This window comes from Bos taurus, chromosome 13 (assembly GCF_002263795.3).
Source record: "Bos taurus isolate L1 Dominette 01449 registration number 42190680 breed Hereford chromosome 13, ARS-UCD2.0, whole genome shotgun sequence".
Taxonomy (NCBI): Eukaryota; Metazoa; Chordata; class Mammalia; order Artiodactyla; family Bovidae; genus Bos; species Bos taurus.
Genome location: NC_037340.1, coordinates 52,973,303 through 53,034,250, shown reverse-complemented (window position 1 = coordinate 53,034,250; position 60,948 = coordinate 52,973,303). Strand labels below are relative to the sequence as shown.

General features: G+C 48.9%; 1 protein-coding gene and 2 non-coding genes across 4 annotated transcripts; all 3 read left to right on the top strand.

Moving 5' to 3' along the window:
- Positions 1-8,153: 8,153 nt before the first annotated feature.
- On the top strand, positions 8,154-8,225 carry TRNAY-GUA (transfer RNA tyrosine (anticodon GUA)). The gene has a single exon. It is a non-coding gene; the product is annotated as a tRNA-Tyr (tRNA).
- A 348-nt stretch (positions 8,226-8,573) lies between these two features.
- STK35 (serine/threonine kinase 35) lies at positions 8,574-22,801 on the top strand. 2 transcript variants are annotated; one of them, XM_010811521.4, is made up of 3 exons: positions 8,574-9,292; positions 9,884-10,484; positions 21,758-22,801. In XM_010811521.4, exons 1-3 carry the CDS (start codon positions 8,987-8,989, stop codon positions 22,468-22,470), a joined length of 1,620 nt encoding a protein of 539 aa, XP_010809823.1. In that variant the 5' UTR covers positions 8,574-8,986; the 3' UTR covers positions 22,471-22,801. The 2 variants fall into 2 exon arrangements, with proteins under 2 accessions (XP_010809823.1, NP_001107240.1); NM_001113768.1 differs by lacking the exon at positions 8,574-9,292 and having other exon boundaries at positions 9,989-10,484.
- Positions 22,802-41,432: 18,631 nt separating this feature from the next.
- On the top strand, positions 41,433-41,567 carry LOC112449450 (small nucleolar RNA SNORA70). The gene has a single exon (XR_003038015.1). It is a non-coding gene; the product is annotated as a small nucleolar RNA SNORA70 (small nucleolar RNA).
- The last annotated feature ends 19,381 nt before the right edge of the window (positions 41,568-60,948 follow it).

The window sequence follows — 60,948 nt, the reverse complement described above, 5'->3', positions numbered from 1 at the left end:
AGAGGTGGGTATTGTGGCCAGAAGCTGAACAGCGCCACCAAGCTGACAGGCTGTTTCAGCGGTGGCTAAATCCACTTTTATTTTTAATTTCAATTTTAATCTTGGTAATAAATATATACAATGTTTAAGAGTCAGTTACTGCTACAAGTTAGGTACTACAAGGCTTAAAACAAAAATCCCTTTCTCGCCACTGAGACCCATCCTATAAAGCAACATCTCATTCTGTGGTTACTTTCTGGAGGCGAGGAGCTGTGCTAGGTCTTCGTTGTGGTGCTTGGGGTAGTATCTTTTGTTGAGGTGCACAGACTCTCGAGTCAAGGTGCGTGGGCTCAGTAGTTTCGGTGCTCAGCTTAGTTGCCCCGTGGCATGTGGGATCTTAGTTCCCTGACCAGGGATCGAACCCAAGTCTCCTGCATTGCAGGGTATCCACCTGCCACCTGGGAAGTCCCTGCTTACTTCTTTATACCTGATTGTGGTGTCACGTTAAGATTTTAAAATTTTAGACTTTTTCTATTTCTTTCAGCTGTAAAGAATAAAGATACGGTTTTTCTCTTTCTCTATACACACACACACACGTGTGCACGCGTGTGCGTGCACGCACTCACATGTACACATGCTCCCACTCCAATTTTCTCCAAATAATTATATCATAATTTCTGGTTAAATCAATGTACTGTTTTTACATTATAATGACAATGTAATATTATTTCCAGCTGAGTGTTATAGTTTATGATGATTACAATGTTTTTGGTAAAAATTGTTTATATTTTCTTGGCTTCAATAATCACCTTGTGACTTATTTGCTTACATTTTCAATGTAATATCTTCAATCCATCCCCAAATTCTTTGCCAGAACTCCAGTCCTCTACAACTGCATCATTGTTGTGCTCAGTCCAGGGGCAGTATAGTGTGTGCATTAGTTTTCAAAGTGTGGTTCCTGGACCAGCAACATCAACATCGGCATCACCTGGGACCAGTGAGATGTAAATAATCAAGCCCAATCTAGGACTCACTGGTTAGTGGCTCTGGGGGTGGGACCCAGCAATCTAGGGGATACTGAGGTGCACTCAAGCTGGAGAACCTTGGTTTGTATAACAGTTAAGAGTTTAGATGGAAACAGTGACAGACTTTATTTTCTTGGGCTCCAAAATCACTGCAGATGGTGACTGCAGCCATGAAATTAAGACTCTTGCTCTTTAGAAGAAAAGCTTTGACCAATCTAAACAGCATATTCAAAAGCAGAGACATTACTCTGCCTACAAAGGTCTGTTTAGTCAAAGCCATGGTTTTTCCAGTAGTCATATATGGATGTGAGAGTTGGACTATGAGGAAAGCTGAGCACCAAAGAATTAATGCTTTTGAAGTGTGGTGTTAGAGAAGGGACTCTTGAGAGTCCCTTGGACTGCAAGCAGATCAAACCAGTCAATCCTAAAGGAAATCAACCCTGAATATTCATTGGAAGGACTGATGCTAAAGCTGAAGCTCCAATACTTGGGCTACCACGCGAAGAGCCGACTCATTAGAAAAGACCCTGGTGCTGGGAAAGATTGAAGGCAGGAGGAGAAGGGGACGACAGAGGATCAGATGGCTGGATGGCATCACCAACTTGATGGACGTGAGTTTGAGTAAGTTTTGGGAGTTGGTGACGGACAGGGAAGCCTGATATGCTGCAGTCCATGGGGTGGCAAAGAGTTGGACAGGACTGAGCAACTGAACTAACTAACTAAGAGTTTGGATACCAAAACACAAGGCTGTTGGGGATCAGATTTCAGCCATTCAGCTTGTTTGTGATGTGACAGCTTCTGAGGTTCTGTCTTCCCATTCATAAAATGGAGTCAACCGTCTCTCCCTGTAGTTGCGAGAGACTAGTTAGAAAGCATGACAGGCTCCAGTTTTTCTTGGGGACAGGGCTCCTGGAGCCTCAGAAATACAGTTCTGTCAAGGGAGGGGAATTCAAGCCAACTGCATAGTCTTCCCCCCAGCTCTTCCCAGGGTCCCCGGCTCAGAGTACACCCTCTACCTGAGGCATCCACCTCAAGCTTCTGTCCTTCAGCACCTCCACAGTCCTCTCCACATACCCTGTATCAGCTTCTCCCTCCTTGGGAACCCCCCTGAGCTGCCCTGTTACAATTTATTTCAGATAATTCTCCACCATGGCCCCCTGCCATCTCCTGCCCCCAACCCTCAACCCCCAAGCTTTCTTCTCATTCTCACTACCCTCTCACACAGCCCACTGGAGCAGCCTCAGCCTTCTGTCAGCTTCCATCCCTTCTACACTTCTCCACTCACCCAACCTTTCCCTCTCAGGCCAGAGCCTAATGCTTTCCTCACAGAATCACTCCCCACCAACCCAGGGTCAGCTGCCCCTTGGGTATTCTCACCCTTGCTTTTGAACTGTGGTGTTGGAGAAGACTCTTGAGAGTCCCTTGGACTGCAAGGAGATCCAACCAGTCCATTCTAAAGATCAGTCCTGGGTGTTCTTTGGAAGGACTGATGCTAAAGCTGAAACTCCAGTACTTTGGCCACCTCATGTGAAGAGTTGACTCATTGGAAAAGACTCTGATGCTGGGAGGGATTAGGGGCAGGAGGAAAAGGGGACAACAGAGGATGATATGGCTGGATGGCATCACCGATTCGATGGACCTGAGTTTGAGTGAACTCCGGGAGTTGGTGATGGACAGGGAGGCCTGGCGTGCTGCAATTCATGGGGTTGCAAAGAGTCGGACATGACTGAGCGACAGAACTGAACTGAACTGAAGTACCAGGGATGAGAAGGAAGCATCATCATTCTGCTTCCCACTACTCTTCTCTTTCCCCTGTGCTCCAATCACACCAGCCTCTTCACCTGCTACAATCCCAGGGCCTTTGCACCTGCTCTTCCCCCTGACACGGAATGTTCTTCTAGTCAGTATCCATTTGGCTGATTCTTTCACTTCTACTAGGACTCTGCTCAATAGTCAACTCCTTTCCTGAACCCTCCATTCTAACATAGAACACCCTTTGCTCTTCCTTCACCTGCTTTATTGTCCTTTGTAGGGCTAATGTTATTAGGAACCACATAATCCCACTATTACTTTTTATGTCAGCCCCTCAGAGGCAGGGTTCTACTGGAAGGACGTAAAGCCTCCCTGCTTCGCCTCCCTTTTCCTTCATCTCTTCTGTCACTAAATATTGAGCTCCAGTCATGTCTGGCACTGTGCGAGGCTCCAGGGAACTGGAGGTAGGGCTGTTTGTCGATGGAGAAAGGCGTGAAAGAAGGTTTGCCATAATTGTTCAAGTAAATGCTTACCGTGGGGAAGCTGAGCTGGGTAAGGTGGTGTGAAGAGCCTGAAGTATCAGTTCAAATCCCAGTTAATCAAACTCCTCTCTCAGTCTCTTCATCTGTAAAATGCAGCTAATGATAGTAACTACCTCACAGAATGAGCATGAGAATTCTCTGTTAATTTCTGTGCTGGACAGAAAACTTTAATAAATATTGGCTATTGGTTATAATAATAAGAATAGGTTATTTCTGTAACTTAAACAAACCAAAGTGTAGGGAAAAAACATCAAGCTATCAACAATTTTTCAAGTAGCCTGGCCCTTCTCACAGCATGAAAAAGAGTTTACACTCATTATGGTTCTCCCAGAGCTTCAGATCTGATCTCTCCTAAATCACTGCAGATGGTGACTGGAGCCATGAAATTAAAAGACGCTTACTCCTTGGAAGGAAAGTTATGTCCAACTTAGATAGCATATTCAAAAGCAGAGACATTACTTTCTCAACAAAGGTTCGTCTAGTCAAGGCTATGGTTTTTCCTGTGGTCACGTATGGATGTGAGAGTTGGACTGTGAAGAAGGCTGAGCGCTGAAAAATTGATGCTTTTGAACTGTGGTGTTGGAGAAGACTCTTGAGAGTCCCTTGGACTGCAAGGAGATCCAACCAGTCCATTCTGAAGGAGATCAGTCCTGGGATTTCTTTGGAAGGAATGATGCTAAAGCTGAAACTCCAGTACTTTGGCCACCTCATGCAAAGAGTTGACTCATTGGAAAAGACTCTGATGCTGGGAGGGATTGGGGGCAGGAGGAGAAGGGGACGACAGAAGATGAGATGGCTGGATGGAATCACCGACTCAATGGACGTGAGTTTGAGTGAACTCTGGGAGTTGGTGATGGACAGGGAGGCCTGGCGTGCTGCAATTCATGGGGTCGCAAAGAGTCGGACAGGACTGAGCGACTGAACTGAACTGAACTGAAAGTTCAAGTAGGAAAACTACAGGAAGGGAGACTCCACTGGGCTTGTTCAACACATGAGGCCAGTGAGGACAGGAGTGGAGCCAGAGCTGTGCCTGAGCGCGATGCAGCCGTCTGCCCTTAGAAACTCTAAGTAGGACTTTCCTGGTGGTCCAGTGGTTAAGAATTTGCCAGCCAAGGCAGGGGACTCAGGTTCGGTCCCTGGTCCAGGAAGATTCCACATGCTGCGAGGCAACCTAGCCTGGGCAACGCAAGTACTAAGCCCACATGCTGCAACTGCTGAAGCCAGCGCGCCCTAGAGCCCACGCTCTGCAACAAGAGAAGCCACCGCAGCGAGACACCTGTGTGCCGCAGCTAGAGAAAGCCCGCTGGTAGCAACAAGGAACCAGTGCAGCCGAAAATAAAATAATCTTAAAAATAAAAATAAATTATTTAATAAAAAAGAAGCTCTAAGTAAAGATGGGTGTTCATGGTGGCACAGTATGGTTTGTTTTCTCATCTTTTAAATCAACTTTACTGCAAGATAATTTACATACAGTAAAACTTCATCACCCAGAAAATTCCCTTGTGCCCCTAAGCAGTCAGTTCCCACCCAAAGATGACCACTGATATGATTTCTGCTACCATAGATCAGTGCAGCTTGCGTTTACGTTAATGGAATTACACAGTATGTACTCTTCCCCTCCACCCCCATTTATAAAGTAGCTTTATTTAGGTAAAGCTGTAAACTTGATGTACAAAAACTGCACTTATTTAAAGCAGACAGTTGTGTTTTTTTTAACATATTCCCCTCTTGAAAGTATAGTAAGATAATTTCATGGTCACGAACATATCCACCCCCTCAAAAAGTTTATCAAGTCCCTTTATATTCCATCTCCTCCTCCCTACCCCAACTACTAATCTGCTTTCTTAGTCACCATAAATTAGTTTGCATTTTCAAGAATTATATATAGAATTATCCAGTATATACACTTTTGTACCTGACTTCTTTCACTTGGCATAATTATTTTGGTTCAGCCATGTTGTTGTATCAATATTTCATTCCTTTTTTTCACCCAGTGAACAGCGTTTCTTGGTACAAGAATACAACAATCTGGTTATTCATTCAAATATTGTTGAACATTGGAGTGCTTTCCAATTTGGGACTCTTAAAGAAAAAGCCACTATAAACACTCTTATGTAAGGGTATTAATGAATTCTTACTGGGCTATAGGGTAAACATAAGAAACTGCTAAACTTTTTTCTCCAAAGTGGTTGTACCATTTCACATTCTCACCCACTGGCTTACATTTGACATCAATCATGTTCCTGTCTCACAGCTTCTGTACTTATTCCCTCTTTCTGAAATGCCTTTCCACGAGCACAGCTACCTCGAGGTTCCAGTTCCTGTCACTGTCAAAGACGTAATTGTGTCACTCTCCCCCTCCACACCCTTGCCAAACTCACGTGTGGAATTTACAGTCTCCCAGTACCTTTCTTGTTCAGTCTTTCAGTCGTGTCCGACTCTCTGCGACCCCATGGACTGCAGCATGCCAGGTTTCCCTGTACTTCACCATGGAATTCACAATCCCCCAGTACCTTAGAATATTTGGAGATAAAGTCTTTAATGGGGTGATTAAGCTAAATGAGCCAGTTAGGGTAGGCCCGAACGCAGTATGACTGTGTCCTTTCTAGAGGAGGAAAAGATAACCAACACAGAGGGATGGTCTTATGCCTTATAGCCAGAAGGCAGCATCTACAAACTAAGGACAGAGGTTTCAGGAGAAGCCAAAATGCCCACACTTTGATCTTGAACTTCCAGTCTCCACAACTGTGAGAAAATAAATTTATTAAGCCACCCAGTCAGTGATATTTTGTTATGGCAGCCCTAGCAAACTAAACTAGAGGCTCTCCAACCACCATTTTGTAACCATTGGAAAAACTGATTCGGGCAAGAATCATCAATGAATGGTTAAAAAAACTGGGTGAGGATCTGAGGCAGAACAGGACAGTCTCAGAATATCTTCCCGTGAGATACTTAATAACTAAAAAGGGGGAAACAGTAACTTTTCAGTGGAGTACCTTGGCAGAGACCAAGTGATCAAAGTGGACATCATCAGTACTGGGATAAAACGACATCACATGCCTCCTGATGTGGTCCACGGAGGACTTGACTTCTTTTGGTACCATTCCTACCAAAAATGCATAACCTGATTCTAATCATGAGAAAATATCAGACATATCTAAATGGCACCCCACTCCAGTACTCTTGCCTGGAAAATCCCATGGACGGAGGGCCTAGTGGGCTGTAGTCCATGGGATGGCTAAGAGTCGGACACGACTGAGCGACTTCACTTTCATCTTTCACTTTCATGCATTGGAGAAGGAAATGGCAACCCACTCCAGTGTTCTTGCCTGGAGAATCCCAGGGATGGGGGAGCCTCGTGAGCTGCCATCTATGGGGTTGCACAGAGTCAGACATGACTGAAGTGACTTAGCAGCAGCAGCAGCAGAAGATAACTCACCAGTACTCTTTGAAAACGTTAAGGTCACAAAGACAAAGAAAAGCTGCTTTTCTGAAGAAACTGAAGAGGCATGGGGAATCCCTGGTGGCTCAATGGTAACCTGCCAGCAATGTAGGAGACTTGGGTTCAATCCCTGGGTCGGGAAGACCCACAGGAGGAGGAAATGGACACCTACTCCAGTATTCTTGCCTGGGAAATTCCATGGACAGAAGAGCCTGGTAGGCTACAGTCCATGCAGGTTACAACGAGTCTAATACGACTTAGCAACTAAACCACCACCACCAAAGAGGCATGACAACTAAATGTAAATATGTGATCCTGATTGGATCGTGGGAATAGCTATACTTTTGGGACAAGTGGCAACATTTAAGTATGGAAGATGTATTAAAAATCGTTTTATTGTCAAAATTCTTGATTTTGATAGTTGTACCAAGGTTTTGCAAGACAATATTCATGTTCTTAGGAAATACACACAGAAGTATTTGGGATTAAAGGGGCATGATGTCTGAAACATAAAGTGGTGTGGGGGGAAAAAGTACACCCACGTCTATATATAATACATACACAAATACACAAGAGAATACGACAATGCAAATGTAGTAAAATATAGCAAACTATTATCCTGATTAAAAAATGTATGAGAATCTTTACCATGCTTGCAATTTATATGTAAATTTGAAATTTTACCCCCAAAATTTATTTTAGTGATCACACCAACAAAAGTGGCCTGTCCCCAGCCCCCCGGCACTCTTTAGCTCATTCTTTTCATCTATCACACTTACATTGTAAAATGATTCTGTGTATTAATTTATTTAATAATATCTAACATTTAATGTGTGCGAAGGCCCTGTCCTAAGTGCTTTAACCTTCTAAACTCAGTGAATTCTCACATACTGCTCTTCGCATTTTACAGATAAGGAGGAGAGACACAAAGTGTGTTAACTAATTTGCAGTCACCCATATGATTTGATACCCACTCCAGTGTTCTTGCCTGGAGAATCCCAGGGACGGGGAAGCCTGGTGGGCTGCCATCTATGGGGTCGCACAGAGTCGGACACGACTGAAGCGACTTAGCAGCAGCAGTAGCAGCGTATGATTTGATGAGGCACAGAACCTCAACTAAGGTAGAGATTGTCTTGTTCAGTGCTCTTTCCCCAGCGAGAATGCGGTGCTAAGTCGCTTCAGTCTTGTCGGACTCTTTGCGGCCCTATGGACCCTAGACCACCACGCTCCTCTGTCCATGGGCTTTTCGAGGCAAGAATACTGGAGTGGGTTGCGTGCCCTCCTCAATGAAGTCTTCGCCACCCAGGGATCAAACCAGCATCTCTTATGTCTCTTGCATTGGCAGGCGGGTTCTTTATCATAGCAACCTGGGAAGCAACTTAAAAAACGGGCGCCTCACGCATTATGGGAGATTCCCTGGTGGCTCAGATGGTAAAGCGTCTGCCTGTAATGCGGGAGACCCGGGTTCAATCCCTGGGTTGGGAAGATCCTCCTCTGGAGAAGGAAACGGCAATCCACTCCAGTACTCATGCCTGGAAAATTCAATGGAAAAGCCTGGTGGGCTACAGTCACTAAGAGTCGGACACATCTGAGCGACTTCACTTTCACACATTATAGGCACTCCATAAATATCTGTAGATTCAGTTTACAAATACGGAGCACTAGTGAACAAGATATTTTTAAATTCCTGCCTAAACGGAGCTTACATTCAGCGCTCTCAGCCCTGCCAATTAGCCACTTTCTATTTACATCTAAATATTTACATATTAACATTTTATATAAAATATATTTATTTAACTTGGGACTATCAATCCTGGGAGGTAAGGGCCAGTCTACCCATTTTGCAGAAGAGGAAACTGAGGCTCCAAGTGGAGGCAATGGTTTGCCCAAGATCAACAGGTTTAATAGGAGATTGGATATGGAGTCCAACCCAGTCCGGGCGGTTCCCAGGCAAGACCCATGAATCAATTAAACGGACCAATCCAATCGACCAATCAGTATTTATTAGGGCCTACTGCGGGCAGCTCTTCTCGCAGAGCGGACGAAGAGAGGAGGTTGCGGTGCACAGGCGGCTGCGGAGACCAGAGGCCACAGCCGAATCGCGGGAATTTGGCGCCTATTTTTTGTTGGTTGGGTGTTCTCGTCTGTGATTGGGCCCCCGCCCCGCGTGGGTGCGCCGGGCTGCGGCTGGTCGGCCGACCCTGGCAAGACGCCGGCGGCGCAGCACTCAGCCGGCCTTCCGGGGGATGGGCCACCAGGAGCCTCCGCTGGCCCGACTGAGGGCCGGACGTGCGGCTTATATAAAAAGGTTACGTAAAGGGCTCAGCTGGCGCGAACACGTGGAGAGCCGCGGGAGCCCGGACGCCCAGCTGTCCCCCGAGAGCACTGCTGCCGTGACTCGTGCAGTAGCAGGCGCCGTCGCACGCCCGACTCGGGCCGCGGCCTCCCGCGCGGCTCCGTACCCGAGGCAGCCCTGTCCAGGGGCGGATCATCCCCAGCCGGGGGCCTTAGGAGGGAAACGCGCTGCCCGGAAGTGGAAGGGCGCCGGCCAGGTAAGCGCGCTGTCCACGGCGTAAAAGCTAGCACCGAAGCTGGAACTACGCCTGCCGCCTCGGGCGTCTGTGAGGGCAGTTGGGCCCCAGGTTGGGCGCGTTCAGGGACGCCGAACTTTTAAGCCAACCTCTTACACCCGCAGTCCGGCGGGACTTGGGTCGGTCCGCGGGGCTCTGCTCAGGCTTAATTCAATGGACTGTTTACACCCGGGAGAACTCTGGGCGGGACGCGGGGAGGGGCATCCCAGAGGGAGCCAAGCAGCGGAAAAAGATTTCCACAGTCTGAATTGCTTCTGAAGGCGATTTTCATCAGTCTTGGAAACTACTGGTTCTTGTTTTTCGTACTGCTACACGATAAATTAACTGAAAAGGCGGGGACTTTTTGCTCTTTTCTCCGGCTCCCCCCTCTGAGCCAGTGCCCCGTGGTTTCGTCTTTCCCGCTTTCCCCTCCCCTCCCCCGTTCGCTCTGCAGCCGTGGCTTCCGTCTTAAAGGGGCCGCAACGGCCGGAGGAGGAGGTGGGACGCCCTGAGGCTTACGCTCCAGGCCTCCCCGCCTAGGCCTGGTCGTTTAACCGACTTTTTCCCCCGCAGGTCACAATCCAAGGTCCCGCTCTTCCGCGTCCCGGGGCCGGACGGAGGGATGAGGCAGGGGGGTCCCGGGCAGCGCCGTTGCTGCTCCCCCCGCCGCCCGCAGCCATGGAAACGGGGGAGGAGGACGGCGCTCGCAGAGGTACACAAAGCCCCGAGCGGAAAAGGCGAAGCCCAGTGCCGCGGGCGCTCAGCGCGAAGCTGAGGCCGGCGGCGGCGGCCCAGGCCATGGATCCGGTGGCGGCCGAGGCCCCGGGCGAGGCCTACCTGGCGCGGCGGCGGCCGGAGGGCGGCGGCGGGTCGGCGCGGCCGCGCTACAGCCTGTTGGCGGAGATCGGGCGCGGCAGCTACGGCGTGGTGTACGAGGCAGTGGCCGGGCGCAGCGGGGCCCGGGTGGCGGTCAAGAAGATCCGCTGCGACGCCCCCGAGAACGTGGAGCTGGCGCTGGCCGAATTCTGGGCCCTGACCAGCCTCAAGCGGCGCCACCAGAATGTCGTGCAGTTTGAAGAGTGCGTCCTGCAGCGCAACGGGCTCGCCCAGCGCATGAGCCACGGCAACAAGAGCTCGCAGCTTTACCTGCGCCTGGTGGAGACCTCGCTCAAAGGTAGGAGCGCCGAGGGCCGCCCGGGCCACGCCGGGCCTGGGCCCGAGTCTGGTGGCCAGACCCAAACTGACCCCTGGACCCCTAGAACCCGGTCCCAGTCCTGTCACCCTGGACCCGACACACCCTCCTTTCCGCGCCAGGCAAAAAGTCCTCCCTCCCCTCTCCTAATCTGGAATCAGTTCCCAGCCCTAAGGTTAGCTGGTATTTTCATAACAAGGGCTCATTAAGTGCTAACCATTGTAGTAGTAGTGCTCCTTAAGTGTGAGCCATTATTATGAAACGTCTAGCACTTTGAAGGTCGGATTTGGAAGTGCAGGGGGTTGGGTTCAGAGTTAGTGGAAGAACTACCGACCGAGCCCCTTCACAGGCTTGGGCCCCTTCTCTTTCCCTCCCAAAGCAAACAAAAAGAAAAAAACTCAGCTGGACCTACCCACACCCACTCCTTGTCTGGTTCCAAAAATCCCCGAACCCTCGGGCTCCACCCTGCAGACTCTGGTTCGTCTTTTTCTTCTGAGACCCCCAGCTCTTCTTCCCAGGGCACTCAAGCTAACTGGTGGTTTTTAGGCTAGGTCCTCTTGGGACCTGCAGCATAATAACCCCACAGGTGGGCCAGAACTGTCACACAACAACATCGAAAAACATCCTCTTGTTTTACACGTTCTTAACTTTCTGAGGCTGACTTGTAAGTGGTTTTATTTCTAGAAAAGGTAGGGCTCAGTGAGGCAAAGGGGTTTTGCAGTCCTGGGGAGGGCAAGTCTGGTTTGATGGTTTTAACTGCAGTTAGGGGGTGTGTGCATCCTGAGTGCTCACGTGTCTTGTTCACACTTCAAGTAGCCGGGGGGTCTCTTCCTAGCCAGTGGGCTAGGAAGGCCTGAGCAGTGTTCTCAGGGGAGAGGTTGCTAATCTGAGCCCCAGCTCTGCCCTAGATCTCTTACAGTGACTGGAGGTAATAACTTTAAAAGTAAATCCTCTCCTCTTTCTATAAACAGAGAAACTAAGGATTAGAGATGAACTTGAAGGTAAGTTGATGAAGGTTAATCAGCTTGTAAGGGAGGTAGGGTTGTCCTCCTGCTTTCTTTACAGTTTTTCATAGCTTAAGGGATGTGATCCCAGATTTGTCTTGATTCAAGGTCTCAGTCCTTTTAAGAGGGGTAACAATTGCTCTTCTCCCCTGAAGATGAACTAGATCTGACCTTAGGATGGGTAGGATCTGGGGTGGGGTGGGATCAGCCAGTGCGTTTTGTTTGGAGCTTTTGCCTGATCTCAAGATTCTGCAAGGCCCATCTCAAGAGAACTCCTTGACCCACTTCAAATCAGTTTTATAGAGGATTGAGAACATGCTCAATATTACCTGGGGTCCTTTTTCAAAATAGGCTTCCACTTTTTATGCCCATCTCTGCCCCATCTGTCCTGAAAAGCCCACCCTCTCTCCACAGTGAATATATTTGTTTTGAAAAGACTTTCTAGGAGATTCTTCCAGCTCTTCAGTTCACTCTTAGACTGTCTTCTCTGTGGTTAATGAATGGTCTGGACTTTGTCTTACACCACTTCTTGGGATGTAGCAATTTGCTTTGCCAAAGGGTCCCCCATGTCAGTCTTGAAACTCCAGCCTGGGTTGGAAGTCTTGGCTTTGGCAACTCCACAGTAAACAGTGGCAGCCTAGCATGGGCTTTGGGGTTTAGATTTGCTTTTAGACATGGTTTGTCTGAGCTGACTGCATGAAACATGGGACAGGTTGTTTCAAATCTGTGGGGAGCAGTCTTTTATTCATAGGGAGAGGGTTCCTCTGTCATAGGGTTGCTGTGCAGCCTGGGAATGTCCACAAGTGCTCCAGATGAGAGAGCCGCTGCTTCAATAAATTCAGGCTACATTGTGAACCTTCCAGCGTCATCCCCTTCAAGATTCACAAAGTTCCTGTACAAGTTTCCCCAAGTGGACCGTGGAACACTTTGTCTTTCCTGGGTTGTCTGCAGCGCCAAGTTGACAGAAACAGTGATATTTTCTTCCTCCCTTTGTGACTAAAACTGAGACCTAAAAGAAATGAAATATTTTGCTTTAGGCCACACACTTAATACATCCCTTTCAGTTATTTGAAGTCTTAAATATATGAGCCTCTGCTATGGGTCAGTTAATGTTCTGGGCCCAGGGAAAGAACAGTAAAGGCAGTGTATATTGCCTCTGCTTATAGGCTGATGCTCAGAGTGTTAATAAGCAGTTAATAAGCCTGTTTTTTACTGTCAGTATTAAAGTGGAGAACAATAAGTATCCAGATTACCCCAAATTAAGTTTCCCTGACTTCAACTTCCAAAATTTAGCAGTCCTGATATACCCCGGGGCAGATTCCTTCAGTTTGCAGATAACCTGGTTCAGCTCTGTCTGTAAACAGAATGTCCTTTGTGGTCGCCTCTTGACCAGTCTCCTGTAATTTAGAATAAATAACAGACTAAAAAGTGTTAATCTCCCTTAAAGTCTCAATGAACCAAACCCACAAACTTACTGAGGTCCGTATAGTGGTATTTGCAGAGGGAAAAAAAAAAAGCACAACTCTTAACCCCAAGGGAACTTAATTTGAAAAGTTTGAGGAGCTGTAGAAAACTCAAATGCTAATCGGGGTCACCGGAGGAGGAAAAGGCTGGTTGGCTCATTAACAACAGCTTTGTACTGTGTTGTGCAGATTAGCAAGAATGAGAACCGGGAGGTAGCAGGGAAGGTGGGCTTTGAAAGAAGGGAGCCTGAGAACACACGGGTAGGTAGAAAGAAAGTGCATTTTATTTCATAATTCAGCTGAAAAGAGACTGGTTCGTCCCTGTCCCCAAGCCCCACTCCAGTGTCAACTCTACCCGAAGACATTTCTATAGTTTTAAAAAGTTATGTATGAATAAACCAGTGTCAGAAAAGGGGTAGAGGACTTCTTAATGCAGTTCTTCATCTTGTCCAACTTTGGTAGACTTCTGTGTTTTATGTCCTTCCTTTCTCTCTGAATATAGACCAAAAGGTCCTACCCAGAGCATTGTATAGAGAACAGAAGTTTGACAGTCAGCAGTGAGCCATCTTAGATGTCTCATCTGGCCTTCTGTTTCACAGGGGAGGAAATTGAAGCCCAGAAAAGGGACAGGACTTACCCCAAGTGAGTTAGTGGTAGTATTCAAACCAGTCTGTCAGGCTTTTTCTTTTAAAAAAACAAATTAACAGTCTCGTAAATTATTTGGTTGATGGGTTGGTGGCTTTGTTTAGCTTTTAAGAACTTTTCGTTAAAAAGGAGTTTACGGTTTGCTTTTTATTCCCTTGTTTTCATTGCCAAAGCACCCTGTCTTTTGCACCTAAAACTTAATTCAAGGTTACTGCCACTTAAAAGATGGCAGCCAAGCCTGAGCTCACTGTCAAACTCAGAAATTCGGATGCTGTCTCTAAGGTACACACTGATCCTTCTAAGAAATAGCAACAAAAAGGACCAAAAAGAAAATCCAGGACAAACCCTCGAGATTCATAAAACTGAAGAATTAGAAGTTTGGAAAAGCTAGGAACCTGGCTTATCCCAGCTTGGTAAAACTTGTTCCATTTGACCGATTATCTGCCTGGAGAATCCCAGGGACAGCGGAGCCTGGTGGGCTGCTGTCTATGGGGTCGCACAGAGTCGGACACGACTGAAGCGACTTAGCAGCAGTAGCGATATTCAAGATACCTTGAGGGTCTTCAGGTGGGTGGGAATCTTGGCCCCTGGGAGGTAATCTTGTCTGCACCCTGATGCCTAGTGATGACTATGAGCCACATACTGTTCTAGAAGAAGCTATACAAAGTTTCCTCCACAAGGCATGCGGAAGACTTCCCTATAAGGTCTTACTCTTAAGGGTGAAAGGTGAAAGGTCACAAGTGGTGGGTTTCCTGGAAAATAGTAGAGGTTCCCTCTGGGAGCAGAGAGGCCTGAGGAAGCGAGGGAGGTGGACCTCAGTAAGCTGAGGGGGAGCCAGGATCCCAGAGGGAGGGCCCAGGATCTTAGTGGATATGTTGTTGGCCTTCAGACTCCTCTCAGGCGTTGAGAACCCAGGGAAACCTTGGGTTCAGAGCTGGGTTGCCCCCTTCCAGGCCCCTAGAAAGCAGCTCTGAATTCTCTACTGCAGCTTTGGGGCCTCAGAGTATAGAGGATCCCCTAGGTAGAGGCAGAGAGCTGACTGGTAATCTTTGGCTACCCTGACATAGATAAAAAGGCGGCATTAGGGGCCCTGGAAATAAGTGGGATACAGTAGAACATTGGTATTGTCAGAAGTTGTTAGCCTCAGTTTCACCCTGTTCAACAAAACGCTAAACCTCACCGATTGCTGTGTGCGCAGAGCTGTTCTGAAGGCTTACCAATTAACTGATTTAGTCCTCACAAGTACCTTTTGAAGTGTATACTGTGATTATCCCTATTTTACAGGTAGGACAGTTGAGGCACTGAGGTTAGTGAAATTGCCCGATATAAAGCAGCTAAGCCATAGCCAAGTCAGGCTCAAAGCCCTGGCGTTCTGGATCAAGCCTGATTTCCTTCACAAAGCTGTGCTGCACTTTGAGACAGGTGGCTTATGTCTGAGCTCTCTTATTTCTCTTGGTTGTTAAATGGGTGTAATGATATTTTACTGAAAAACCAATGACTACTGTGTATTTCAGATTCTGTATTAGCCAGTACTTGTAGCACTACTTATCTCTACCAGTGCCTCCCCTATGTCTCAGCTGCCAGGGACCCTCTACTTCCTTTCTGTTCTCTTGATTGTCTTGGGACAGCCATGCAGACTTTTATTTTCTCTTGCTACTGGCAGACTGCCTTCCTTCTATGTGCAGTGGGGGTTTTAGATACCAGCCCCAGGAGATAGAAGCAGCCCTTACTTGAGAGGTTTGATTAATTGGGATCATGTTGGATAGGACCTTTTATGGCATAAACAAACTGTCAAGGAGAGCTTAGGGTCTCAATAGAACATCAATTTATTTTCAACTTGAACTTGGCTTTCAGTGGTATTTAACCAGTGGCCCTCCTCACGGACTCACAAATTCTGGATGCTTGCTTAGTTGTCTTAATCTACATATTCTGCAGGTCCTATACTAGAACGTTCTGTTATTTCTCTGTTTTACGCCTTTTCAGCTAAGAGCTCTCATCTTGATTCATTTCACCTAGTTATTGATCACCTACTCAGTGTGTTGAGGTACATCGTGGGAGCCCAGAGACTTGGCCTTGTTCCACTGTGGTGCCCAGTCTAAGGGAGGAGACAGACGGGCACAGCACAGCTGGTGATACTTGACTGCAGCCCGTGAGAGGCGCTCTGGGGGGACAGCTGGCAGGAATGTGGACTAAGTTGAGCAAAGGGAAGGCTGAGTTATAAAGGGGCAAATCAGAAGGCGGCCTGGCAGGGCCCATTGCACATGGGGAGAGAAACCACCAGGGCTGCCCTGGGTTACTGGCCCGTCTGCCTGGCCAGTGGGATCTGCATTTTTAACAAGATCCTTGGAATGTTCCGAGTCCTAATAACTAACCTTAGATTTTCATGGTTCATCCTCTCATTTAATCCTCTCCACTTTAGGTTAGAGTTTCTGTTACCTAGTTTTACACACAAGAAAATCAAGATCCGTCAAGCTGAGTAACATACAGTGTTGTAGCGTTACTTGAGTAACTTGTCATACTACTAGTAACTTGTAGCGGTGTAGGGTCAGGGTCTAGGTTTATATCCAGATGTTCTTTCCAGTTCTTGACATGCTGCTGTATGACTATCCTGCTTTATGACGCATTAACATGATTAATATTGGATAGTTATCTGCCCTGGTGTCCAGGCACCTTGCAAGATGCTTTGTGTGTCACAATTAAGCCTTATTCCCGCCTATTGGGGTACATGTCTCTTCCAAGTTTATGAGAAATGAACCATTCGTGGGGTCTTTTTTAGAAGTTGGCCTGGGATGACGTAGCCATGACAGTGTCAGAGTGGGTGATTTTGACCCCAGGAGGACCACTGGGCCAGAGACTTCAGCATTTGGCCTCGCAGCCTCTGTTGGACACTGTATCTTGCCCTGGCAGCCACTCGGAGGGGGTCTGTTCCCTAGTGCACAGTGACATTTGATTAATGAAGTACTTTGAATTGAACATAGCCTGTGGTGTTGACATTGGACCCAACCTCTTTATAGTGACACAGCTCAAGGTCATTGAGGCCGGGACCAGGGCTTGGTCTATGAGCTCATCTTGGGAGTACGTGCTGGGTGGTCCTTGTCTCTGGCATCTTCTTGGGACTGATCTTCTGAGCCACTTCTTCAGTTAAAAGTTATATATTAAATTTTTTATTTAATACAAAATAGGGATGGCTATGGTCATAACAAATTTTCAAACCTCAATTCTGGCTTCCTTTATAATGTTTTTTGAACATAACTTAAAAATTTTGTACCTATTTCCTATTTCACATTAACTGTGCTTATGATGTGTTACATGACCTTTCTCTTTTGGCTAAGTAAATTTTGTTGAAGTAAAGCATGACCCTGTAAGCATTCAACTAAGTTGGCAACGCCATTACTAATCATTACCTACTCGTGGACGGTCGTTCTGCCTCCTCACTTTTACTGTGCTGTGTGGAGATCAGCTCTGCATGTTTTAGTGCTTGGTGTGCAGCTTTTTTGATGCTGGTAGATTTTTGTTTTGTCATTTTGGTTCTCTTCTCTTAGAATAAATTCCTGGAATGGGATTTTTATGTCACATTGAGCATTTTGAAGACTTGTGATAAATATTGCTGAATTATCTCAGCATACTTACCAAAATCATAATTAATCCTTTATGAAAAATGCATCAGCATGTTGTGTGATTGGCCTTGATGAATATTAAACTCCTTGGGGGCATACATAAGAGTACTTAAGGAATTGCATCCAAGTGGGAAATGGGACATCCAGGTGTTAACTTCTGCTGCTGGCAGCAAGAGGCGGCAGGAAAGCATCATGGTTAGAAACCCAGGCTGTGGAGACGCTGAGGTCTGCCTCTGTGAGACTGTAGTGAGACCGTAGCCTCCGTTTCCTCACTTGTGAAAGGATTGTGTGAGTAGATGCGAGTTTGGAGTGAGGAGAGGCTTGGCTTCTTCCTTCCTGTCACATGTGACAGACACATGATACATTGCTAAGTTCTGTTGATTCTAAATATCCAAGACCTTTTCCCATCCCCTTCTTGCCTCCTCCCTTGCTCTTGCTTCTTCTGATGGGTCTCTTGGCCGCTAGTCTGTCTTCCATTTCTAACTCCTGCCTCCAGAGGGAACCTGGTTCTCAGATGTGTTCTTCTACACGTTGACATCTCTGAAATCAGCACTTAGTGGCAAGCCAGAGTGTTGTCAGCTTGGATGTCTTACTTAAATGGTATGCCTTACTTAACATTAGTGACTTCTTAATTTCAATAAGTAGCTTATTTTTCTAAAATAGTTCAAGAACTTTTAGTCACTTGCCATTTCTTAGAGTTCACATTCTTTGTCTGCCAGATGCCCTTTCTTTTGACCTGACTCCAGGCCATCTCCAGCCTCATTTCTTCCCGTCTCCTACCACATCTCTTCTGTGATTACCCCAGATTACATGGGTCCCTCGCTGCAAGTATGCAGCCCCCTGAGCTGGGTGCTCTCACTCTCTCCATCCTGGGAGACACAATACATAAGCCACTTACTCTCAGCCTTCCTTTCTCTTATCCTAACCACCTTTCCCTACTCCTCAGGCAGAACTGCCTCCTATTTATTCACATAGCTGCAGTCATTCTGCTTCTAGGGACTGGAAGCCTTCATAAGGGCAGAGACTGCCGCTTATCACATCTCTAGTGTCTGAGAAGCAGTATGTACTCTAGTATGACCATGTACTTATACTAGAGCATAGCAGATGTAAATAAATTATTATATATAGGATGGATAAACAAGTCCCTACTGTATAGAACAGGGAATTATATTCAGTCTCCTGTGATAAACTATAATAGAAAAGAATATTAAAAGAATGTATGTGTATAACTGAGTCACTTTGCTATATAGCAGAGATTGGCACACATTGTAAATCAACTATATTTCAATTTTTTTAAAAAAGTCTAATTTCTGGAGGATGCTTGGAAACAGGCTCATAAAATTCCGGGTATTTTGTATCCCTTTCCAGGAAGTGCCTGCCTTTCCATAGCTCATATTGGTTTATCCTTATGCCTAGTCTGCTGGCCTCAAGTTTCTCGATAGAGCCCATTTTGTTGGACGATTTGAACACTACTTATGCCCATGAGTAATGAGATGTGAGACACCTGCTTGATTTTTTTTTTTTTTAATTATATCCCTGTGAACTGTGGCACAGGTTATGTTTTGAAGTACAAAGTTTATCTTGTGGTCTTCTGGCTACTGGACTTGGAGGAGGTAATACAATGCCCGTGAAAGTGGCCTGCTCTAGGTAGCATATGAGTTTTAGCTGTTAGAGCCTGAGAAATGTGATGTAATCACCAGTGTCATTTTCTGGTCTCCGTTTCCTCTTCGCCTGATATGTGAGAGGTGAATTCTCTGGCCTCCAGCACTCGGGAGGGCTGAAATCAGTGACTTGCGGGGCCCTGGCTGAGGTCTGCGGGAATGATGGTGCAGAAGATGGCACGGGTGTGATTCCCCCACAGCACCTTAAACTCTGCTGACTGTGGCTTCCCTCAGGAAAACGTGGCATGGCGTTCTCATCTCAGGGATGAGAAAATGGAGGCTGAGCGGTTCAGGGACTCACCCCCTGTTCGAGCCAACTGCCCATCATACTCGGTCTCAAAGTCACCCAGTAAACCACGGAGCAGAATTGGGGTCTAAGCTGGACCTGACTTCCGGCCCTCTCTTACTCTGCTGCTGCTGGCTTCTCGACAGAAATGTGCCCAGCGCATCCAGTGCCCTCCCTCCAGCTTGCTGTGATGTGAGGTCACTGAAAAGAGGCCCAGGGAGGCAGTCTGCCTGAAGGAAGGGACCAGAATTCTGACATGCCTCTCCTAGTTTTTGTGGGCAGCTGGGATTCCTGCATGAAAACATGCTGCACCCTCTCATAAAATGAGCCCAAGGCCCTTGCCTGCTCAGAGAAGTGCTGTTTGTCCCTGGGACATGTCGCCGTGTCCCCCACCTTCCATTCCGTCACGCTCACTGATGTGTCTGCTTCCTGTCCAGCACTGGCATCTTAACAGACAGGCCCCTCCTCAGGTGTCTCCTGACCTTAGCTTATTCTCCAGATCAAGTCCCGCAGTCTTGGGTGTCCCCACCCACCCACCCACCCACCCACCGACTAAGGGCGCTTTTTCACCTTTTGTTTTCTTTCCCTGGATTCTCATAACCTGAGCTTAACAGTTATGTAGTCATTTTTGCAGAGTTGTTTTCTTTTTACTTCAGTTGCCATAGTTACCAACTTTGTATATAAAATAATCATCCCCACCCTCTGTTACCCCACCAGAAGTCTCACTGTTTTCTGATGTGGCCTTTGCAGAAGGAGTCTGATGGCTTTTTAATAGTTTCCTTTCTGGCTCTACCATCAGCAAACATTTCGTGGTCTCCTTTTTATGGATCTTTACTCTAGAGTCTAGATTGATCAGGGCTCAAATCATTGCTTTATTTTGCAGTCTTTTTAGATAGAGCCTCAAGCCGCTAGAGCTGATGACCTAGAAAGAGGATTAGGAGACGGGAAACAACTGGTTTAAAAAAAAAAAAAAAATCCATCTGCCCTAAACTGGTTCTACCTGTATTGCTTTTGATTGTGAGCAATATAAACAAATTATATAATTACAGGGGCAGTGTGGTCTGTCAGATGATGGTCAAAAACCTAAAGCTTTTGCCTTGTCCATCTAGTCACCTTCTTGCATCAACCTAAAACTCCCAAACCGCTGGCTTTTTGTTGACTGTGTGCCTTGGTGATTTGGGGGCTTAGTGGGGTCTCATCTGAATCACCTGTTCTCCTTGTAATAAAGTAAATGGTAAAAGGAACCTTCTGGCAGAGACTTGTGTGACGGGGTGCAGCCTTCATTTTTGGTAGAATGAAGATACCGTGTTAGGGGTCAGAGGACTTGTCATGAAAGATCCGTGTGACCACCCAGGGCAGGCCCAGCCTCCTCATCAGCAGGATGAGACACCTGCCTACTTAGGCTCAAGCTATTTGGGCTCTTGCAGTCATCAGATAGCTTCCTGCTAAGGTTTCAGTGAACTGTCACTGCTTTATAAAGGATATTGGGATTTGTCTGGGTGCCAGTCACCAGCTTTCCTGGAGTTTCTGTGCTTCAAAAGGAAAGACTTTCTGGAGAAGGCAGAGCTAGAGTTTCAAGCCCACACAACTTGATTATATCTTATACCCACTTCAGACTTCCTCATTACACCTCTCTGGTCCTTTTGTTCCTGGGCTTCATTATCCATCCCATCTCAGCGTAGAGTTCCCATCTGGCTGTTCCCCTGCTGATTTACTGCCTGTCTCTTAGGGTCACTCAAGTCCTGCCCCTTTGGACTTTTTAAGATCTGGTGACTCCTGCCCCCTCTTCATTGTTCATAAAACTTGACCTCGATGCCGATGCACAACTTAGGATGCTTGCTGTTTTAAAGATCTATTCTCTTTTTCAAACTAAACTTCATAGAGATGGGCCTATCACGTATCTAACTGGTGCTTGGTGTGTGGGGGGCTACCAGAACACACTGAGTGAAAGATATCTGAAATAACATTGTAGTGCCATTCTAGATACGTTGATGACGAGAATCCTGTGCAAAGCAGGGAGGGATGGAGGGACGGCCTTTGGCCTCGCATGGGGTAACAGACATTTAACGGTCTTCTCACGTGTTTTCACTCATCGCAGCAGCATCCCTGGAGTATGCTACCTATTTGGACACAGGATAATGAAATGCAGTGGCTCTGCAGTCATAGATTTGAGTCTGCACTCTTAAGTCTCTGTGAGCCTTGGGTTCATTCCATTAGATGGGCCTACTTTTTTCCTTCTACGGTGCTGGTAAATTTTGAATGGAATGTCAGGTGCCTGTATTGGTACTGTGCCTCACACATGGCCATTGACAGGTAAAGAAGCAGAAGCGGAAACTGGGCAGGGTGCACTCCTGGCTGATCAGCGGTAAGCCCGGGTTCCCTTCTCGTGTTATCCCTGACTCCCCTGAGTGAGTAGAGGCGGGCCTTCTTGTGTAGTTAGCCCCTTGCCAGTCCCGCTGGTCCTTGGATCAAAGCAGTCAGCACTGTCGCTCCTCCTCCCGTGTGCTGCATCTCTGTAGTCTGTACGTGGTGTGACTGTCCATCTCACTCAGGCTCTTTCTGGTCTTCCCTTGATTTAGGAGAAAGGATCCTGGGTTATGCTGAGGAACCCTGCTATCTCTGGTTTGTCATGGAGTTCTGTGAAGGTGGAGACCTGAATCAGTATGTCCTGTCCCGGAGGCCGGACCCAGCCACCAACAAGAGCTTCATGCTGCAGCTCACAAGCGCCATTGCCTTCCTGCACAAAAACCACATCGTGCACAGGGACCTAAAGCCAGACAACATCCTCATCACAGAGCGGTCTGGCACCCCCATCCTCAAGGTGGCAGACTTTGGACTAAGCAAGGTCTGTGCTGGTCTGGCCCCCCGAGGTAAAGAGGGCAATCCAGACAACAAAAATGTGAATGTGAATAAGTACTGGCTGTCCTCAGCCTGTGGCTCAGACTTCTACATGGCCCCTGAAGTCTGGGAGGGACACTACACAGCCAAGGCTGACATCTTTGCCCTGGGCATTATCATCTGGGCAATGATAGAAAGAATCACTTTCATTGACTCTGAGACCAAGAAGGAGCTCCTGGGGACCTATATCAAACAGGGGACTGAGATCGTCCCTGTTGGTGAGGCGCTGCTAGAAAACCCAAAGATGGAGTTGCACATCCCCCAGAAACGCAGGACTTCCATGTCTGAGGGGATCAAGCAGCTCTTGAAAGATATGTTAGCTGCTAACCCACAGGACCGGCCTGATGCCTTTGAACTTGAAACCAGAATGGACCAGGTCACATGTGCTGCTTAAAATTCAGGGCAAAGCATCTTGGGTGTTTTTCAACTAGGTGAGTGTACCTCTGTTTGCTCTGCATGTGCACTTCCTGGACTGCTGGATTCCTCAGACTTGGCCCTGAGGGATGGGAGGAGAGATGGGGAATGGAGTTGGGGGGAAATGCAGGGTGGAAGAGAAATAAAGTGCTCGATACCACAGATTCCTCCCAAGTCTCCATGAGGAGTCATGGGATTATTTGAGTACAAATTAGAAAGTCTAGAGAAGTTTTGAGTGGACACTGCATTTGAACTGAGTCTCTTAAGATTTTTAGAAACACTTTTTCTCAATAAATGCTTACTGTAGAAAATGTGCAAAAGTACAGACAATTTTTTTCAGAATAAACGCTGTCCCCAGTTTGTATCCTTCTACGTGTACATCCAATTCTGCATAGTTTAGATCATGCTGTTTTAGGTTTAGTTTTCTGTTCTTCCATTCAGTTCTAACCTGAACATTTCCCCATGTCATTCCTTGAAAGCATCCGTTCAGTTCAGTCAGTTGTGTCCGGCTCTCTGCAACCCCATGGGCTGCAGCACATCAAGCTTCCCTACCATCACCAAATCCCAGAGCTTGCTCAAACTCATGTCCATCTAGTCGGTTATGCCATCCAGCCATCTCATCCTCTTCTCCTCCTGCCATCAATCTTTCCAGCGTCGGGGTCTTTTCCAATGAGTCAGTTCTTCATATCAGGTGGCCAAAGTATTGGAGCTTTAGCTTTAGTCCTTCCAATGAATATTCAGGACTGATTTCCTTTAGGATTGACTAGTTTGATATCCTTGCAGTCCAAGGGACTCTCAAGAGTCTTCTCCAATACCACAATTTGAAAGCATCAGTCCTTCAGCACTCAGCTTTCTTTATAGTCCAACTCTCACATCCATACATGACTACTGGAAAGTAATTGATGTTCCATTATAGGTGCCATAATGTAATTATTCTCCCACTTCAGATAGCAAATGGTTTCTTCATTTTAGATACTATAAACTGTGGGTGAGTGAATTCTTATAGAGAAATCTTTGCTTATTTAACAGATTGGTGGTGGACTTTAATTTGTCAAGTACTGTGCTAGGCTTTGGAAAAATGATGATAAGCAAAATCGGAAACATGCCCCATCCTTGGGACTTCTGCAGCTTAGTCAAGGAGAGAATCATTAAATCATTATTTATCATAGTTGCTTTACGATGTAAGGAAATTGACCTTCCAGAGAATGGTGCCCAGAGACAAGAGTAGGGAACTGGAAGCAGAGGGGAGCATTCGGGTAAAAGGCCTAGTCTCTGCAAGGGAGCTGAAGCCAGCGGCAGCCTAGCAGTTTGGGGTAGTGAAAGATGAAGACAGGGAGTAGTTGAGGGCCTGCAAGAGCAGGAATAGAGCTGAGGTAAAAGCATATGGAAGTGTATACCAGGAACAGCAGTGGGAGTGCAGTTGGACCAGAGTCTGAGATGTGAGCAAAGGCACAAAGGTTAGAAATAAGGTGAAATATGGGACCCTGGAATCTGACCTTGACTTAGTAGGCATTTGGGAGCCATCTATAAGCTGGAGCAGAACAGTGCATTAAGAACTTCAGCATGTGCGTGCTGATTTGAACTGGAGTTTAGAGGACCAGTTGGACCAATTGTTTGATTCATACTAGTAAGAAGATGTTGTTGAACCTAAATGGAGAGCACTGAGGGTAGATGGATGGATGCCCTGGATCTTTGGGGCAGAATTAGCAAGGCAGCTGGCCAGTGTGGAAATAAGAGATACTGGGAGATTGATGTACTTGCTGGCTCATGTATTGGTCAGACTTGATTTATTTTCCTTAAAGGGAAAAGAAAAGGACATTGATCACCTTGAATGCCAGGTATTTTCACATGTACCATTTTGTTTCATCTTTGCAGCCCTGCAGAAGGTTAAGTCATTTACCTAAGATCCTAGTAATTTAAAAATAGGGGCTTCCTTGGTGACTCAGTGGTACAGAGCCCACCTGCCAATGCAGGAGATGTAGGTTCGAACCCTGGGTCGGGAAGATTCCCTTGGAGAAGGAAGTGGCGACCCACTCCAGTATTCCTGCCTGGGAAAGGCGATGGACAGAAGAGCCTGGTGGGTTACAGTCCATGAGGGGTTGCAAAAAGTGTCAGACACTAACTACGTAGCGACTAAACAGCAACATCTTACTCATGCCCCCTCCTCCCCAGCCCCTTTTTTTCTTAATAGCAAGATGGCAAGCTGAAAATAAGCTAGTCTTAGATTTTGCTGAAGCCTTGAGAGGAGGTGATAGGTAGAAGCCGATCCCTGTGGTCATGAGCAAGGAGCCTCAGCACCTGGGGCACAGAGCCCTCCCTTACCCGGGTGGGTTCTTAGTCCCCTCTTTCCCTTTGTCACCCTTAGATTTCTGGTTGGAGTTGGTTAATGCTGAGTCAGTGAACTTCTCAAGTGAGTCACTCCAGGTTTAATTCTTCCATTCCACAAACATTTATTATCTTCCAGGTGTCAGGCCACTTTGTCCTACTGCCCAGCATTCTTAAAGCTAGGTTTGGGGTAGTACCATGTTCAAGCCTAAAAAGAGTTGGCTGGACAGTACTTTAATTGTATTTCATGCTGGCAATTCCCACCTCATCTTTTCCACTTTTAAAAAACTGCTTAGAATTCAAGTGTGCCCTGGGGTACGAAGAAGGTCATCATTGGAAGAGGGACCTGAATTTGGGTTAGGGTTATGGGGTTGTCCTAACTAGTTGAAACTGTGGTTCCCATTTGGACACCCACTCTTGGATCTGTGCTGCGTTGCAGGGCAAAGTTAAAGCTAAATAGGAGTATTGTTTCAGGTAGGAGAAATAAGTGACCTTGAGAAAAGATCGGGAACATAGTTATGGCCAAGTGTCCCACACTCTGACAGCTAATGAGGACAGGGGTTGGTCAGTGGTGCCTGTCCTGCTCTGTTTAGCTGAACACTTAGAATTTGGGCCGGATTCAGGGCACAAGTCTTTGTGACCGGGAGCTGAACCTTGTGCCACAGGTTCAGATCACTTGTGGTATAAATGAGTATCTGGCTGGTTAGAGAATCAGAGGCTTGGGCTGGGAAGATCTGTAGAGTCTAAACTCCCCTTTCTGCCAATCAAACTTTATATATAGATGGAGAAACTAGTTCTGTATATTCATTCAACATATTTATTGAGAAACTGTTTGCCAGGGACTATTTCAGACCCAAAAGATAACATTTGTGAACAAAGCCAACAAATTCTTGCAACTGTAGAACTTATATTTCCTGGAGAGATGAACAGACATAACTGTTAGCTATGGGTTAGCAGGGCAGGGTCGGGGTGGAGGTGGTGTAGACCAGGATAAGTGAAATTAGAATGCAGAGAGGTGAGGGATGGGGGTGTACTTCCAAGTGGAAGAGATCGGGGTAGGTCTCCTTAAGGACGGTGACTTTTGATCAAAGGTTAGAAGGAGTTGAGGGAGTAAGGCACTAGGATTTCTGGAGGAAGAAAATCTCAAAAGCAATAACCATTATAACAGCATGAAGGCTAGACAGAGTGATCAGGGAGGTGAGTATAGGAAAAGAAGCTGGAGAGAGAATTCGGAGTCAACTGAGAGTCCTTGGACTGCAAGGAGATCAAAGCAGTCAATCCTAAAGGAATCAACCCTGAATATTCACTGGAAGTATTGAAGCTGAAGCGCCAATTCTTTGGCCACCTGAAGCGAAGAGCCAACTCATTAGAAAAGACCCTGATGCTGGAAAAGATTGAAGGCAAGAAGAGAAGGGGACAACAGAGGATGAGATGGTTAGATGGCATCACTGACTCAATGGACATGAGTTTGAGCAAGTTCCAGGACAGGGAAGCCTGGTTTGTTGCAGTCTGTGGGGTCACAGCGTTCTTGCCTGGAGAATCCCAGGGACGGGGGAGCCTGGTGGGAGGCCGTCTGTGGGGTCGCACAGAGTCGGACACGACTGAAGCGACTTAGCAGCAGCAGTGGGGTCACAAAGACTCAGACTGAGCAACTGAACAACAGAAGAGACATTGTAGGCCACTGTAAGGATTTTGGCTTTTAATCTTCAGTAAGATGAAAGGTCATTGATGTGTTTTCGGCTGTGTGATATCTGATCTTTTGAAAGGATCACTGTAACTACTGTGCTAAAAGTAAACTGGAGGGGGCAAGCGAGGGGATAGGATGGGAGGTTACTCTGATAACCCAGGTGAGAGATAAAGATGGCTTTGAACAGTGGAGCAGGGAAGATAATGATCGGATTTGGGGTGAATTTTGAAGTCAACCGATGGATTTCGTGCTAGATTGAACATAAGATGTGAGAGAAAGGAATTAAGGATGACTCCAAGTTCTTGGCTTCGTAAACCATTGGAAGGATAGAGAGGATCAAATGAGATGGGGAAGAACAGGTTTGGGTGGAGGAGTTTAGGTCTTGATCATCTGAAAGTTTGGAATGCCTGTTCAGAATCCAAGTACAGAAGTTAAGTAGGCAGGTGGAGGAGTCTGAAGTTCAGGGGAGAGAGTGGTCTAGAAGTACAAGTGTGGAGATGGCCAAGGATGTTTTAAATGTTTCTTTCAAATGAATAATTTAGTTACATGCTATCACACATAATTTATGAAAAACAACTTTCCAAAAACATTTAGTGAGTTGTTCAGTTGCTAAATTCCATCCAACTTTGGTGACCCCATGGACTGTAGCCCACCAGGCTCCTCTGTTCATGGGATTTCCCAGGTGAGAATACTGGAGTGGGTTGCCTTTTCTTTCTTCAGAGGATCTTCCCAACCCAGGGATCGAACCTGCATCTCCTGTATTGCAGGCAGATTCTTTATTGCTGAGCCACTGGGGAAAGCCCATGTTTAGTCAGTAGGGTGGCATTGTTTTCTATTTTTGCAAATCAGCATCTGCTTTGATAGTCAGCTGAATTCTCATTTGCTTCCGCTGTGTACCCTGGTGCTACATCACTCATCATGTAACTTCTGGAAGACTTCACCATATACTTATAAGAGAATGAAAGTGAAAAAGACAGATAACTGAAAAGTTTTGTCTTCATGTATTGCCAAGCAGCAGAAGAGATTTTGATGCCTCTTCCTGTTACCATGATGGGGAGCTGAGAAGTAGGAGAGACTTAGAAGAAGTTATTCAAAGTTCCAAATGAATGGTCAGAACTTGTGTGACTTGATTCCTGGCCAGCTTTCGTACCAAACCTGTGGTCATGGATCACATTCTAGCTGCATAACGGAAACCCGGTTGTCCCAAGTATCAGCATGATGAAAGAATGCCTCAGCAATCTAGGACTGTAGATTTCAGAGTAATGTTTAAATTGGGGCTAAATGGTTTCAGTGTTTTGCAAACCTTGAATGGAAATACACTTTGGATTGGAAACATGGGATTCCTCTTAAAGGAGTGTTGCCTCGTAGACTGTCTAGAATTGAGTCCCATCTGTGCTTTTTAGGCTGTGTGACCTCAGGCAAGTTATTTACCTCTCTGGGTTTTATCGTCTGTGAAATGGAGTAGATCATATTTATCTGAGTGAGGCTGTTGGGGGGATTGCAAGAGGCTGTGAAAGTGCCTTGTATAAACTGTCTAAATGAAACACTAAACGGTAGAGTTTTAGATACCCACTTGGGCTTGAGGTGGAAGCATTGTCTTATCTCTGAAGACAGTGGTCTTTAGTTGCCTTGCTTCTGAGGATTACCAAATAAATAGTTTCTTTTTTGAAGCAAAGCTATAGTCAAGGCAACTGTCCAATAGCTTGTTCCAGAAAAATGTATCTATTTTGTAAAAGGTTATTCAGTGATGGGTCCTACTACTCCCTTATTTGTCACCTTTGTTTAATAATTCGTAATGGTCCCTACCAGCCAGCCAAAAGCCTTACCCAAAGCAGGAAGCCAGCCAAACTAATGTTCCAGGTGCCACCGCCCGCATGTTACCAGGGAGGGTGTTGAGGGATAAGGGACTCTGCATTCACGGCCAAGTTTGCTGTCTGATACACAGACCTGTTACTAGGGCCTTTTGAAGCCAGGGCCTTGAATGACGTTATGTGGAGTGGGCAGTTCAGACCTGAAGAAGGAACTCAGATGTTGGTAGATCTGAGGGTCATAGAAAATGTTCTTTGTACCATATGCTATCTTGGTGGCTGCTCCACATCAGAAAGAAATTGAGCCTAATTTCTTGAAGTAATGTGTGCGTGTGCTGAGTCTCTTCAGTCATGTCCTGCTCTTTGTAACCCCATGGACTGTAGTGCGCCAGGCTCCTCTGTCCATGGGATTCTCCAGGCAAGAATACTGGGATGGATTGCCCATTTCCTCCTCCAGGGGATCTTCCGCACCGGGGGATCGAACCTGGCTCTCTGACATCTCGGGCATTGGCAGGTGGGTTCTTTACCACTAGCGCCACCTGGGAAGAGTAATGTTGAAATAATAAATGATGTATTTTTCACTGGCCTGAAGTCCTAAGATGTGGCTCTGGGCTGCCATGCTGGGTATCCGGTTGGCCGCTTGACCTGGCCTTCAGGTTTCGTTTCTCTTTTATGAATTTGAGGTTTTTTAACACGGCGCTCTAGTTGAGCCCCTTCGCTGGAGGTTCAAAAGTTTTATCTGCTCATCTCACAGGCAGCAGCACGTGCTTACAGTAAAGCTGTAGAAACCCATTCAGATTATTTTCTTCCTTTTGGCTGTAATTAAACCCAAATTATGTCACCTTATAGGTATCAAGTTCATCAAAAATAAGACTAAAAACTTTAAAATGGGGGGGGTGCAGTATTTAATGTGGTTTGTTTTAAATGACAAAGTCTTCAAAACTTTGTCTTAGGGTAGGAGTGGGGCTATAAATTTTTGAAAGATTTTAAGTGAGTGGTTGAGAACCCAAGACTAGATTAGTGTCCAGCCTGCACCCGAGAGCAGCTTCCTGACCCAAGCATCAGAACTAACCCAGGAACTGACAGGCCTTTCTCTCCCAGGACTGCCCTCGCTGTGGGAAGAGGCAGGAGGAGACCATGGACAACACTTAGCTTCTGAGACCTCCACTCAGAGCATTACTTCCTGAGTCTAGAAGTCTCAGGCTCTGATGGAGCGTAGCAGTGCCAGAGATGATGATGATAATGACCATCCCTGGGCCGGGTGCTTTATGACCATTATTTCATTTACTTCTTTTCAAGTAACTTCCTGCAGCCCACAGAGCTTGTAAGGGTCAAAGCCTAGGTTTGAACCTAGGTCTAAATCCATAGCTTTAGCCAATGTGTATGGAATTGTGTATACATCTCAAATGTTTTCAAAATTGAACAAACAACTGAGCATCATGTAGATTGCACTGCTGCCTCCCTACCACCACACATTCTGAGATGAGTAACCTGGTCCTGAGTGCCTGGCACTTAGTCAGTTTCCAGTTGGGAGGTGGTTTCTTCTACTCTGAGAAAGTTCAGAGTGTGCTGGTAAGCAACTAGGCAGCCCAGAGGACAGTGAGCAAGGAAGGCTTCTCAGAGTCAGTGCAACCGCTGAAGAGACCAAGGTCCGAAGTTTGGTTCTCATACCCCAGAGGCGCATCCCTTTTAGTATCTGGGAGAATCTTGAACAGCCCTGAGAGAAGATGCGAGGAACAGAAGAGGAAAGTGCCAACCTCACCCTGAAGTAGATGATTGAAAGTGAAAGTGAAGTCGCTCAGTCGTGTCCGACTCTTTGCGACCCCGTGGACTGTGGCCTACCACGCTCCTCCGTCCATGGGATTTTCCAGGCAAGAGTACTGCAGTGGGTTGCCATTGCCTTCTCCAGGGGATCTTCCCAACCCAGTCTCTCCCACATTGTAGGCACACGCTTTACCATCTGAGTCACCAGGGAAGTTGAAGTAGATGATTAGGTCCTTGGAAAGAATGGAAGCTTTAGTTAAAGTAGAGAGATGGAGGCAAGGGTATTTAGACAGTGACTGTTAATCTTAGGTTCAAGCAGAACTAGAACTGCTGAGCCTCTTTTGAGTCCCTGTCTATCAGTGGGGGCCCCAGCCTTGTCCTACCCTGTCTCACTAGCTTTTACAGAGCTGTGGGAGCAGAGGGGTGTGGGTTTGCTTCTCTTTTCCCCGGGAACGTCAAGCTCGGGGTTCACTGAAGACCTGGTAGCTCCAGGTGCCGCCAGTATGCAGTGTGCAGGCTGCCCCTTGCTCTGCGTCCGTCTGCTGGTGCTTCTTGGGAGCTTCAGTCGGGGAACGCTGGTGGTAGTAAGGCCAGGCCGCTCCCTGGGTGCCAGCTTTTGCCCCTGCTGTTGCCCTCTCTGTCTGTTGAGCTCCTGCTGTATCAACATGAGGAAGCCGAGCTGTCTGTTATGTAACGGGATTGGTTGCTCCCAAGGATAATCTGTCCCTTGAAGCTCTGCAGGACATCAAAGAATCCATGAGGGGACAGGCCTGCCCCAGGGCTATTGTTGCTCACTTTCTCCTCCTCCTTGGCATCCTTAGCTCCTCCTAGGCTAGGCAGCATCCCTTTGGGCAAATCAAAATAGCTCTTATAATCCTCCAGCTGTGAGCCAAGCTCCTGATGGTTGAGGTCCTTTCAACTCCCATTTCCTCTTACCCCAGGGACACAGATACTCCCCCAGCAATAGCAGCTCCTGGTTATAAAAACTTGTTTTTCAGGGGCCCTCTGACTTGTGCAGGGCAGAGGCCCTGTCCTTTTATCGCCAGTCCTGAATTAAACACTTTACGTACAGTATCTTATTTATCACATCATCTGGGCAACTATTCTGTTCTCTGCCATCATTCTGTAGATGAGGAAGTTGAGAATTCACTACAGTTGTGAGAGTCAGAATTTGAGACTAGGTACCTGACTGGAAATTCCACTGTTCAATCCTGCCTCCTAGAACCTCTTTAAAAGCAGCTTTGGTGTGTGTATATTTTGAGGCAGATGCTGGGTCCCCATCCTGTTAGCTCCACACGAGAGGCCCCCCAGGTGTTAGCAGCAGTGCTGCCTGTGGGCATCCTTCATAGCCTGACGGCCTTGGCACAGCACACCGCAGCAGGGCCACCTTCTCCTTCAGGTGAGATCACCTGCACGTTGATTCGTCTTATGTCACATTGACACAGCCTCAAACATGGGCAGGCGAGGCAAGACTGGCATGGTGAGGCGCCCATAGGACCAGGGGCCAGGCAACGGTAGGCAGAAGCCACACAAGCAGACAGAGGTTAACATTGGAAAGCGGGGGACCCAAAGCACGCCCCAGGTGGGGCAGCAGGAAAGCACAGGCACCGCGGGGACAGGACAGTCTACACACCAGCACAGGGAAGGGCTCTGATGGGACTCACAAGCATCCTGTTGTCTCTGATCCCTGGGGCCTGGAAGAAGCCCATTCTCAGTGAGCTTTAGGTAAAGGTTGATGAGGATCTAAAGCAAAATGCAAGGGTTACTGAGTTTCTCCCTGACCCATTTTCCAGCTCATTTACTGACCAGACTGGAGGGCTTTCATGATTTTGTCCTTGTTGTTGATACAGCTGTCTGCAGCCCTGTGTTGAGTAATTTCTGAGGCCAAGTCAGATTGGTGAGCAAGAGCCTTCTTATGGCAGACACTTGCCTAGCAGTGGTCTTGATAGCATAGACCCCACTGTTGTCCTCTAAGACTCCCAAGTTAGCCACGGACTTGAGAACACTTAATTGTAGTAGGCGTGGCTGGGGAGAAATATAGGAAGCCTGCAGAGAGTGGAGGGAAAGCTTGTTGGAGAAGGTGGTGCCTTGGGCTGGTTCTTGAAGGTAGATTTAGGGGCACTTTGTAAGCCAGGTGGTAAGTGAGGTGATCACATCTCAGGGTTTGTCTGAAACTCGCCCTGGCACACTGTGGCCTTGTTGAGTATAGGAACTTGGCTGGTGAGGGGAGAGAGGACTGTTGTAGTGAAATCCCCAACTAGAGGGGCATTCGAGACCAGGGCCTGGAGAGAATGCCCAAGGTCTGTCTTGATAAACTAGGGCAGTGGCATATAAGCTCTCAGCCCCTCTTTTCATTTCCACTAGTGAGTCTTCTGTGATTTTACAGAATCAAAGGAAATGGAGACCTCCTTCAGCATTTCTAGGATTCAGAGGCATGGCAGGCCTTAAAACTGCCTGCTGAGTTTAAAATAAATCAATACCATAAAATACTGCAATGAATTTCCTAACTTTAAAGGAATTTCACTTTCAGTTAGAGGTGCCAGGGGAAAGCTGTAACTCAGCCTGCATCGTACACAGGTCAGAATTCTGTATTTTGTTTCTTTGTAAAAGAAAGTGATGTCTGGGGACTCAGGAGGAATGGATTAGAGCCACCCAGGCACACCTTAGGGCATAATGAGGAAGATGAAAATGCTTCTATTTTCCCAGACTGCACAAAGGAGCCAAATGTGGGGCCTGGACAGGTAATCTTATGAATGGTAGATAACCTTGGCTTTTTGTCATTCTGAGACCTGGCCCTGGAGAAGTAGTGGAAAGCAGGCGGGGTATATGGTATATCACGTTGGGTTTTGGTATTAACCTTCTGTTCCAATGGAAGAGTCACAGATGATGTGAGCCAGTTGACTCATTCTGTGTTTACTTCCATCCTTTTGCAAAAAGGAAACTCTTAAATATCGTGTACAGCACCCTTTTGTGTTTTTCCTTTCTGCTTTTTTCAGACATGTCTAAGACATGTCCTCCCGGAGAGTTCCAGTCTAGGGCAGAGCTAAGGCATGGACAGAAAGAGGGGAGGGCTGTCAGATCTTGGCAGAATGCATGGCCTTTCCAGCCCAGCCCAGCCTTGTACCAGACGTAAGGAGAGCTGGAAGTCACAACCAAAGACTGATTTGTTGTTAGTAACCAGATTGCAGGCTTGGATGTGATGAATGTTTGGATGGAATCGTTTGTTTGTATGGGACAGCAGAAATGAGTGTGAATATACCACACCCAAAACCAAACAACAGGGTGACTTCTACCTTCCCTCCACGAAAAAAAAAAAAAGAAGAGTTGCTTGGGAGTTTAGGCCAGTTGCCTAACCTGAAATCCAGATGTCACCACTGACGTGATCCAGAGATCATCCTCCGTCCCCCCACCCTGAGCATCTCGGGGCACGGGCACCTACCAGGCGTATCACAGAGAGCCTTCGGAAGCACATCACTCCAGGCTGGTGTTTTGGAAGCCCTGTAGCAGGAGGACAGCAGCCCCCAGAACTCCAGTTTCCCACTTGCTCTTTAGAATTTCACTGAGATGAGATGAAATGCCGTTACGGTAGTAACAGCATAGGCCGACCCAGGTGCATCTTCAGAATCTGCAGCCTCTTTCTGCACGGCCGGTGGAGTTCAGTGGCGGGAACTGGGAGTGTTGGGGCTAAGAAGTTTTCTGCTTAACAGATCCAGAATCTGTCCTGTGACACCTGCCTGCTCCTCCTCCCCGGCCCCCGCCATGGCCCCGCAGGAAGCTTGGATCGAGGCCTGAGAACTAGGAGGGGCTGCCGGGTTCCAATCCGGGCTCTGTCTAATATACTTACCCTAGCGTGGGGCTTTGGACAGGTCACACACAGTGGGTCCTGGATGCCTCATCCAGAAAACTAGTAGTATGAAAGGACCACTCGGCCCAGCTCCGGCATGTTCAGAGGTCCACAGTGGGTGTGGTCCTAGGAGGGGGACTCCAGATTCTGGCATAGTTTCTTCCTTGTGCGTGTGTCTTGAGACTGAGGTGAAGCCCTGTGGCCTCCTGTCAGAGAGGGGGAAGGAAAGCAATTGAACTTCTCCTCAGGCTTCCCAGACCCTGGGAAAAGGGGCTTCCACGCCATAGTAACAGTGAGCGAGAGTCCTTCGGGGGAGTAACAGATCGTGTGAGGCCACTGTGGGACAGGAGGTGGCTCTTAGAAGAGGAAGGGGAAGTTGAGGGCCAGCAGGCACAGGAAAGGGAGAAGTGATGGCACTGGAGACGGGCTTCTGTCTCTTGAGTGGAATCGTAGACATAGCTTTGAACCAGACTAGGAAGTTGCACTTACTTGTTCCACAGGCATGTATTAAGCACCTGCTGTGTGCCTGGCATGGGCCGTGGAGATGAAAATTTCTCCTGGCCTCAGTCCATCTAAACCTTAGACAGCTGAGTCTGGGAGTCCTCACTTATAAAGTGAGGTTGCCAGCACTTGCCCATAGGTTTTTCAGGAGGAGTAAATTGAAAAATTCATGTAAAACTAGCCTAGGGGTGCTGGGCACGCAGTAGGTACTGCACAGCTGTTGAGTCTTGCTGTTCTTTCGTACCAGCTCTTGCTGTGCATAATACAGTAACAGAGAAGTATCTCAGAATGTGTGCAGGTTCTTGTCCCCCCTCTCCGCCCCTGCCCAAAAAAACACTGAAAATGAAACACCTTCTTGGGCTCAAGGTGACCTCCATAGACCCAGGGCCGCCTTCACAGCCTTCATTTGGTGACTGCGTCTTGCTGTATTGTGTTCTTCCTTCTCTTTGTAATCAGCTTCTGATTAGTTGACTGATGGGTCTAGCTCTTCTGGGTCTTTATTTGCATTTTCACTCTGCTGTAATTATGTCTCAAGAACATAGCGTTTTGTTTTTGCATTTACTTTTGCTTTTCAGAGCTGAAAACTTGTGCAGTGTCCTGTCACATGGGTAGGCTGGTTGTTCTGACAAAGAGCATCTTTGTCAGCTCTGGCATCACTTTTTTTCTTTTTTTAATAGTTATACATCGGAATCATGATTGTTGGCTACGAAATTGATTTTGAGAGCCACCCAATTTGTAAATTGGGAAATACTCTGTATTGGGGGTTAAGGAAAGGAATACTGAGGAAGGAGGTGAAGAGAGAAGGTCTGTAGTCTGTTGCCTTCGGGTTTCTAAGTGCAAATACCAGAAGCAGAGGGGTGGCCCTTCCCTTAAGTTCAGCCCTTCAGCTGTCCTGTCACACCTTGGTTTGAACTTTGTATAGGCCTTGGAGTGGAGAATGGCCCCACCTGCCTTCCACAGATCTCCTTTCTGGAACCCAAGAGAGCCTGAGTCCTTTTTTGCACTTGTTTAACAAATGCTTAAGAAGAGCTTTTGCAGCTTGCTGCTGGTCTTATATGCACTGTGTTTGCTTCTGAATAGCATCAGGCCTGCTGCAGCCTGGAGCCTTTATCATCTGTCAGGCGTGGTGGGGGAGGTGCCAGGGAGCGCCTTCTCTCACCTAAACTTACTGAGCACAGGCTGTTTGCCAGATTCATCCCCTCCCCATTTACTGTCTTGTTAAATCCTCACATGGGCGGCTTCCTAAGTGCTGTGTCCACCCTGCTCCCACAGGGCACATGGCTAGTGCCCGCCAGCTCCAGGCTACAGCTCGGGCATCCATGCCCTTTTCCATCGAGCTTCCAAAGATGTGGCAACACAGTGGTGTCTCGGTGCTCCCAGGAACTCAGGACCATGTGCTGGCTTTTTGTTGAAGAAGTAGTGGCAACAGTAGGATGTGTGACTTCAGGTGGCCCTTGGAGAGAGGAGAGCAGGCAAGGTCTTCTGAGCAGAAGTGTGAGCAAAGACAGACCACTGGGGATCTGTAGAAGGAGCAGATCTTTGGGTTGGTCCATGCAGAGGCTCAAGTTGGAGAGGAAAGTAACGCCGTCTGCCAAGAGCCTTGAATGTTGGTCTAAGGAGAGTGAACCTCATCCTGCAGAAAAGGTGGCAGTGGTGTGCACTGCTCGGGTTTTGACAGATGAGTCTGTCGCAGAGATAGAGAGGGAGATGAGATGCTGCACCCAAAAGTCCCTGTCTTCAGAAGGTACAAGGCCTGCCCTGTGAGTAGAGACCCTGTGCTCCCGTTTTTGCTTTTGAATCTGATATGCTGATACACCTAGGTTTGAATCACAGCTCTGCCTCTTATCAATGAAGTGCTTTGGGCAAGTCACCTAACTTCTCTAGGCCCCTATTTCCTTATCCATTAAATGATGCCCCTTTAACACTGATGCTTACTGTATACTGTTGGGAGGACTAAATGCACAAGAAACATGAAGAGCCCAGTGCAGTTTCTCGCTCACAGCAGGAGTTCAGTAAGTGGTGGCTGCCTCTGTATAGTTCCTTGTTGTGTTTGTTTTTGCCAAATCTCTCAGGCTAATCATTCGTTTTTGCTTCATTTCTCACTAACAATTTTCATTGCCCTTCTTTTCCCTAAGAGAGTGCCAAGCCTTTAGCAAGTGCCCCTCGTGAGTTCCCCTCGACACACTGGGCTTCAGACTTCTTGCTGTAACCAGAGTCCATATGGTCTCCTTTGGCCCAGACCACTCTGGGTACGACCTGTGCCGTTCACAACCACAAATTGTTCCATCCCCATATGGTGAGCCTCCTCTCCCCTTTAGCTCTGACAGCTCCTTAGACATCTTCCTCCTGGCTAAGGGCCCAAGAGGTGAGGAGAACTCTCCCGGGAGCCCACCCTCTCCCCTGAGCCCTTTCTCTGCTAATCACAGCAGCCACATCTGAACCCCAGTCTCTTTAGGGGCCAATTGAGGCTGTCGGCAGCTTTCATTTCATCCTCGCACTTATTTAATAAGTTGAGGGGGGCGGAATTAGGGTATCTCCCTAGCTGACTGCCAATTACCAGGGCTGTTTCTGGAGACAAAAAAGTTCCCCCTTAGTTTGTCTTGAATGAGTTCCACCTGGACCTGTTCACCACCTGAGCTGGTTTAGGGAGATCCCCAACCCCCAGACCCTGACAGCCCAGTGAATTCTCCAGGCCAAAAAGACTGGGTTTAATTGGATCTGGGTCCTCAGACCCAGGTGGGTGACTGCACGCAGATCCATAGAGACCTCCAAATCGCAGAATCTTAGGTCTTGCCCCATGGTTCTTCTTTTCGTACATTTGGCAAACATATAAATACTAGCAGCATGCTTCAGGGAATGAGAAGGTTTAAGACAGTATTGATCAGGTCAGCAGTGGTCACACCACAAACACTGCTGTAACATGAACGAGTCTCCATGCTACAGTTGCATGGTACTCTTGGCTGCCCTGACTGAATTTGGGACGTTCCTGAGATAAAGATGCCTTGTGTTTGCATCCACACACCATCCTGGCTTTAAGCTCTGCTCACTCCCTGTCTCCCTGTAGCTGTGCCTTTCTGTATATTGGGCCTGCCACTTGCTGCCATGAGAGCATGGGTCCTTGTTCTGCTGCATGGGGCACAGCTTGAGCTCAGCTGACTGACGTGCATAGAGCCCACCTCCTCTTAGTGACATTTGTCCACTGTAAGGGCATCTTGGGTTCCACTTGAAAGCCTGTAGGAGACGGGCCTCACCATCCCACTGCTCTGTGTGGAGGGGCCCCGGTGCAGGAGCTGGAGTCGCCCTCCCACCCTGACCCCCAGCGCACAGTGCCCAGTCCTCCTTTGCCTGAGACGCCCCCATGCTGCCTTCTAGCTAGAGGGTTTCCTCAATGGAGACGGAGCCTACAAAGCTCATCTTGGTTCTCAGTACTCCTTGGGTCCTGGACTCCTCAGACTCTGCGTGTTGAGGATATTTCCCCAGAAAAATTCACATGACTCACATACTCTGAGATGTGTCCTGTGCCTTCAGGAGGGTGTCTGCCCATTCTTGAGGTTAGAAGGACCCCTGGTCCCAAGCCCCTCAGCACGTGGAGAAACTGGGTCCCGAGAAAAGAGTTTGGGGGCGGGCTTGATGAGACTGGGAGCCAGGTTCCCCGCCTGTGCTCTCGCCACCAGGCGGGTCAGTGTCTCAATAGACTGCCACGTGGGGGTACGCTCCTCCGGTTGTGTTCGTGCTGTCACAGCCTGGGTGACAGTCTGCCTTTCGGAGAACTCACGGGGCACTTGCACTGGATGCGCATCAGTAGGCGAGGAGGATGTGAAAATGGGAGGGATGGTTTCTTAGGCAAAGTGAAGGCCTCTGGCTGCACAGGGGCTGCTGCTTAGTTCCGCACGGGGCTGCCCTGTCCCGCCGCCTGTTTCCACAGTCCATGTCCTCCCAGTGTGGAGAATGGGAGGGGCTAGGTATGAACCCACAGCCTCTTGAGCCATGTCAGCTAAGGGGACTTGCTGGACGTTTTTTGGCAGATGGCTGGGCCTAGAAGAAGGCTACAGCGGGACTTTAAGATCTGGGAAATATGCAGAGTTGAGGCCAAGTCTTCCAGTCCTTCTCGTTAACCTTTTACTGTGACTGACTTAGACTGGGGACGTTTTATGAAGCCAGGCTGCTCCAGCTAGCCACAGCCAGGTTTCAGGCTCCATCTCGGTTGACGCAGACTTGTTTGCAGTCTGTGGGCTGTCTTCTTTCCCGTGAGAGCCGGCGTTCTGTGGTGAAGTCAGTAAGAGGGGTAGTCGTGGAGGAGCCTCCTGATTCCGTCGCTGATAGGCTGTTGTTGTGTCAGGAAAACCCTTCGTCCCTGTGTGCCCACTTCTTTCTGAGGGTATGGGGATACCAGACTGGGGGAGCACAGTGTAGCATGGGAGAAAAACAGCACCAGCCAAACCCCAGCTTGTCCCTTTGCAGCCACTGGAGTCTGGAGAGGTGGCCAGCCTCCTGGGGTGGGGTGAGCATCCATCTTTGCACCTGGCTTGCTGGATGTTCAGTCAGAACTCAACCAGAGGCAGGGGTTTCAAAGCCATATTTTTATGTTAAGCTCCTGTCGTGTTGAATGAATGAGTCCATGAAGTTCGTAAATTAATTTTTTATTGCCAAGTGCTAACTCCCAGTTCCTATCAATCACGCAATATTCCAGATCCTTCTGCACTTGGCAACCTGAGAGGCTCCAGGGAAGCACGGAACTGCCCCTTTCCCACAGGAAGCTTGTTTTTAGGGGGTGATGAGAAGATGTGGAGCGTGGTTAGTGGGAGGGTCTCTGGTCATCCTATGCCTGCTCACCAGAGAACAGAGAAGAGTCCCTGAGGTGGCCGGGCCCCTGGGAATGCTTCCCGGAGGAGGCATGCGCCATCTGAGCTGATAGCAAGGGGCAGGGAAGGAAGCGGTACAACCAGACCTGCGGTTCTTGAGGCCCAAAGGAAGATGGATCCTCAGAGCAGGACAGACGCTGTTGCCTCCAGAGAAGACTGACACGAGGCCAGTTCGTCTTGTCTGGAGTTTTTGCCTGAGTGGATAAGAGATGTTGGTTTGGGGGATGTCTTTGAGGCTTGTTTAGGTTTCTGCTGTGTGTCTCACTGAGCCCATCATTGGGCTTCACACCTGCAAAATAGACGTTTCCACACTGTAAGTTGAGAAAACTGAGACTTGACTGAGCTGGGGTGTAAACTTTAGATCTTTCTACTTTAAAACCCAGGCCCTTGACAGAGCACTGACTGTGCCAGTCTGTAACCTGTGCTCTTTGAATGGCACTCCTGCCACACTGGGGACCTGCTCCTGGGCTTCTGCCTTGTTTTGGTCCCCTGGTCAGGACTCAGAGGCCACAGAGTCCAGCGCCAAGGCCTTCCAGGTTGTCTAAACCTGCTGTGAAGCTCCTGCTGGGTAGGCTTTGGTGCTCTCTGAACTTTCCCTTTCCTTGACACCGTGCCCTTTCTGGGTACCTGGAGACATCGTTATCCCATTTGTAGTGTCTGCTCCATTTTCTTTTACCCTGACGATAGGACCTCGACCTCATATGCTGTGCTATGACGTGTCCACAGTACAGTCGTCCCCGGTTTTGCCCTATGCTGAGCACCAGTATTGGCTTAGCCGAGCCTCAGAGAAGTGATATGCTAGGAAGCTTGGCTCCCTGGCCTCAGTCCCTCTGACAGATTAGACACTAGTCCAGGAGCCGCTGACAGCCCCCCATTCTCCCCCTCGCCCCCCCGCCGCCCCCGCTGGCCAGGGCTGGCATGTTGATATCTTTAATGAAAAGCCAGCTGTCCAGTATGTAAAACAAATGAAAATGACTCCTTTTGAAGCTAATCCTGCTTAGAACGAGAGGCTAGCCCTCTGTGACCCTGAGATTACCTTGCCTCTGAGCTTCCCCAGAATGATATGCTGGAAATGAATAACCTGAGCCTCGATGCGCTTATCCATAAAATGGAGATAATTCCTACAGGGTCCTTTGCCTGAACAAAAGGAAGCTTTGTATAGCAGGCCTTGCACGATGTCTAGTTTTTTCACAAACATCATTAACTGCAGTGCTAAGACCACCAGCTAGGACGTTGGGAGAGCTTAGGTAAGGGTGAATTCTTGGCTTCCCACCCAATGACACCACGATTTGTGTATGCCAGTCAGGTGACTATTTTCTGATAAATACATGAGAGGCAGAGAAGAATAGAGAGAACCAGAGTTTCAATTTGAATCCCAGTCAACCCTTTACATCTTTTTGGTTTTTATTTCAAATCCTAAAAGGTGATTCTGTTAAAGTGCTGCACTCAATATGCCAGCAAGTTTTGGAAAACTCAGCATTGGCTACAGGACTGGAAAAAGTCAGTTTTCTTTCCAGTCCCAAAGAAGGGCAAGGCCAAAGAATGCTCAAACTACTGCACAGTTGCACTCACTTCACACGCTAGCAAAGTGCTCACAGTCCTTCAAGCTAGGCTCCAATAGTACGTGAACCGAGAACTTGCAGATGGATTTAGAAAAGGCAGAGGAACCAGAGATCAAATGCCAACATCTATTGGATCATAGACAAAGCTAGAGAATTCCAGAAAAACATCTACTTCCGCTTCATTGACTACATTAAAGCCTTTGACTATGTAGATCACAACCAACTGTGAAAAATTCTTAAAAAGATGGAAATACCAGACCACCTTACCTGCCTCCTGCGAAGCCTGTATGCAGGTCAAGAAAAAACAATTAGGACTGGACATGGAACAACACACTGGTTCAAAAATTGGAAAGGAGTATGTCAAGGCTGTATACTGTCACCCTGCTTATTAACATATGCAGAGTACATCATGCAAAATGCTGGGCTGGATGAAGCACAAGCTGGAATCAAGATTGCCGGGAGAAATATCAATAACCTCAGATATGCAGATGACACCACCCTTCTGGCAGAAAGCGAAGAGAAACTAAAGAGCCTCTTGATGAAAGTGAAAGAGGAGAGTGAAAAAGCTGGCTTAAAACTCAACATTCATTTGCAGCCAGTTAAGCTGACTGTGCTCTTTTCCCCATAGGGGCCCAGTGTGCAGTGGCTGCAAATAGCAGCCTCCTTGGTAGTGTATGCAACCTGCTGCCTGTACAGGTTGCCCTAAGGGACCTTGGAGACAACTCTTCCTAGTGGGCATTCATGACTGGCCTGCTGTTTCCCAATCTAGACTCCAGACAGGTATGCGCGGTGCCTTTGGAAAGCCCCAGGGCACAATGGCCAGGGTCCACATTGGCCAGGTCATAATGTCCATCCGCACCAAGCTGCAGAACAAGGAACATGTGATTGAAGCCCTCCGCTGGGCCAAGTTCAAGTTCCCTGGCTGCCAGAAGATCCACATCTCTAAGAAGTGGGGATTTACCAAGTTCAACACGGATGAATTTGAGAACATGGTGGCAGAAAAGCGACTCATCCCAGATGGCTGTGGGGTCAAATACATCCCTAATCGTAAAGAATCCCAAAGAATTGATGCCTTTGAACTGAGGTGCTGGAGAACACTCTTGAGAGTCCCTTAGACAGCAAGAAGATCAAACCAGTCAACCCTAAAGGAAATCAGCTCTGAATATTCACTGCAAGGACTGATGCTGAAGCTGAAGCTCCAACACTTTGGCTACCTGATGGAAGAGCTAACTCATTGGAAAAGACCCTGATGCTGGGGAAGATTAAAGGCAGGAGGAGAAGGGGATGACAGAGGATGAGATGGTTGGGTGGCCTCACTGACTCGATGGACGTGAGTTTGATCGAATTCTGGGAATGGTAGAGGACAGGGAAGCCTGGCGTGCTGCTGTCCATGGGGTCACAAAGAGTTGGACACAACTGAGCAACTGAACAACAACCACCCTTTACCAACCATTTAACCTTTTACAACTTGATATGTAACCTCTTGAGACTAAAATCCCTCATCTGTAGGAGAGCCTTTTTCATGGATAGATGTGTCTGTAGAGTAGAGTATTGTGAGGACTGTGGCTCAGTTGTTCCCCACTCAGCTTAGCAGCACAGAGCAAGGACTCTTGTGTTTCAGATTTCTAGGTCCCTGGACTTCAAAAATCCACCTTTAGGCCTGAGCAGGTTGAAAGGTGCTGAGGATACCTTTGCCACCATCTGCCTGTCCTTGGGGCAAAGGCGTGGCCATGAAAAGCTACCCTCCCCGCTCCACCACCACCCTGCCTGGCCTTATTCTTAAATTTCCGTTATGAAAATACAGTGAGTGAGTGACGTTGCTCAGTCGTGTCCGACTCTTTGCGACCCCATGGACTGTAGCCTACCATGCTCCTCCGTCCATGGGATTTTCCAGGCACTGAGTACTGGAGTGGGTTGCCATTTCCTTCAGAGGATCTTCCCGACCCAGGGATTGAACCCGGGTCTTCCGCATTGTAGGCAGATGCTTTACCGTCTGAGCTACCAGGGAAGTCCATTAAACAACTTGAAAACATAGAAAGTTCCCAAATTAAGCTTTGACTCCAGATGAGTTAGAGAGAGAAAGATAACTAATAAGGTAGAGAGCTCCCTCCATGCCCCACTGCTGGGAATCCTCACCCCTCACAGCTGACCCCAGAGGGCAAATAGATTCCCTGTTTGTTAGGAGGGAAAAAGAGGTTTGGGTAATGTAAGTGGCTGAGGTGAAAGTGCCAAGTTAAAGTGTAGCTGTGGCTCCCAGATAGTTTTCAATCCTGTGATTGCCAGACTTACATGTTTTGAAGGACAGTAGAGTTTAAAAGCTGAGAACTGGAGATAGGATATGGAAGACAACTTTTTAAACCACTCCCATTTACTTTTCATTATCATTTCATCAAAGAAGTGACATTTTGACCAACATAGGAAGGCCATACCTTTAGGATAAAGGGTAATCGTCTATTCACCCGGCTGTTCCCAGTCTGTGAGCCGAGGACTAGGGGAGGGAGTTGGCTGTGTGAGCCTGTTCTGTCCCCAGCCCCATGGCTGCCTGCTCCTACCTCTGCTTTCCCCAGCTTTTGTTCTCCAGCCTGCTGATGGCCTTAACGGGAGCAGTTTGGTTCCTCAGCTTCCTCGGACAGACCAGACAACTGCTTGGCTGGCAGAGAAAGCTGCCAGAAGGCTGCTCACTGCCTGGTTGGCACCACAGCCCCTTTGTGCTCTGGACCCCAGACCCATGCAGAAGAGGTACTTCAGCCAAGCCTTCCACAATTCTTTTCTGAGTGAGTCTGTTTATAGGCAAAGGGATTAAATGGCTTTTAAACTCTACTTAAGCTCTTCTTGTCTCTCTAGGGAGGGATGTTACATGTAATAAAAAGCAGGAGCTTTGGAGTGAGTCAGAGCTAGGCTCAGCCCTTTTCTGCGCCACTTATTAGCCATGCAGATCTTTTCTCTGGACTTTCATTTCCTTGTCTCTGAAACTGGGGCCACGACAGCTCCTACGTAATATGGTGGTTGAGTGAGAGGAGGCAATAGATGTAAAACATGTGTGTCCAGTGAGTAGGAAGCAGCGTGTAAGAGGATTGACAGCCTTACTAAGTTGTTACCTATGAACGTGGCCTACATTTATATGTCGTAGAACATGCCTGGTACATAATCAGTGCTGACCAAGTGATTGCTGTTACAATCATAGAGAAATGAGGAAGTCGGATGTGCTGAGGGAACTTAGTTCTAGAGCTCATGTAAAAAGGGGAAGAATTTGCCATCACCTTCCTGGGCACCTTCCCCCCAGAAGACATCTCAAATACGGACTATTAGAGCCACTGACGGAGCTGGCTTGGGAAGCACTAAATGGAGGCTCGTAGTAGAAAGGCTCTGGGCTGTGAGGCTGGAGAAGAGGGGCTGAGGGCTGGTCCTGCTGCTCTGTTGTGGGGCAAGTGGCTCCATCTCTGGGTCTGTTGCCTTGTTAACTCCTCACGGGTGAGCTCATCGGGCAGGTGGGAGACGGGAGTGCAGTGCCGATGGCACCTGACCTGCAGGCCAACCACGTCACCAGTTTTCACTGTGCTCAGAGGGATGGCTTCGCCTACTTGGAGGGCTCTACTATGGTCAGTCAGTGTTCCAGTCAAAACGGACAAGGCAAGCCGTGACTGATGCCAAGAATCAGGCAGTCAGGCTGCAGTCCAGGCAGTCAGGGAACGGAGGGGTGGCGCCTGCTAGGAGGAATCCCGAGGGCCCACTGGGCTGGGCTCAGACCATTCATTGTTCCGGGAGGGCCTGCTGCTGCTTTACCTCAAACCATGTGGTCTGAGCCCTTCCTACTCCAGGCTGTAGGGAACCCCACCCCCACCCCCACCCCCACCCCTGCTGTCTTCCAGGGAGGTTGCAGCCATGGGCTCCCTGGGGAAGGCGCACCTTCTCTTATGGGAGATGGAGAAGAGTGCAAAGCCAGCATCCTCTCTATGGAAGAAAGGGTCGTATTTTTCTTGTCCCTGCCCACTGGGCAGAAGCAGGCAGACCTGTGGATTGTCCTGAGATGTCCTACCAGGAGGGCCAGTGCCAAAGCTGGAGGGAGTATGGAGGAGCCTGTGGAAATGTCAGCCGTGTCCTGGCAAGGGACCCAGTGGCTACAGCAGTCATTAGGCTGGTGTCTCCGGCACTCTCACGAAGTGCTGGGCACATGGTTTGACCTTCAGACACACTCTGTTCTACTAGTTTCTTATGTAAAAGACTTTTGGCTTCTGAATTTCCCTGCCGGCACTGCTTTTCAGCTGCCATGGGCCACCTTCCTGTTGTGACTGACGGTCATCCGTTTGAGGTTGTCCTCAGCTTGGGTCCAGCCAGGGGAGGGAGGAAAGCAGTGTTGAAAAGGACATCACTGATTCCAAAATTATGTCAGCGTGACCGTACCACTTCCCAGGCCTTGTGTCTCACAAGGACTTAATGTCTTATATGGTGAAGTTCCCCCCAAGCCTTCCCTCCCCCATCTTCTGGTTGCTCTGCTTCATCTACGGGTAGCAGCAGGGAGAAGGCACTCTGCCTACTGAATGAAGCTGGAATTGGGGATGGCTGCAGGACCATCCCAGGATGTGCTTGTGATGATTGTATTTTTCCAAGTCAAAAACTGGCATACAAGACCCACCAGTGGAGGTTTGTTGAGGGGGATTAATAGGCAGGGCAACAGAAGCAGCACAAAAGAAGGCTGGGGCGAAGAGGTCCCAGCTTCTTCTTCTGAGATCAGATAACTTCTCCAGTGCCTTTATCATCCAATCTCACACGACTTCACGCAGGGACCCCAGGTCATGCCTCCCCTGTGCCGTGGAGGAAGGGTCCCACAGTCTAGTCTCTCATCTGAAGGTGTGGAGATTCTCCACCATCCACTGTGTGTGGAGGAGCCCAGAGAAGAGCCTGGGTCTGGGCTCTGGGATCCCTCACTACTCTAGGGACCTCTCCCAGGGACCTTTCTTATTCATCAAAGGACATGGTTTTTCCCATTAAAAAGTACAGTGTGACAACGTGATGTGTACTCAGTATTAAAAATACAGAGGGAGAGAAGAGGAAGAGGAAAATCCACCCGTGACAAGTACATTTTGATGTATTTTGATGTGTTTTCTTGCCAGATTTCTTATACTTGGAGGTTTTTGGTTTTTACATACCTATGATCATACTGTATGTCACAGAACTTCAAAGCCTTTTTTTTTCCCAGTTAACCCATGGAAATGCTTCTGCCACACTTTGTTTAGAATGCCACACAGTTTTCTCATTTCCTCTGTAATGTATCATTGAGTAGATGGATCATTTGCTTCAATCTCTCATTTTTGGATTTGCGGTTATTGCTTCAGTTTAAATACTGCTTCTGTGGACATCTTTATTCATAAAGTCTTTTCCATATTTAGTATATTCAGTTAAACTAGATTTCCAGAAGTGGAATCATAGGGTCTAAATACATTTGAAGCTCTGAAAACGTTGCCAAATTGCTTTCTAGAAGGCTTTGTCATACTCTTCCAGGGATGTGCATGTCCTTGCCGTCATTCGCGGGGCTGGAGGCAGTTAGGATGGTTCAGTGGCCAAGGGCCATGGCCTCGTAAGCCTGACACATTCGTAATTTCTGGTTGGGGACAAATGGCTGGGAGAGGATGGGCTCGGCAAGGAGTCGGGTCCTGCCGTAGGCCAGGTACTTCACACAGTCGTATTCCATTCAAACCTCAAAAAAGAGCCCCCATTTCACAGAAGAGGAAAGGAAGGCTGACCTGGAGAAGTAAATTGTCCAATGTCACCATATCCTGCCGCCTCCAGTGAGGATAGCCAGGCACCTCCCCGGGACCTGAGGATTACAGTGTGCTCTGAGTGTACACGTGTCAGGTAATGGGGGTCGGAGGTGGGGCTGGGACCCACGCCGTGCTGTCGGACTGCAGCAGCTCACGGAGCCTTGAAGCCAGTGGGGGAGTCAAGCACTCTGGGTAAGGCTGGTCTGATTCGGTCATTCAGATGGGCATTTAGAAACTGATGAGACCATGGGTTGCCACGGAACACTACCACCCTGGGTGGCCCGCCTGCCAGGCTTAGACTATGCTTAGCTCTGTTCAGGCTCAGACTGGGAAAGTAGGGCTGGTCAGGGTGGGGACCGCCCAGAGATAATCTCTGCAGGCTGTTGTATTCTAGGCCTCCACTAGAACAGGTTCCTGAAGCATAGGCCACTGGTCTTGCCATTCCCAGATAGCTAGTAACAGTACAGCTAAGCACTGTTGTAAGCTTTCCACATATTAGTTTATTGGGGTTTCATAATACCTGTGATGTGGTACAGTGACCAGACCAAAGAGCCAGAGGACTCAGATTTGCTCACAGTCAAGTGGCAGAGCCTGTGGACTGGGCCGCAGTTCTGGCTCCAGCCTCCTTCCTAAGCACGGCAGTGTCCTGAGCACAGGGCCCAGCGGGTGGCTGTGAGATGAACAGCGCCACTGCCTGTGGGACTCTGGCCTTCCTTATGACCTGGGCGGGTAGCCTAGTGCAGGTTCTCAGAGCCCTGAGCCTCACTTTTCTTGTCTCTGAAATGGGATGAGAGGGTTGCTGTGAATGCTCAGGGCAGCCTGATTAGTCACTAGGGAAGGGGGGGTAGGGGGGATGAGGGCATCCTGGCTGCCACGGCTCAGGGACAGATGACTAGGATCCTGTTCATCTTCTCTGAACAGGGTGGGGAAGCCAGGAGAGAGGGACTCAAATTTGTAGCCAGGGCCTCACATGTGGATTTCCAGCCGGAGCCTGCCCCTCAGGCAGTGAGGTGATCTGACGTGTGGTGCTTAGCCTGCATCACAGTTGATCTGGAAAGGTGGGGATAGCGTGTCCGGCACCTGGTGTCTGTAGTGAGGCTGGATTCACCCCTGAGAGTGAAACCAACTCCCCCACCCCGCCCCTGCACAGCTCCTGAATTCATCTGGGTTGGGTGCTGGCACCTAGGGAGGCATCTGGAGCTTGGAGGCACCCACACCCACTGACCCACGTCCACTCCCTGCCTTCTGTCTTTCAGGTTGACCCTCGGGACCCACAGTCTCATCGTGTCTCGCACAGAATTCAGCAGAGGGCACAGGTGGCGGCTTGGCCGGTTGGTGATCTCCTGACAGCCGGGTCTCCAGCAATGTGAAGCTTTCGTTTGGGTTTTCCCCCTCCTCTTACTTTTGCTTTATTTTTTATTTTTTGTCCCCCTGCCTTTGTTTTTTTTTTTTTTAATTTAAATGATTAAGACTTCAGAAGAGCAGGAAGTTATGCTGTGGACAGGCACCACTTTCTTTAAAGAAACTCAATATGGACAAAGCATATGTATAAATTTCATTTTTAATTTTTATAAGGGGTTAGGGAACTATATTGTTTTTGTCCTTTATTTTCCCTGTCTTTTTTCTTTTACCCATCTCTTAGTTCTGCTTATAACACCTCACTTCCCCAGAGAAGGCCTACCCCTCCGTGGAGAATCTGGGGACCTCTCCTGGATCAGGGAGCATGAGGACAGAAGCAGGCCTCTGTGCCGCCTCCCCACCAGGTGCAGGAACTGCTGGACTCCCTGGTGGGCTGCTCCTGGCTGGCCCTTGGGCCTTGGAGATGATCAGAGGCCAAGAACCACCGAGAAGGGGAAGACCAGAGCTTGGCCAGGAGAACTCAAGAAAGAAGATCCCTGTTTGGAGTTTGTCTTCTTTAAGCGGTTGGAAACCCAGAGTCACACCAGGACTTACAGAGGGAATCGTTTCCCTCTACTGCCCTTCATAACCAGGGGTTCTGACGGGGGAGGGCCAGAAGGTGACCATCTCTTACTCCCCGGTAATTGAGCGGCCAGCCCACCCCAGCTCTACAAGCCTACCTTTCTGTCAGTGATCTTCCTCCCAGACGATGATTCCCTGGGAAAAAATGTCGTGCCAAACCTCTGCCTAGGATACAGCAGGGTCTTCAGCTGGCATCTGTCACTCCTGTGAAGTCAGCACCCACCACCTCCTGCCTCCAGGATCATCTTCCCAGATGTGCCCGCCAGATGTCCAGGGTGTCAGAGCCCCCTGAGACCCAGTTGTGACCACTGCCATAAGAACAGGGTGTCCTAAACTGGCTGTTATCTCCTCACAGTGCAGCGTGTGCCCTGTGAGCCAGGCCCCGTGCTGTCATATATGGTGACAATGCCAAGCGTCGTCTCCCTCCCCGCAGAGACTTCCTTTTAGGTGCCCACCCTCAGTGTGAACATGTCTGATGGGAAAGGATGGACCTGGCTGAGCGGGTGGACCACAGCCATCAGGTGACCGTGGGCTTGGTGGCCATGACTCCCGACCCCACCTCCAGTGTCTGTCTGTGTAGCCTTTCTTCCGCTCTCCATCAGTGCTCACGCAGCCTCCCTCTTGGGCTTTCGAAGAGGCGTGTCCTCTCCCCTGGCCAGGAGGAGAGCTGTTCCTCTTGCCCCATACCCAGAAGCCCCTTCAGCTGCTCCACAGGCTTCTCACCCCAGAACAGCAAGGCAAGGAAGGGAAAAGGAGTTCTTCTTTTGTGTTTATCTTTGTTGTTTTCTCTAAACCCGCGTAGAATGGATAGAGGGAGATGTTGGAGGGCATTTAAGTTGGTATGTGACCAAGGGGGGCTTCCCCCCAGAGCCACAGTCCTTCCACCCTGGGAGTCTGGAAGAGACCAGCACAGCATCAGCCCAGACTTGCAAACTCAGCAATGTGTTTGCTCACATTCTTTCCGCCTTTTCTCAAGGCTTCTTCCTCCTCCTGGGCAGATGGCTGGCTGTGGTTAGCAGGGTCCGGCAAGGCGGCAGGTGGTGACCAGGCCCCTCTCTCCCCTGGGGATGCGCTGAGCTGCAGCTGGAAGAGCGCAGCCCCTGATTGCAGTTGGTCCCCTTCTCTGCCCCACCTCCCTGCCCTCCCCTGGGGGCAGCTGTCTGTCCACGAGCACATGGGGAAGCAGTCCCTGGACTTGGCGCCCCCACCTCTCCCTGGCCACAGCCCGCACTCTGAAATCCTAGCGAGGGTTCAAGTCTAACAGGATATTTACCTTTTGCTTATCTTTCCCCTCTCCCCTCCCCAGGTGTCTTAGCTCTGAGTAAGGTCCCAGGTGGCCATACCTTTTGGGCGAGGTGGGTGGCCTCGGTCAGGTAGCAGCGTCCACGTACCTTGGTCTTGCAGGACTCCCAGCCCATCCTCGCTTGGTGGCAGGACCTCCTTCCCTAGCTCCTGAGGCCCAGCTTGTCAGCCCCAAGTGCCTGTCTCTTCCCCTCCCCTGCTCTCCACTTCGTCTGCCTCAGGCACCCAGCAGCCAGTGGAAGGCAGCCTGAAGTCAAGGCTGGCTCTGCCTGGGTAGCTAGCTGCCTGTGGCTCAGCCACTCTGCATCTCTTCTCGCTGGGGTCAGCCACCTGTCCCTTCCTGCCTTTTCACCTGGGTCTCGGGCCTGGCAGCTGCCCTGGGGCACATCATCTCAGCACCACCAATTTATTAGTTCTGTGCAAGTTGTAGAAATCTCTAGTCCTTAAAATAACTGTCGGTTATTCTCCTGGGATCTGTGGAAAGGAGAGTCTTTGGAGGGAGGATCTGAGCTTCATTCTCCCTCAGTGAGAGGAATCAACAAGACAGATCATAGTGCCTTATTCCATTGCCCTCTCCGCCAGACCGTCTGGCTTAGTACATGGCTTCTGTCTCCCTGTCTGTGTCCATCTGTCCTTTAAACTCACTCCCCCACACACATAGCCACGTGGGAGGATGGCTTCCCCGCGACCTCCCCATCCCTTCCTCAGCTGTAGCCAGCCAAGTGTCCCCACCCACCACAGGGCACCACTAGCAGCTTCGCTGAGGACAGAGCTGTGCTGCAGACGGGTGTGCGCTCTGCTCTACTCCCCAGCAGATCCCCACCTCTTCCCTCCAGCCAGAAGGATGCACGTCTCTTTCTTCTAGGCCTTCAAGGCCAGCTCCATCTGACCCCCTCCTGGGCACAGGGACTAAGGCCGTGGACCTTAGCCTCCTCTCATCCAGAGGCAATGGGTCAAAAGTGGAATTCTTCCCCCTAACCCGCTGTGATCCATGCCCCCCATGGCTGCCTTTCTGAGGGAGTGTATTCAATGTTTACTTAAGAAATACCCTGTTTACAGCTGGAGGAGAAGCTTGCCCATTGCTGGGTAGAGATCTGACTCTCTACGGCTCCTGGCCTCCTTTGTGGCACTGCCCATGGTGACCCCAGAGCGAGTGAAGGCAGGGGGCCAGGGCTGGGGCACAGGCCCCACAAGCCCTCTGCCCCTGACCCTGCGGTGCTAAGACCACTTGCCACCTTCCTCACAGCCTTCATTCCCCGCCTCTCATTCCCTTCCTCCAAGATCTCTCTCCTTAACATATCAGTTATTTCCTAGAAAACCAGTGTTTGGAGCAATAAGATTTTTTTTTTTTTTGCTTGAGTCCTTTTCTAAAAAAAGGAAAAGAGCAGACATTGTGGGAATCTTCTTTCTTTTTCTGGTGTTGCTGTTTACCTTTTTAGAAAACAGCTCTAACTTGGATGGATATCTGGGTTTCAGCCTCAGGTTATCCTTAGGAAGCTTGGAGAGGTAGGATCAAGCCTCCACCCCCTAACTCTCTGCTCCTGCCGCCCAGGCTCCCAGCCCTGCCCACCAAATGCGCGCCCACCTTACTCCTCTGTGCCGACCTCTCCCTGCCTGTCTTGGCTCTGCCTCTAAGTGGGACTTTTAGGTTCTTGCCCCTTCCCCATCCTGAGCCTGGGCAGGGGGTCCAGCCGCTGGAGTCTCCAAGACCTGGTAACCTGAGAAGAGCTGAGTTGTGCGGCTCCAGGCTCCAGACCCCCGGCTTGGGGCTGAGGCGCAGCCTTAGGAACAGTGTGGGCCATTTCCGATCCTGCCCTGCCAGGCTTCAATGGCCAGGCCATCTGGAGAGAAGGCACTGGGAGTGGAGCACCAGGATGTGTCGTGAGGTTGGCTAATGTCAGCACACACAGTCAAGGGCTGAGTCCGCTGCCAGTGGCTCCCGGAGTCCCTAAGATTGGGGGGTAAACAGGAAGGAGACCCCTGCATCTTTTTCCCTGAGAGGCTTCAGGAGGAAGGGAGTCCATTTAGGGACATTTTAAAGAAGTCTTTGTTCTCCAGGTGCCTCTTTCCATCAGAGCAGGGAGGATGTTGGAGTGATTTACACTCGTGTGGGGCCAGCTTGGGTGCAAGGGAGGTTTTAACCCAGGCACAAGGTTAGTTTCAAAGACTAGTTAATCTGTTTTCTTTGTTTTCTTTTTTTTGCACAGAAGCTGGTAATCTAGGACCTACGTGTGAACAACTTTATATATGAATATTTTTTGTACTTGGTTTACTTGGGTTGGTATGATACATTATATTTAAGTTCCTCGAACACTGTGGATCCCCCTAATGTGTATGAATGACTGAGGCTTTGTAAATTAAGGGACGTTTGTGTGAATAAAGTTATTTGATGGGGTCAAAGAAGCCATATGTGATTTGAAACGGAGTGCCTTGTGGTTTTGTCGTCTCCTGTGCAGAGGAACTTGTGTGGGTCCTGGTGGGTGAGCAGCAAGAGAAAAGGATTCTCTGCTGCTTGGTGAGAAAATGCCTCGTGGCCTTGAGTGGGCTTCTCCCCCTCCACACCTGGGGCCAGAAGCCACCCCAGGCTTGCTGTTCTCTCCCCAGGGGTCCAAGGCCTAGCCAGCTTTGCCAGCTGCCCAGACAGCCAGAGACCCTTCCTTCCAGCCCCAGCTCTGTGCTTCCGCAAGTTCTGCCCCTAGGGACTTTTAGCGTAGAAATGAGAGGAGTCTCCCAACCCTGGCTACAAGGGGAAGAGGACTTTCTTGGGAAGCTCAGCCGGGAGGTGGCCGTTTAGAGGAGCAGGGTGGAACAGCCATGTGGGGGTAGCAGCCCTGTGCGGAGAGCATCGGTTGGCCTTGGAGGTTCTGGGGAAGGGAAGAATGAGCATACAGCCCATCGCCTTCTGCCTGGCCAGCACAGAGCACGTTCCATGAAGAGTGAGGACTGGCATTAAAACTCAGATGCTTGGTTACCTGCATGGTGTTTGTGCCCCTCTGCTGAGGAGAACACTAAAGCCCAGAGAAATCCAGGCTGCGGGGTGAACACTTGGTGAACAGGAAAAGCCACGTGCCACGAGTCGCTGGGACAGGTGTCAGCCGGGCTGCATGTCCCTTCCTCTTCAGTGACGGTGGTGATCGCTACCTTCAGAGCAGCTGAGGGCTCCATAAGAACGTAGTCCTGGGCCTGGCATTTAGAAGGCTCTCAAAAAATGGGTCTCTAGTTTCCTTTTCCCAAAGGGACAGAGTTGGGATTCTCTGGGAGTCTGCTGAACTCCGGACCCTCACTCCTGGTACTGCACAGCGTCTGTAAAGCTTAAAAATCAGGAAAGAATTGGTGTTTGACATGGGACCTACCACTCAGACTTTTCCTGAGGAGATCTGGTAAGCCCAGGAGTCCTGGAGCTGCAGGAGGACAGAGTCAGGACTCTGGAATGTGGGTTTAGAGGAAAAGATAAGACAGGCTCCCCGCCTAATCTGAAAGTGAGCGGGCTGCATTCCAGGCTCAAGCCTTGGTGTCCAGCAGCTGCTGGGGATGAAGCTTCTAGCAAAGGACACTTCTGTGCTTAACCTGGAGCTTGAAGAACAACCCGCAAGCATTCTGGTTTTTTTGTTTTTAAATAACTACTGAGATATTTCACCCTTTTGAAGGGTACACGGCTGTGGTTTTTAGTATATTGAGTTATGCAGCCATCACCTCTTAATTCCAGAACATTTTTATCACCTCAAAAAAGAAACCCATGCCCACCTGCTGTCATCCCTTCCCAAACATGCTCCTCACACCGGCCCCCCCCCCACACACACACCCCCTCTGGACCTAGGCAACCACTGATCTGCCTTTGTGTCTGTATTTGCCTCTTTGGATATTCCATATAAATGGGATCACATAGTAGGTGGCCCTTTGTGTCTGGCTTCTTTCACTTCATAATGTTTTCAAGGCTCATCCCTGTTATTTACGTATACCAGGGTGTCCTTCCTCTTTATTGCTCAATAGTATTCCATTGTATGGAAATACCACATCTTAGATTTTATCTATCCACTCACCAATTGGTTGACGTTTGGATTGTTTCCAGTATCTTGGCTATTACACATAAGGCCACAATGAAGATTCGTGTACAGGTGTTTACGCGGACCTGTGTTCTAATGCTCTTGGGCACATACATACCCGGCAGTAGACTGCATCCAGTGGTAACAGCAGCTTTTGAGGATCTGCCAAGCTGGTCTCCACAAGGATATACCAACACAACACTGTAAACCAATTTTTTAAAAAAGAGGGGGCACCATTTTACATTCCCACCAGCGATATCAGAGGGTTTCACTTTCTCCACTTCCTTTCCCACACTTGTTACTGTCTTTTTTTGCAGTCGTCCTCTTGGGTGTTAAGAGATGTCTACACCCCTATACTGCTAATGGCGGACAAGGGAGAACAGTGAATAGCTACTTTAGATTCCCTGCTGCTGCTAAGTCGCTTCAGTCGTGTCCGACTCTGTGCGACCCCAGAGATGGCAGCCCACCAGGCTCCGCTGTCCCTGGGATTCTCCAGGCAAGAACACTGGAGTGGATTGCCATTTCCTTCTCCAATGCATGAAAGTGAAAAAATAAAGAAGTCGCTCAGTCGTGTCCGACTCCTAGCGACCCATGGGCTGCAGCCCACCAGGCCCCTTCGTCCATGGGATTTTCCAGGCAAGAGTGCTGGAGTGGGTTGCCATTGCCTTCTCCGTTTCAGATTCCCATCCAGTCACTACTCCAGCAGGCATGGGGGGCAGAGTTCAGAGAACACAAACTGGCTCTGCTGTTTGTTGGCTCCTTGACCCTGAGGCAGATCACCTTTCTGACTTGATTTTCTCTTCTGCAAAGTAGTAAACATCCCCTTCGTGTGAGAGTTGGCAAGTCTGAACATTTTCATGGTGGGCACTCCAGAGCATTTCTTTCTCTCCCCATCTCCCAGGCACTGTGGGTTCATTAGAACTGGGATCAAAGTGGAGGGGCTTTGAGAGGCTCACTGTGTCGGGTGTGGGTGTGGGTGTGAGTGCTGAACCTGGGCACACCACTGAGACATGGGGTCTCTGGAGAGGGGGATCTGGGCGCCCTTCCCCCAGGTAAGGAGAGGTCACACATCCAGGCCTGCACTCCCCATCCCCTCCTGCCCTGCTTCCACATGTCCCTCCAATTCCAGCCTCTGGCTCAGTCATTCGGTAAATAGCTGCTCCAGCCACCAGCACGTTGCTTGTGAACCAAGTGGGGCCTGTGGGCTCCACATCCAGGGGAGGAAGGACTCAGAGAAGACAGGTGCGTCGTGGCATGCCTGGCCTGAGGCAGATGGACATTCAGCTACAGGGTGGTTGTGGTGGAGACGTGCTGGACGAGGTAAGGCCTGATGCCACACTTGGTCCAACCTGTGGTCTGACCTGAGCCCCCAGCTCTCTCCAGGCCACACTGCAGTCCCCAGCCCACAGTGCCCTGACAGGCTGCAGTGGGCACAGCACCCAGCCTTTGTTAGCCTTTCAACTTGGAGAGTTGCAGCATCTTCCTGCTACCCAGGAGGTCTTTGCATCATATCCCACCCTGAGGACCCAAAGGAGAGCTTGTGGCATTGAGACCCACTGCTCAATCCAGCCTTTGCATGGCAGATTCCCCTTTAAATCATCAAAATAGCTCATGGCACAAACCCTCTGAGCTCCCACTGTATTCATGGGATCACCCAGACCCTCTCCTTGGCCTGTCAGGCCCTGCTCCATCATCCTCCCTAGACCCTTTTGCTACCAGCACCCCTCAGGCTCTACCGTCCAGCCATCTCAGCCTCACTGCTCTCCTAGAAGCACACACAGGACATTTCCATTTCAGGGCCTTTAACTTGATATTCCTGCTGCCTGGAAGGCATCGCTTCATTGCTCTAGTTAGGTCTCTGCTCATGCCCTTGAGAGAGCTCTCCTGGTCCCCTTATCCAAAGAAACACCCCATCACTATCTCAAGCCCTTTAACCTGCTTTCTTTTTCTTTATAGAACTTAACTACTAGCAGAAAGTTTTAGGTGTCACACACGTGTATAATATACAAGCGTGTGTGTGCTGCTGCTGCTGCTAAGTCGCTTCAGTCATGTCCGACTCTGTGCGACCCCATAGACGGCAGCCCACCAGGCTCCCCCATCCCTGGGAGTCTCCAGGCAAGAACACTGGAGTGGGTAGCGTGTGTGTGAATGTATATAAATACATTAAACAGGACCCAACATGGCCCATAGTTGGTGTTCACTACATGTTTATCCCAGAAGAAGGACAACAAGAAGCGCAAGCGCAGTCGCAAGGAGAGCTACTCCGTGTACGTGTACAAGGTGCTGAAGCAAGTCCATCCGGACACCGGCATCTTATCCAAGGCCATGGGAATCATGAACTCCTTCATCAACGACATTTTCGAGTGCATCACTGGCGAGGCATAGCGCCTGGCGCTTTATAACAAGGGCTCGACTATCACATCCAGGGAGATCCAGACCGCCGTGCGCTTGCTGCTACCTGGGGAGCTGGCCAAGCACGCCGTGTCCGAGGGCACTAAGGCTGTCACCAAGTATACCAGCTCCAAGTAAATATAATATGCCTAGCCGCTGTTAACGGAGAAGGCAATGGCACCCCACTCCAGTACTCTTGCCTGGAAAATCCCATGGACAGAGGGCCTGGTGGGCTGTAGTCCATGGGGTCACTAAGAGTCAGACATGACTGAGCGACTTCACTTTCATTTTCACATGTTTATAGGCTTCCCAGGTGGCACTAGTCGTAAAGAACCCAGTCCGCCAATGCAAGAGACATAAGAGACGTAAGTTCGATCCCTGGGTCAGGAAGATCCCCTGGAGGAGGGCATGGCAATCCACTCCAGTATTCTTGCCTGGAGAACCCATAGACAGAGGAGCCTGGTGGGCTACAGTCCATGGGGTCACAAAGAGTGGGACATGACTGAAGCGACTTAGCATGCACATGTTTATGAAGTAGATGGATGAGGGCACATCGAACCTGCAGGAACATGGCCCCATGGGAGGAACCTGCTCAGGGGCCTGCAGGGTAGGGCAGGCCACAGCACTTGAACCAGGGCTCCTGAGCCTGGCCACCCTTGTGGCTTGGCCTGCAACTCCTGTCTGCTCCTGAGGTTTTAGTCACAGTCCACCCATTCCCACCAGTGCCTGAGAAGCAGGAAAAAAACAAGCTATGTGAGGAGGAATCACCAGTTGTGGATGATGATACTAATTTAATCTTTAAGCTTTTTCTGTCAGAGGCCAAGAGGTAAGTACTTTAGGCTTTGCAGGCCCTGGGCCCTGTTGCTGCCACTCAGCTTCACCGTGTTCCCACACAAGCAGCCACACACAGTATGTAATCAGGTGAGTGTGGCTCTGAATCAATCAGACTTTGGTCATGGACACTGAAATTTGGATTTCACATGATTTCCACTACAGTGTCACAAAATATTATTTTTCTTCAACTATTTAAAAATGTAAAACCGCATATCCAGAGCAGTCTACAGCTGGACCTGTGGTAGACTGCATGGCCTGGAACTGATGGGTCCAGCTCAGACTTGTGTCCCTGGGTCACGTGTTATGTCCACAGGGGTGAGTGAGAGGTCATGTAGGGTGATGGGGGAGAACCAGGCCCAGAGGCTTTGCTTCATCTCTAGCTGGTCTGTTGGCTGCAGCTCTGGGTGTGGGGGAGGAAAGTAGAGTGCAGGGAGATGGACATATGTTCTCGAATCTAGAAAAGCATGAAATACAATCGGAACAGGAGTCCAGAAACCTGCACCCACATCCAGCGTGGCCTCTTGCCAGCTGCAGGATGTGGCAAATTCTCTCCTCTCTGGGTTGAATAGTATGGTGGATTCTGGGGCCAGACAGAAACGTTAGGATAATCCCTTTACCACTGACAGCCTTGTGACCATGATGTATCATTCTCTGAGCCTCTGTTTCCTCATCTGTAAAATGGCAGTAGTGTCATTACCCACTTCATGGATTTTTCTGAGGATTAATGACAGTGCGTGTATATTCCAGAGTATAGCACCTGGCATGCAGTAAATTAGCCATAAATAATATATATTGATGGTATTTTTTAAAGAGCAGAAACATCCTGCAAGGTGCTTCTTAAAAAAAGGAAGGGGGCTCAAAGTTCAGATACCAGTAAGCAATGCTCCACTCCATGTCCTAACGCACCGTAAAGGCTCTGAGAAGTCCTGTTTCTCAAGCTTCGTGGATCATCAGCGCTTCCACATCGAATGCCAATGACATCTCTTGACACCAGTGTTCTGGGAAAATGCTTTGAAGCCCACTTTGAGAGATGCTAAACAAGAGAATCTTTGCAGCTCTTAGATCCTAATTCCCTGTCCAGGGACTTTAGCCATCCTATCCTGTTTCACATGGGGCCAGAATCACTTCCCTCTTGCAAAAGACTCCAATAATTGCTTCTGCTTAGTCTACTGGCTCCTTGAGGGCAGATCAGAATATGAGGAATTTAATAACCACGGTCTGGGTACCCTGCCAAAATGCTGCAGGGCCCCAGCTCAGCCAACTCAAATGTGGTGAGAACACAGAGAGCAGATCCCCCCCGCCAGCAGACCAAAGCCATTGCCAAAGCCCTCAAATTCCTGCTCCCCATGTTGGCAAAGCCCCGCCACCCTCCAGCTAGTGTTTACCCAGTGTGATGAGCATTTAGCGTTCTGCTGGGAGGCACCTGTAGTTAATGGAGCCGCACACAGGCCCTGCCATGAGACCCGCTGGTTCAAACCAGCTGGCTCTGCCTCCTTCAGGACTCAATTTCCCCATATGTAAAATGGAAGTGACAGCTGCATCTGTGTCTCTGAGGTTTCAGTATGGCTGCCTAAACCGGAGACCCCAAAGAACAGCAGCTGAAACAAACATAACGGGGCGTGTGCAGTCCAGGGCTATGGTGCTGGTGATATGGAGTCATCAGGGTTCCCATCTCCTGTTGACTTCCTGCTGCAACACCTTCCACAAGTAGCTTCCCAGTCAGGTTCATCTTTAAGGTCACTTTCCAGTCCAGGAAGCCGGCTGGAGCTTCAGGCATTGTCTCCTCATCCAAGTGATAGCAAAGAGGGAAGGAGGAAAAGAGCTCGCCCTTCCTTCTCTGGAGGCTTCCCTGAAGTCCCATGTCACCACTTGTATCTCACTGACTTGGCAAATTAGCACAGGGCCACATCTGCTGCCGAGGAGGCTGGCACAAGAGAGGGCAGTGGACCTGTCACGAAGGTTGAGGGAAGACTGGATACTGGGAAGGCAAGTACTGAGGATGCCTCTGGCTCATCTAATAAAGGTAAGGTATCATCATTATTGGGCTTCCCTGGTGGCTCAGATGGTAAAGAATTCACCTGCACTGCAGGAGACACAAGAGACATGGGTTCAGTCCCAGGGTGGGGAAGATCTTCTGGAGAAGGAAATGGCAACCCACTCCAGTATTCTTACCTGGATAATTCCACAGACAGGGGAGCCTGGTGGGTTACAGTCCATGGGGTTGCAAAGAGTCAGACCGACTGAGTAACTAACACACACACACATATTATCATTATTAATAACAGTGCTGCAGATCTGGGCTCAAAAAGGAGAGAAAAAAATTAGCCAGAAGAGATACAAGGGCACCTTATTCAGAGCTGGCAGAGTGGCCACCTGTGTAGTACTGGGGAACTACCCAGTGCTGGGTATTTAGTCAATAGTTATGTATCCACTGCTATTCTGGGACTGAGGATAGACAAGAGATGGCTGAAGAGGCAGTATTTTATGATAATTAAGACTGGGGTCTGAAATACCCTTTCTGGGTAGAGTCCCAGGTCTGCCACTTCCTGTGTGATCCTGGGCAACTTACTTAACCTCTCTGAGCTTCATTGTCTTCACCTCTAAGTTAGAGAATATAATAAATACCATCGCAAGATTATTCAGAGAGTTCAATGAATTAATACAAATAAAGTGCTTTGAACACTGAATAAGAAGCACTGGGATCTCTTGAGTGGGTCGTGAAGCTCCTCAACACCTACTTGGCTTTCTTCCTGCTGCCTGGATCAGATCATTCATTGAACCACCATTCTGCTGGGCACTGCAGATTCAAAGATGAAATCCATCTCAACCTGATTCCCTCATCACAGGGATGTTCCTGTGCCTCCAGCTGTGCACCACATTGACCGTCCTGAAGATGGCTAGGCAGAGGTGTGGGGTTGAGGGGGGGGGGCACACAGAGGACGTATTCTGAGAACTTTGGTCCAGGCAAGATGGATCCAAGGGGCTAAGAGACTTGGGGTTGGCCCCAGGCCCAGGTGGGATGCGGCCTGCCCACGTCTGTGTCTCATAGTTCTGGGCAGGCAGTCAGGCCTGTGGACAGGACCCAGGGGACAAGGTCACCCAATTCCAACACAGAAAAGTAATCCTCTGTTTTCCTAGGTTATCAGATGAGCAGTAATCTGAGGACAAAAGGTGATCAGCCATGGATGCTGTGGAGCTGAGCTAGTTGCCTTCACCTCAGAGCCCTGCCAGTTTTCTTTTCTCAGGACCCCAGACTCAATTCCCAGAGCAGTTTCTATGACCATTTCCTTCCACCCAACCCTGTTCATGAGACTATCACACACCCTCCCCAGCCAGCTTTGGGGAGTGGTTAAAACAGTGAGCTCTGACCACCTTTGTCATGTATTAATTAATTGCCTGTTAGTTCTAAATTTTCCTTCAATATGTGCTCTATGGTAAACAACAGAATTCCTTTAAGCACTTCCCTTTTAAGGTGACCATGAATTTAAGCTCTCAGTAGAAGACTCTGGAGGGACATGGCAGGAGGAAAAGTCTTCCTGTAATTCCCAGCTCAGGACAGGAGGTGAATTCCAACTCCAGCCGAGGACACAGAACGCGGTCCATGTGTGACTGCAGCCTCGGCCCATGGATAACCTGTCCAGAGCCCCCTTGAAACCACGGCCCCTTCATAGTCTGTGCACACTTGCCTCTGGCCTGGAGTTTACAGACCCAGTAGTGGCCCCTCCGCAAGCCTATGTGCAGCCCAGGTAGTCTGAAGGCCACCTGCAGTCTCCCACAGCCCATGATACTGTTGGCT

Excerpts from the sequence above, each read along its gene's own strand:
- STK35 (XM_010811521.4), top strand. The coding sequence starts at position 8,987 with ATGGGCCACCAGGAGCCTCCGCTGGCCCGACTGAGGGCCGGACGTGCG. Across the intron at positions 9,293-9,883 it reads AGTGGAAGGGCGCCGGCCAG|GTCACAATCCAAGGTCCCGC; the intron begins GTAAGCGCGCTG and ends TTTCCCCCGCAG. Across the intron at positions 10,485-21,757 it reads GGTGGAGACCTCGCTCAAAG|GAGAAAGGATCCTGGGTTAT; the intron begins GTAGGAGCGCCG and ends CCCTTGATTTAG.